The sequence below is a fragment of the Nicotiana tabacum genome, chromosome 12 (assembly GCF_000715075.1).
Source record: "Nicotiana tabacum cultivar K326 chromosome 12, ASM71507v2, whole genome shotgun sequence".
Taxonomy (NCBI): domain Eukaryota; kingdom Viridiplantae; phylum Streptophyta; class Magnoliopsida; order Solanales; family Solanaceae; genus Nicotiana; species Nicotiana tabacum.
This window is the reverse complement of record NC_134091.1, coordinates 122642712-122714800: the sequence shown is the minus strand read 5'-3', so window position 1 is coordinate 122714800 and position 72089 is coordinate 122642712. Positions and strand designations below refer to the sequence as shown.

Below are 72089 nucleotides of genomic sequence, written 5' to 3'. Positions count from 1 at the left end.
TATGGTTGACTTTGATGTGATATTGGGTATGGATTGGTTATCTCCATGTCATGTTGTTCTCAATTGTCACGCTAAGATGGTGACGTAGGGTGATTTCATATTTGAAGGCTCAACGTATGGTTGAGAAGGGTTGCCTATCTTATTTGGCTTTTGTGAGGGATGTTAGTGTAGAGACTCCTGTCATTGATTTTGTTCCGGTGGTACGTGATTTTCCGGATGTGTTTCCTGCAGACCTGCCGGGCATGCCGCCTGACAGGGATATTGACTTCGGTATTGATTTGGTTCCGGGCACTCAGCCCATTTCTATTCCACCGTATCGTATGGCACCGGTGGAGTTGAAGAAATTGAAAGAACAACTTCAGGAACGCCTTGATAAGGGGTTTATACGGCCTAGTGTGTCACCTTGGGGTGCACCGGTGCTATTTGTGAAGAAGAAGGATTGCTCCATGAGAATGTGTATTGATTACAGGCAGTTGAACAAGGTCACAGTCAAGAACAAGTATCCTTTGCCTCGTATTGATGATCTATTCGATCGGTTTCATGGAGGGAGGGTGTTCTCCAAGATTGATTTGAGGTCCGATTATCACCAGCTGAAGATTCGGGATTCAGATATTCTTAAGATAACTTTCAGGACCCGATATGACCATTATGAGTTCTTAGTAATGTCTTTTGGGCTAACTAATGTCCTAACAATATTCATGCATTTGATGAACAGTTTATTCCAGCCCTATTTGGACTCATTCATTATTGTATTCATTGATGACATCCTGGTGTATTATCGTAGCCAGAAGGAGCACGCTCAGCATTTGAGGATTGTATTACAGAGATTGAGGGAGAAGAAGCTTTATGCAAATTTCTCCAAGTATGAGTTTTGGCTCGGTGTAATAGCATTCTTGGGGCACGTGGTGTCTAGTGAGGGTATTCAGGTGGATCCGAAGAAGATAGAGGCAGTGCAGAGTTGTCCTAGACCTTCCTCAGCCACGGAGATTAGGAGCTTCCTTGGTTTGGCAGGTTATTACCGTCACTTTGTGGAGGGATTTTCATCTATTGCTTTGTCCTTGACCAGATTGACCCAAAAGGGTGCTCCATTCAGGTGGTCAGACGAGTGTGGGGAGAGCTTTCAGAAGCTCAAGACTACTTTGACCACAGCTCCAGTATTAGTTCTACCATCAGTTTCAGGTTCTTACACCGTGTATTGTGATACTTCGAGGATAGGAATTGGTTGTGTTTTGATGCAGGAGGGTAGGGTGATTGCCTACGCCTCGCGCCAGTTAAAGACCCATGAGAAGAATTATCCTGTCCATGATCTTGAATTAGTAACCACTATTCACGCCTTAAAGATTTGGCGCCATTATTTGTATGGGATTCATTGTGAGATCTATACTGAGCAACGGAGTCTGCAACATCTTTTCAAGAAGAAGGATCTTAATTTGCATCAGCGGAGATGGTTGGAGCTTCTTAAGGACTATGACACCACTATTCTGTACCATACGGGGAAGGCTAATGTGGTGGTCGATGCTTTGAGTCTCCGAACAGAGAGTTTGGGGAGTTTAGCATATCTTCCAGTAGTAGAGAGACCTTTGGCATTGGATGTTCAGGCCTTAGCGGGCCAACTTGTGAGATTGGATATTTCGGAGCCTAGTCGGGTATTGGCTTGTGTGGTCTCCAGGTCTTCTCTTTATGACCGTATTAGGGAGCATCAGTATGATAACACCACTTACTCATTCTTCAGGACAGAGTTTGGAGAGGTGATGCTAGGGATGTGACTATTGGTGATGACGATGTGTTGAGAATGCAGGGTCGGATATGTGTGCCTAATGCAGATGGGCATCGGGAGTTGATTCTTGAGGAGGCCCACAGTTTGCGGTATTCTATCCATCCGGGTGCCCGCGAAGATGTACCAGGATTTGAGGCAGCACTATTGGTGGAGGAGGATGAAGAATGATATAGTTGGGTTTGTAGCTCGGTGTCTCAACTGTCAGCAGGTTAAGTATGAGCATCAGAGATCGGGTGGCTTGCTTCAGAGATTAGAGATCCTAGAGTGGAATGGGAGCGGATCACCATGGACTTTGTAGTTAGGCTCCCACAGATTTCGTGGAAGTTCGATGTTATTTGGGTTATAGTGGATCGGCTGACCAAGTCCGCGCATTTCATTCCAGTTGGTACTACTTACACTTCAGAGCGGTTGGCTGAGATTTACATCTGGGAGATTGTTCGCCTGCATGGTGTCCTAGTTTCCATCATTTCAGATAGGGGTACTCAGTTTACATCGCAGTTTTGGAGGGAAGTGCAACGAGAGTTGGGTACTCAGATTGAGTTGAGCACAGATTTTCACCCTCAGACGGACGGGTAGTCTGAGCCCACTATTCAGATATTGGAGAACATGTTGCGCGCTTGTGTTATTTACTTTGGGGGTTCATGGGACCAGTTTCTGCCACTCGCGGAGTTTGCATAGAATAACAATTATCAGTCGAGTATTCAAATGGCTCCGTACGAGGCTTTATATGGAAGGAGGTGTAGATCTCTGGCTGGATGGTTTGAGCCGGGTGAGGCTAGGCTCTTGGGTACAGACTTGGTCCAAGATGCATTAGATAAGGTGAAATTGATTCAGGAGCGGCTTCGCCCGGCGCAGTCTAGGCAGAAGAGCTATGCGGACAGGAAGGTCCGTGATGTGTCTTTCATGGTTGGGGAGGGGCAAGTTGAGCCCCCGATTCATTGGGCCTTTTGAGGTGCTTTAGAGGATAAGGGAAGTAGCTTATAAGCTTGCCTTGACACCCAGCTTGTCGAGTGTGCATCTAGTGTTTCATGTTTTCATGCTCCAGAAGTATATTAGAGATTCATCCCATGTTTTGGACTTCAGCACGGTTCAGTTGGAGGGTGATATGACTTATGATGCGGAGCCGATGGCTATTTTGGATCGGCAGGTTCGAAGGTTGAGGTTAAAGGATATAGCTTCAGTAAAGGTGCAGTAGAGAGGCTAGCATGTGGAGGAGGCCACCTGAGAGACCGAGCGGGAGATGCGGAGCAGATAACCATGCCTAGTCGAGACTCCAGGTATGTTTCTAGACCCGTTCGAGGACGAACGGTTATTTAAGAGGGGGAGGATGTAACGACCCGACCTGTCATTTTGAGAGTTATAGCCTCGTTTTCCCCATTTCTACTTCTTTATGTGTTATTTAGCTTCATGGTGTTGTATCAGGTTGGTTGGTTCGGGTCCGGAGTGGTTTCAAAGTGGAATGAGACACTTAGTCTCTTATTTAGAACCTTAAGTTGGAAAAGTCAATCGGATATTGACCTATGTATAAACGATCTCGGATTTGAATTATGATGGTTCTGTTAGCTCCGTTAGGTGATTTTGGACTTAGGAGTACATCCAGAATGTGATTTGGAGGTCCGTGGTAGAATTAGGCTTGAATTGGCGAAATTGGAATTTGGCAATTTCGATCGGCAGTAGAAATTTTGATATCGGGGTCGGAATGAAATTTTTGAAGTTGGAGTAGGTTCATAGTGTCATTTGTGACGTATGTGCAAAATTTGAGGTCATTCGGATGTGGTTTGGTTGGTTTCGGCATCGGTTGCCAAATTTGGAAATTTAGAAGTTCTTAGGCTTGAATTCGAGGGTAATTTGGTAATTTGATGTTGTTTTGAGTGATTCGAAGGTTCGACTAAGTTTGTATGTTGATATATGACTTGTTGGTATTTTTGGTTGAGGTCCCGAGGGCCTCGGGGTGATTCCGGGTGGTTAACGGATTTGTCGAAGTTGGAAATGCAGCTGAAGCTGCTGCTACTACTATTTCCGCACTTGCAGAAGAAAGAGTCGTAGGTGCGAGGCCGCTGGTGCACGAGGGGAGTTTGCAGGTGCGGACAGTTCTGGGCTAGGCAGGATGTGCATGTGCGAGAAGTCTGTCGCATCTGCGAGCCCGCATGTGCGAGACCTGGGGCGCAAATGCGGAAAATGGGAGGCCAAGTCTGAAGCGCAGGTGTGAAGGATTTGGCCGCACCTACGAGACCGCAGGTGCGAGACCTGGGAGCCGGTGCGGAGGCTGAGAGTTTAAGTGATTCTCACAAGTGCGAGGATTTTGACCGCAGACGCGTGGAATAGGCCGCAAGTGCGAAAATCTGGGCAAAATGTATAGATAGCACTTCACGAATTTTGGTTCATTTCCACCATTTTTCAAGTCGGTTTTTGGAGCTTTTGGAGTGATTTTCGAAAGGTGATTCAAGGGCTATCAGTGAGGTAAGTTGCATGAGTCCTAATACTTGTATATATGGTGGTTTTCCGTTGTTTAATCATTGTAATTAGTGAAAATGAGGGGTTAGGGCTTGGGAGTTTTGGAAAAGTAATTTAAGGATTTGAAGGACCAAACGATATCGGATTTTGACGAATTTGGTATGGTTAGACTCGTGAGTGAATGGGCTTTCTATATTTGTAAATTTTGTAGGATTTTGAGACGTGGGCCCGGGCGCTGAGTTTGAGCCAATTTCGGGTTTTGGTATAATTTTGTAGCTTTTCTTGTGGAATTCATTCCATTAGCGTATATTGATGGTATTGTACTGATTGTGAATAGATTCGGAGCATTTGGAGGCCGAGTCGAGGGGCAAGAGCATAGTGGAGTAGAGATTTGACCGGTTTGAGGTAAGTAACGATTGTAAATCTAGTCTTGAGGGTATGAAACCCCGGATTTCGCATCATTCTTGTGATGACCCAAAATGTCATCTTTAAATTTAATAATTAATTTTGTGTTCTAAGACCTCGAAAAGCACTATTTATTATTCCTTGACTTGCGTACACAGTCAGTAAATTTTTTTGAAAAGTTTTCAGGTGAAAAATGGATTAAAATGTGAATTAGAGGTTTAAAACACAACTGAATTAACTTTGGTCAACAGTTTGAGCAAACGGACTCGGATCTGTGTTTTGACAGTTCCGGTAGGTCCGTATCGTGAATTGGGACTTGGGCGTATGCCCGGAATCAAATTCCGAGGTCCCTAGCCCGAGATATGAAATTTGGATGAAAAGTTAAAAGTTTAAGTTCAAATAGTGATCGGATGTCGAATTTTGTGCAAACAACCCCGAAATAGAATTTTGATGATTCCAACAGCTCCGTATGGTGATTTTGGACTTAGGAGCGTGATCGGAATTTTATTTGGAAGTCCATAGTGAAATTAGGCTTGAAACGGCTAAAATAAGAATTTAAAGTTTGGAAGTTTGACCGGGGAGTTGACTTTTTGATACCGGGGTCGGAATCCAGTTTTAAAAATTTTCACAGCTCCGTTATGTCATTTATGACTTGGGTGCAAAATTTGAGGTCAATCGGACTTGATTTGATAGGTTCCGACATCGAATGTAGAAGTTGATAATTCTTAGTTTCATTAAGCTTAAATTGGGGTATGATTCGTGGTTTTAGCGTTGTTTGATGTGATTTAGAGGTTCGACTAATTTTGCATGATATTTTAGGACTTGTTGATATATTTGGTTGAGGTCCCGAGGGCCTCGGGTGAGTTTCAGATGGTTAATGGATCAAAAGTGGGATTTAAAACAGTTCCTGCAATTTTTCCTTTTTGTTGGAAATCGAGGCCCAAAACATCGAGCTCCCAAAAATCGAGCTCCCAAGATCGAGCTCCCGAGATCGAGTTCCCAAAAATCGAGCTCCCAAGAACGAGCTCCCGAGATTGAGCTCCCAAGATCGAGCTCCCGAGATCGAGCTCCCAAGATCGAGCTCCCAAGATCGAGCTCCCGAGATCGAGCTCCCGAGATCGAGCTCCCAAGATCGAGCTCCCGATATCGAGCTCCCGAGATCGAGCTCCCAAGATCGAACTGGACAGATCGAGCTCCCAAGTTCGAACTGGACAGATCTGTAAGTTATAAAAACAGAGGCATTCAACCTATTTGCTAGTTTTGACAAACTTGAGCTTGAACAGAGGCGACTTTTGGCAAATTTTCAAGGAAAGACATTTGGGGTAAGTGATTCCAACTCGGATTTGATCTATATACACAAATATATCATTGTTTTCACCATTTAATTAGTGTTTTGAGATTGAAATTTGAAAAATTTTACAAAATCTCATAGAACAAATTTTTGAGATTTCGGTATCGATTCGGAGTCGGATTTGAGTGAAACTGGTATGGTTGGACTCGTAATTGAATGGGTTATCATATTTTATGAGTTTTGCCGGATTCCGAGGCGTGGGCCCCATGGGCGATTTTTGAGCTAAATTCGGATTTTATTGAAAAATATAGTATTTTCTTATGAGATTGATTCCTATAATTTTTATTGACTGTATCGAATTAATTATAACTAGATACGAGTCGATCGGAGTCAGAAAATCGAGGAAAAAACATAATACTTGGTTAAATTCGAGCAAGTCGAGGTAAGTGACTTGTCTAACCTTGTGTGGAGGAAATTTCCTCTAGAATTGATATTAATGTGATTATTGAAATATGTTGAAAGTCATGTACACGAGGTGACGAGTGTGTACACGGGCTAAATATGAAAGATTATATTTTTAAATTGTGTAGATCACTGTTGTGCATTTATTAAATTATTTTATTTTGTTATATTTTTCATCATTGATCTGAGATATATACTTCAAATTTGTTTGACCTTTTCCAACTAATTATTTTACCTGTTTAGTTGAAACTTGGTTTCTTTTATTCTGTGCATTATTTGAAGGTTGATTTTCTTTAAATTAAATATTATTAATATGAAGTATTTGACATTTTTAAATTTGATATTGAAGCAACGTATTAAAGATTTTGAAATATTATTTTCCTGAATTATTTATTCCTGAATATTTTTGTAAGATTTTCGTACTCATTGTGATGGAGCCGTGAACTCTTTATTGTGGAAAAATATTATTGATGATTTATTTTGCGGATCGGTACGGAGACGTCTATACTTATCTTTAAGAGGCTATGATACGCGTGGCTAGTAGGGGGAACTACTAGAAGTCATGCGGTGTGATAAGGACGGCTAAAACGCGGGATGCATTTTCGGAAAAAATATTTTCTTTAAAATAAATTGTGAAGGCTCCCGCGGTGAGATAAGCAAATGAGATATTGTAAATTTGTTTATGATTTGGGACTACGAGGTGGTACCTCGGGAGTGCCCTTGTTGATATTGATTTATGGCCGCAGTTGCCTTTGATTATTGTTGTGATTTTCTTAAAGTTGAAAAGAATTCTGTTTTATTTCCACGAGGTATTAGTTGTCATTATTTTGCGTAGTTAATTGGTGACATACTACTTGATTCATTTTCATTGTCATTTTATCTTATAATATTATTTAAACATTTTACCATGCCATTATTTATTCTCCAGTAGGGCATGACCTGACCTCGTCACTACTCTACCGAGGTTAGGCTTGGCACTTACTGGGTACCTCTGTGGTGTACTCATACTACGCTTCTGCACATCTTTTTGTGCAGATCCAGGTACATCTTATCAGACCAGACATCAGTAAACTAGTTGTACGAGGAGACTTCAAGGTATATCTGCCAGCGTCCGCAGACTCCGGAGTCCCCTTCTATCATTTTATGTTGCTTCCTTATATTTTATTTAGACCTTGACATATAGAGACATAGAGAATAAATTCTTAGAAGCTTGTGACTTATTTCTACCGGGTTTTGGGAGTTGAAATTGTTTGAATTGTAATTTTAATTATTTCAGATATTTATTATTATTCCGTATTGATAGGCTTACCTAGTCTTAGAGACTAGGTGCCATCACGACATCCTACAGAGGGAATTTGGGGTCGTGACAATTCTACTATTTTGAAGTGACGCACATGCTAGGTGACGGGCGTGCACTGTTGGGGATTGGGACTTGGTCCGTCCCGTAGCAACTGTAAAGTTGCATATTTTGTGGAAATTATATGATACTTTAATGCTTTAGAAAGAGTTTCTGTAAATTGGGTCCAATGCCATGTTTGGGCCTTGTGCCAATGCTGTTTGGACCTTTAGGGGCCTTTTCTTATTATCCACCTATTGTTTTCGATTGAAAATATATACTCAATCATGGTTATATTTGTTTACTGCATAACTCAGTTCTACTACTCTATTTTGATGCATATAAATGTTGTTTTGGGCTGAGCACCCTGTTTTTACTGAAATGCCCGAGTAGCTTGAGAGGTTTATGACTGAGTGAGGCCGAGGGCCTGATTTGTGAGGATATTTATAGGATCGGGCTGCACGCTGCAACATGTTTGATATAGGCCGAGGGCCCGAGTGATTATGCCATGATTTGGATTGATATAGCGCTTGGGCTAAAGTAGCCCCTCCGAGGTTTGTACACACCCCCAGTGAGCGCAGGTACCTACTGAGTGCGAGTGCCGAGTGATGAGTGACTGGGAGGCATGAGTGACTTTGAGGTATGCCCGAGTGACATGAGTGACTGTGAGGTATGCCCGAGTGGCATGAGTGATTGTGAGATTTTCCCGAGGGGTTGTTGTTTATGATTTCATCATTTTTGGTCACCTTTGCATTGATGCTTTGTTTGAAAAACTGTTGAAAAATATCTTTAAATGATTTTTTCTGGAACCGGGTTTAAACGAGCTATTTTGATTCAAATCCTGATTTTAAAGCATGTGGTATTTTATTGTGATGTCATGATATGTACTTTTTATGCTTTGTTGCTCGTCTCTACTGCTCAGTATTTATTTATTGTTGTTACTTACTGAATTGGCATACTCACGTTACTCCCTACACCTTGTGTGCAGATCCAGGTGTAGCTGGACACGGTTGTGGTTGTTGATTATTCATGTTGCAGATCTTCTTGGGGATAGCAAGGTAGCTGCTTGGCGATCGCAACCCTTCTCTTATGCCTCCTATCTTTCTTTAGTTGTATTTAGCTATTTTTCAGACTATGTTAGTCTTGATATTGTTAGACAAATTATAGTAGATGCTCATGACTAGTAACACCCCGATGTTGGGATGTCATTGCAATTATCTTTGAAATGAAAATATCGGTTTGTTTTGGAAATGAGTCGGCTTGCCTAGTTCCACGATAGGTACTATCACGACAGGGTTAGTTTGGGTCGTGACACCAAACCTCATAACGCCCTTCATAGGCAAAACCCGGATCAAGACTCGCTATCCAACCATGAATGCCATATCACGAACTTTCCGATCCGCATAAAGCTTATGTATGGACTGGGTTGTGCGAAGTCTATCCTGAATCACCTTAACCTTTTCCAAGGCATCCTGAACCAAGTTCGTACCCAATAATCTGGCCTCGCCGGGCTCGAACGAACCCACTGGGAACCGACACCGCCTACTATACAGAGCCTCATACAGTGCCATCTGAATGCTGGACTGATAACTGTTGTTGTAAGCAAACTCCGCAAGTGGCAAGAACTGGTCCCAAGCACCCCCAAAATCTATCACACACGCACGAAGCATATCCTCTAATATCTGAATAGTGCATTCGGACTGCCCATACGTATGAGGGTAAAATGATGTGCTCAACCCAACCCCATACCCAACTCATGTTGTATAGCTCTCCAGAACCGTGATATAAACTGCGTACCCAGGTCAGAGATAATAGATAACGGAACACCATGAAGCCTGGAAATCTCACGGATGTAGATTCGAGCTAGCTGCTCAGAAGAATAGGTAGTCATCAAAGGAATGAAATAAGCCGACTTAGTCAGCCTATCCACAATCACCCAAAGTGCATCAAACCTTCGCTGAGTCCATGGGAGTCCAACAACGAAATCTATAGTGATCCACTCCCATTTCCATTCCGGAATCTCTAATTTCTGAAGCAACCCACCTGATCGCTGATGCTCATACTTCACTTGCTGGCAATTTAGGCACCAAGCCACATACTCCACTATGTCCTTCTTCATTCACCTCCACCAGTAATGATGCCTCAAGTCCTGATACATCTTCGCGGCACCCGGATGAATAGAGTACCGTGAACTGTGAGCTTCCTGAAGAATCAACTCACGCAAACCATCTACATTGGGCACACACAGCCTGCCCTGCATCCTCAATGCACCACCATCTCCAATAGTGACCTCCTTAGCATCGCCGTATTGGACCGTGTCCTTAAGGACAAGCAGATGTGGGCCATCATACTGACGCTCCCTGATACGATCGTAAAGAGAATACCGAGAGACCACACAACCCAATACTCGACTTGGGTCAGAAATATCTAATCACACAAACTGGCTGGCTAAGGCCTGAACGTCCAACGCCATGGGCCTCTCTGCTACTGGTAGATATGCTAAGCTCGCCAAACTCTCTTCCCAGCGCCTCAAGGCATCAGCCACCACATTAGCCTTCCCAAGATGGTACAAAATAGTGATATCATAATCCTTAAGTAGCTCCAACCACCTCCTCTTACGCAAATTAAGATCCTTCTGCTTGAACAGATGTTGCAAACTGCGGTGATTGGTGTAAATCTCACAAGGAATATCGTATAAATAATGCCGCCAAATCTTCAAGGCATGAACAATAGCTGCTAACTCAAGGTCATGGATAGGATAGTTCTTTTCATGCATCTTCAGCTATCTGGATATGTAGGCAATCACCCTACTGTCCTGTATCAACACCGCACCGAGACCAATCCGCGATGCATCAGAATATACAGTATAAGACCTCGAACCTGTAGGCAATACCAATACTGGGGTCGTAGTCAAAGCTGTCTTGAGCTTCTGAAAGCTCTCCTCACATTCCTCTGTCCACCTGAACGGAGCACCCTTCTGGGTCAGCCTGGTCATAAGTGCTACAATAGATGAGAAACCCTCTACAAATCTACGGTAATACTCCGCCAAACCAAGAAAACTCCGAATCTCTGTAGCTGAGGACGGTCTGGGCCAACTTTGCACTACTTCAATCCCCTAAATCGATAATATATTACTCATGAATGCCACTGAGTCTAGCCAAAACTCAGACTTTGAAAATTTTGCATATAACTGCTTTTCTCATAGGGTCTGAAGCGCAGTCCTCAGGTGCTGCTCATGATCCTCCCGACTCCGGGAGTATACCAGAATGTCATCAATAAACGCAATGACGAATGAGTTAAGATATGGCCGGAACACACTGTGCATTAAGTACATAAAAGTTGATGGGGCAATGGTCAGCCCAAAAGACATAACAAGAAACTCACAATGACCATATCTGGTCCTGAAAGCAGTCTTCAGGATATCTAGCTCCCAAATCTTTAACTGATGATATCATGAACGTAAGTCAATCTTGGAGAACACTCTGGCACCCTGTAACTGATCAAATAAGTCATCAATACGAGGAAAAGGATACATGTTCTTCACTGTGACTTTGTTCAACTGGCGGTAATCAATACACATCCGCATAAAACCATCCTTCTTCTTCACAAATAAGACAGGAGCACCCGAAGGTGATACACTGGGCCGAATGAAGACCTTATCCAGCAACTCCTGTAACTACTCCTTCAACTCAGGAGGAGCCATATGATATGGAGGAATAGAGATGGACTGAGTGCCCAACAACAAATCAATGCCAAAATCAATATCTCTGTCGGGTGGCATGTCCGGAAGATCAGTTTGAAACATATCTGGAAAGTCCCTCACTACTGGAACTGACTCCACTGTAGGGGTATCAATACTGACGTCTCTCACATAAGCTAGATACGCACCACACCCCTTCTCAATCATTGTTGAGCTTTAAGAAATGAAATAACTCTGCTGGGAGTATACTCTAAGGTACCTCTCCACTCTAATCGCGGAAATCCTAGCATAGCCAGCGTCACAGTCTTAGCGTGATAATCAGGAATAGCATAATGGGGCGACAACCAGTCCATGCCCAAAATAATATCAAAGTCAACCATGCTGAGCAATAATAAATCGGCTCTGGTCTCAAAACCACTAAGAGCAATCAAAAACGACTAATACACACGGTCTACAACAAGAGAATCTCCCACAGGAGTAGACACATAAATAGGGGAACTCAAAGAAACTCGAGATACGCCATAATACGGGGCAAAATATGAGGACACATAAGAATATGTAGAGCCTGGGTCAAATAATACCGACGCCTCTCTATGACAGACTAGAACAATACCTGTAATGACAGAATCAGAAGCAATTGCCTCTGTACGAGCAGGAAGTGCATAATATCTGGCGTGACCTCCCTCTCTAGGGCGACCTTTACCTCCCTGACCTCCACCCCGAGCTGGCTGAGCAGGTGGGGTGGCACCTAGTGCTGTAATCATAGCTCGGGGACCTGATGGAGCGCACTGTGGCTGAGAAGTTTGTGGAGGTGCATCCCTCCTAATCCTGGGGAAATCCCTCACCACATGGCGTGTGTCACCACACTCAAAACAAGATCTGGGAGGACGTGGCTGCTGTGGCTAGCTCGGGCCAGATCTGCTGGACTGGCTATTAGGAATACCCCGTGTAGGAGGTACACTAGATACTGGCGGTGCATAATAAGGCTCATGGGGTCTAGAAGGAGCTGGAACACCGCTGGCGGCTGGAAGAGATAAATGAATGGGGCGGCTCACATAACCCTTATCATGCCGAGCTGCTGGGGCACGAGCTCTAGAATAATAAACAGTCTCTTGAGACCTCTTGGCCTCCCTCTCCTATCTATCCTGGGCAAACATGCCCTCAGATCTCCTAGCAATACTCACAACCTGCTGATAAGAAATATCCATCTCCAACTCCCTAGCCATACTACTCCGGATGTTTGGGTGGAGTCCCTCAATAAACTGCCGAACCCTCTCTCGAACTGTGGCAACTAAGGCCAGTGCATGTCGGGCCAAATCGCTGAAACGGTCTGCATACTTTGACACAGTCATAGCACCCTGGCGCAACTGCTCAAACTCCGCGCGCCATGAGTCCCTGAGGCTTTGAGGGACATACTCTCTCAAACACATATCCTAGAACTGAGTCCATGTAAGTGAAGTTACCTCTGCCGTACTACTCAACTCATAAGCATGCCACCACTGATAGGCTGCTCCTCTAAGCTGGAATGTAGTAAAAGAAACCCCGCTCGTCTCCGCTACGCCCATAGTACGGAGAATACGATGACACTCCTCCAGAAAAACATGAGCATCATCTGTAGCCAATCCACTGAAGGTAGGTGGGTGGTACTTCTTGTACCTCTCAAGTCTAAGCTGCTCCACCTCAGAAGCTGCTGCCCTGACTTTGGGATGAGATGGAGCTACCGACTGTATTGGTATAATCTCTGGAACCTGGTCGACCTGAACCCTCTGCTCTAGAGTACCGGCGATGGAAGTCTGTGCTCCTTCCCCATCTTAAGATGTGGCAGGAGCAAGTGGAATCAATCCAGCCTGAGCTAAGGTGCTGGACATGCTTAGGTCTCCTGGAGGGTTGGTGCAACAACATGTATCTCAGGTGTTTGCCCTCTAGCTGGAGCTACTGGGGGCTCCTCTATAGCAGCTCGTGCGAGGGCTCTAGCTGCACCACGTGGACGTCCTCGGCCTCTACCCCGGCCCCGGCCTCTCGCGGCTCTAGCACGGGGCGCGGGTGCCTGGTCATCAGATCAGCTTGTACGTGTCCTCACTATCTATGAGATAATAAAATACAGAAGTTTAGAATTTTTGAAGTCAACAATTTTCGCACGACAAGGAATCAAAGTAGTGAAATTTTCCTAACAGTTCCATAGCCTCCCGAAGATAAGTACAGACATCTCCGTACAGATCCGCGAGACTCTATAAAATCGATTTGTGACTCACGACACCTATGAACCTAGAGCTCTGATACCAACTTGTCACGACCCAAGTTCCCCTCCGTGTGACGTCGTGACAGCACGTAGTCTCTACAACTAGGTAAGCTTAATATTTTGCAGAATAATGAAATAAAAATATAAATTTAACCAACTATTCAAAAATACACAATAATCCCAAAACCCGGAACACCGCGATTCACAAACTACAAGAGACAAATCTAGTGTCTCTATACATCAGAGTCTATTAAAAGAAACTACATAAGATAATGGACATGGGGACGAGTAGAAGGGGACTTAGAGGTCTGCGGATGCGACAGATATACCTTGAAGTCTCCAAAGCTGTCCCGACTCACTGATAATGCGGCTGATAAGGAGTACCTAGATCTGCATATGAAAAACATGTGCAGAAGAGTAGCATGAGTACACCACAATCGGTACCCAGTAAGTGCCAAGCCTAACCTTGGTAGAGTAGTAACGAGGTCAGGTCCGGGCCCTACTGGAATATGATAATAAATCACGGCAAGAATGAAATATCGCAGTAAAATAAAGATTGAAATTTAACAAGAAAGAATTCATAGAAGGTAACAACTCAATACACAGAAATACAACAGGGGATCTCTCGAGATACCATCTCGTAGTCCCAAACGTAAATGTGCATGGGGGATCTCCTGGAATACTGTTCTGTAATCCCAAATTAAATATGCAAGACACGGGGATATCCCAAAATACCGTTCCGTAGTCCCAAAGTAAATATTCAAGACAGGGGGATCTCCCGGAATACCGTTCCGTAGTCCCAAAGTAAATATGCAAGACATGAGGGATCTCCCGGAATATCGTTCCGTAGTCCCAAGGTAAATATGCAGTACATGGGGATCTCCCAGAATACTGTTCCGTAGTCCCAAAGTAAATATGCAGTACAAGGGGATCTCTCAGAATACCGTTTCGTAGTCCCAAAGTAAATATGCAGTACAGAGGGAGCTCCCAGAATACCATTTCGTAGTCCCAAAGTAAATATGCAGTGCAAACAATAGAAATACAACTACATCACGAAATCTTACGATTTAGACTAAGTACCAGTCAAGGAAGAAGCAGGAAATTCACTAAGCATGCTGCATAGAGTTCACATAAGCAATTAAGGCACGTAGACATGCTGTACTAGACTAAACAAGGTAGCTACACATTTTTGGAATAACTCAATTAAGAATGAAAATAGATTAGTACTCATTAAAGTGGTATAACTCAAAATAAAAAGAAAACATGTTGCTGATTAGTAAGAAAATTGGGTTTTTACCACAACTAGCATATGTACGTACTCGTCACCTCACGTACACGACACTCACATATCACAATAGTTCCAAATCTTAAGGGAATTTCCCCCACACAAAGTTAGACAAGCCACTTACCTCGAGTCAAGCTCAATCAATCTGTAAGAATGCCCTTTCCTCGATTATCCGACTGCAAATGGCCCAAATCTAGCCAAACACAATTGCATATCATAAATACATCTATAATAGACTAATCTAATTAATGAAATCAAGATTTTTATAAAAATTCCGAAATCCGTCCTAAAATATCGACCTGGGCCCATGTCTTAGAATCAGGTAAAAGTTACATAATCCGAAAGCCCATTCACTCACGAGTCTAAACATATCAAATTTACTAAAATCCGACACCAAATGGTCATTCAAATCCACAAATCAAACTTTCCAAATCCCTAGCCTCCAACTCACAATTTCCACCTTAAATACACACTAACTAGGTGGAAAAATAAATAGGGAAGCAAGATTATTGATAAAAAATAAGCACAAGGTATTTACCTTAAGAAACCCCTCAAAAATGCTCTCAAGAAATCGCCAAACTTGAGCTCAAAATGTTGAAAAAGAGAAAAAATCGTGAACATTTACATTTAAGTGTTCTGCCCAGAAATTTCGCACTTGCAGACTCTCTGTCATATCAGTGATGCCGTACCTGCAGAAATGCCATCGCAGGTGCGGATTCCACTTAGAATCCCAGGTTTCGCTCATGCGGCTCTGCGACTATCGCAGGTGTGGAAATGCATCGCACCTGCGGCTTCCCCTCGCACCTGCGCCCCACTGCCCGCATTTGCGACTCTCGCAGGTGCGGGAAAAATCTTAGCACCTGCGGTTCCTGCCCAGCTCCTTCTTGGCCGCATCTGCGGCTCCTGCTTCGCACATGCGATCCCGCACCTGCGGTCTCCCCTCCGCAGGTGCAAAAACACTAGAAACCAAAAAATCTTCAGCAACTAGCCTAAGTCCAAATTCAATCTGTTAAGCATCCAAAACACACCTGAGGCCCCTAGGACCTCAACCAAATATAACAACAAGTCCTAAAACACCATACAAATTTAGTCGATCCCTTAAATCACATCAAACAATGCTAAAATCACAAATCATCCTCCGATTCAAACTTAAAGAACTTGAAACTTCCAAATTTGACAATCGATGCCGAAACCAACCAACCTACGTCCGATTGACACCAAAATTTGCACCCAAGTCATATTCAACATTACGGGCCTATTCCATCTTTCGGAGTCAGAATCCGATCCCGATATCAAAATTTTCACTACCGGTCCAAATCTCCAAAAATTTAACTTTCGCCATTTCAAGCCTAAATAAGCTACGGACCTCTAAAATATAACCCGGACATGCTGCTAAGTCCAAAATCACCCAACGGAACTAATGGAACTAACGAAACTCTATTTCGGAGTCGTCATCACACAGTTCTGACTACGGTCAAAATCCTAAGTGTCGTCACACAGTTTAGGGACTAAGTGTCTCAAATCACTCCAAAAACCAAAACGAAACCTCCCGGCAAGTCATAATAGCAGAAATAGATATGAGAGAAGCAGTAAATAGGGGATCTAGGCTGTTACTCTCAAAATGACCGACCGGGTCATTACAGAAAGGTAGTGCACTGATTATTGAGTTTTCTTTATTTGAGCGGGTCAGATCTTTAAAAGGGATGGGTGATTAAAAGGGTCCTTTTAATTTAGAGACATGCGTGTTATACACAACATAGACTATTACTTGGACTGGTCAAAAGTGGTGTGTTATTGACACACTTTTGAAAGGTTTGAGTGTGTAATATTATCTCCATGGTGAACAGGTGTGTAAGAGGGATTTGGGTACAAGGTCGATGGATAAAATATGTATTTTTCCTATATAAATCAAGCCAAAATTTATTTGGATTTACATATGTAATTTTTGAATATTAGCGTTAAAATCTGGTGCATTGTCTTTTAGGCAACATGTTCTTTATTTTAATTCTTTCTTTCTTTCTCTTTGTTTGCAGCTTTGAGAGCTAACACATGACACTAATATCAAGTTAACACGAGATTCTACATCTGTAACTCGAGATCACTGGTGACAAGCACAATCCTCACAAATTTGTTGAATTGAAGGTTCATCCCGATGATCGGTGCATTTTGAAACTTTTGAAAACCAATTACTCTTTCCTTCACCTTTCTGAATGGTTGAAGGTGGTAAATGAAATTTTTGAAACTTTCTCTAGCAAGGTCATCAATATAGTTTCTCATGTTGAAATCATCAACTCATGATAGGAATGTTAGATCTGCTAGCATTAAATGTTTCAATTAAGTTTTTGTCACTTAAACTATACTCATTCTAGCTTTCATGAGGTTCGGGGCACGACTTGTTATTGGAAATGAGCAAAAGATATCACTGGCCACAATAAGGAGGTTTTGGAACGCATCAAGACGTTATGATACACTTTTTGCTTCTTTCTTCATATATGACCTCAATGAGAACTTCTAGTGGGACTTTTTTTAGAACTATGGCATCCGTTAGCTAACACAATTTATATTGACATCGGGGATCTCTCCATATCATTGTGTGATTTATGCATTCTCGGAGGCCTTCCAATATATGGAGTTTTCTGTAATGAAGTTTGACCCTTCGGCCTAGGAATTAATGCAAACAAATCCATACGGGAATCTACCTATAACGTTTTGCATACTTGTACTAATATCAATATATCATACTCAAGTAATGAACAAGAGGATGTTACAAACCTAAAATAAACGGTTCTCCCTCAACAGAGTAAACATTTAGATAAGATAGTTCACACAATTCAATATGGTTAGAGCAACGGGGCTTGAGTCTAAATGTAACACATTAGTAAGTATAATATTTCCACATGTTTATTCCAAAAAAACAAAAAACAAGCTCATTCTAGCATATACCAAACCTAAAATAAATAAATGAATGTGCTATCTCTCTAGAAGTGTTGTTTCCGAGGGTCAATCGAAAACATCCGCTCTGCCTTGTAAGGTAGGGGTAAGATCTACATATACACTATCCTCCCCAAACCCCACTCGTATGATTACACTGAGTTTGTTGTTGTTGTATATCTCTAAAGTTTAAGCTTATAGGCAAGTCACATAATTTAATTAATATATAAAAATATTCCTACCGGGCTTGTCACAACCCCCCATTTCTCCTATAGGTCGTGATGGGCCCCAACGTTACTACTAGGCAAGCCAAATAATGAATTAGACCGATTATTCCTCTTTTCATATCTTTCCGAGAAATGAAACTTTCCTTATTTACCAAATTTAAGAAATAAAGGTTTAAATAAATAAAACGAAAACAACGGAGATAAATAAAACCAAAGTAATAATTCAATACCACAATTCTACTAGTGTGTGTGCCAAGACCTGGTGTCACAAGTGTATGAGCATCTAGTAGATTATATAAAATTCCAACTACTCTCTAAACATAAAGTAGACAACATACAAATATAAAATAGAGACTCTAGGGGTTGCAGAACGGCTTAGGAAGCAGCTCACCACTAGGCCTCGGGATATCTGAGATGCACGCCGGTAGGACCGCCTGATGCACCTACCTCAGATCTTGCACAAAAAGTACAGCAAGTGTAGCATGAGTACGTAAATCAACGCGTACCCAGTAAGTATCAAGTCTAACCTCGAAGAAGTAGTGACGAGGGGTCGACTTTGACACTTACTATGGGTCAATAATATTAAGATAGAAATTTTTGTATAACATGAGTTATGTAAATAATAACAAATTTTCTTAACAGGCAGGAGCTAATAATTCTTCCACAATTTAACAATTTCCAAATAAGTCTTTTCTTGTACCACCTATAACCTTGCAAGCCACAACAAAATATCAAGGCACCGAGTATTTTTATTAAGCACGATTTATGCCGAGGTCGTATGGCCCAATCCAGAATAATGAGTACACTGCCGAGGGTCAAGCGACACGAACCATAGATACATCTATCTACTGTCGAGGTGTTCGGCTCGCTCCACAAGAAGAAAAGGATACTTTATAAGCATTTGACTTAAACGTTATTAAATATTAATACAAAAAATAATTCAAATTTCATTAAAAAACTTTCACAATTCCTCTAACAAGTCCTAATATAATTTAAGCACTTCAATTAACAAGTAGGGTGCAAACATATCGTATAATTCATGATTTGGGTCTTAAACTACCCGGACATAGCATAAATAGTAGCTACACACGGACTCTCGTCACCTCGTACGTACGTAGCCTCCACAATTTGAAGCAAACATTAGTTTACATCACCTATGGGAAAATTTTCCTCTTACAAGGTTAGACAATAGACTTACCTCGTCTCAATGCCCACTTTTCGGTCACAATTTCGCTCTAAAGCCCCAACTCAGTGCCGAACAATTCGAAACTAGTCAATTATTAAATAATTTAATCAATACATGCTCAAGAATTCGTAATTTAACTACTAGATTAATTACCCAACCCAAATTGGAATAATTCCTAAAATTTACCTCGGGCCCACGTGCCCGGATGCCGGAAATTTTGAAGGAAATCGTTGGACATAACCTTAAGAACTCAAGTATACAATTTTTATCCCATTCCATAACCATTTTTGTTGTTAAAATCTCATTTTTATCAAAACCTAGATTTTTTTTATCTAAACCCTTGATTTTCATAATTTACATGTTAAAATCTACTATAATCTATGTATTTATCTCACAATAGGTGGAATTAACTTACCGCCAAGTTGCTAGGTGAATACCCCTCTCAAGAAGCTCCAAAAATCACCAAGAATGAAGAAAATGGGCTAACAATGGCTGAGTCCCGTTCTTTTTAAAACATTCTGTCCAAGAGGTTTTTCGCACCTGCGATCGATGGGCCGCACCTGCGATTTCACTTCTGTGAAAGCATCCTCGCAGGTGCGGTCCTCCCCAGCTGGCTAAAATCTGCACATGCGGACCTATGGACCGCTTATGCGTGTCCGCTGATGCGACACGTCTTCCGCACTTGTGGCCATTTCCGCTTCTGCGGTCACTGCCATCGCACCTGCGCGCTCACAGGTGCGCCAAATGCTCTGCGCCTGCAATTTCTAGGCTACCCTTGCTGGTCCACTTCTGTGGCTTGCGGCTCGCTTCTGTGAGATTGCACCTGCGGCTGGCCAAGCGCAGGTGCGATTGCACCAGAAGCTGGAAGCTTCAGCTGCTACTCCAAAGTCCAAATTTGGTCTGAACCTCGTCCGATTAACACCCGAGGCCCCCGGGGACCCGCCCGAATATACCAACAAGTTTGTAGTCGCAAAATGGACTAGCTCTAATGCTCGGAACAGATAAAACAATATCAAAACTAAGAATCACACCCCAAACCAAATTGAATCAACTTATGTGATAGCCCAAAATATCATCTTCAAATTTAATGATTAATTATATGATCTAAGCACTAATTACCATTACTCGACTTGCGTGTGAAGTCCGTAAAAAATTTTCGGAAAGTTTTCAGGTGAAAAATGAATTAAAATGTGAATTAGAACTTTAAAACTCAATTGAGCAGACTTTGGTCAACATTTTGAGCAAACAGACTCGGATCAGAGTTTTGACAGTTTTGGTAGGTCTGTATCGTGATTTGGAACTTAGGCGTATGCCCGGAATCAAATTCCGAGGTCCCTAGCCTGAGATATGGAATTTTGATAAAAAATTTAAAAGTTCAAGTTCAAATAGTGACCGGATATCAAATTATGTGCAAACGACCCCGGAATAGAATTTTGATGATTCCAACAGCTCTGTATGGTGATTTTGGACCTAGGAGCGTGATCGAAATTTTATTTGGAAGTCCGTAGTGGAATTAGGCTTGAAATGCCGAAAGTTTAATTTTTGGGATGTTTAACCGATTGGTTGACTTTTTGATATCGGGGTCGAAATCTGATTCTGAAAATTTTTATAGCTCAGTTATGTCATTTATGACTTGTGTACAAAATTTGAAGTCATTCCGAATTGATTTGATGTGTTTCGACACAAGATATAGAATTTGAAAGGTCAAAGTTCATTGATTTTGATTTGAGGAGCGATTCATCGTTTTGATATTGTTTGATGTAGTTTGAAGCCTCGACTAAGTTCGTATGGTATTTTGGGACATGTTAGAATAATTGGTTAAGGTCCCGAGGGTCTCGGGTGGATTTCGGAAGATAAACGGAATGGATTTCGGACAAAGAGTGCTGGAAATTTCTGTTGCAGAAATGTCATGCGTGGAGCCAACTTTGGAAGCTTATATCTCGCAATTCATAAGGAATCAGAACATTTTCAAAACATGAAAGTTGTAGTCGTTTGATTATAGTTTCCAGAAAGTTAAACCATTCATTATTTGAACATTTGTACAGAAAGTTATGATGGATTGAATGAAGGCTGGTAGAGCAATTTCGCCAGAAATTTCGCCAGAAATTTCTGATGCGTGGAGCCGACTTTAGAAGCTTATATCTCGCAATTCATAAAGAATCAGAACATTTTTAAAACATGAAAGTTGTAGTAGTTGGATTATAGTTTCCATAAAGTTAAACCATTTATTATTTGGACATTTGTACATGAAGTTATGATCAATTGAAGGAAGGCTGGTAGAGCAGTTTCTGGTGGACTTTTAGTGACGAAAAATGGACTTTTAGTGACGGAAAATGGACTTTTAGTGACGGATTGGCAGAAACATAAGACCAAAAATGGACATTTCATTCATTTCGTTTTGGATTTTTCGAGCACGGTTCTTGGGCGATTTTCACGGGAAAACATTGGGGTAAGTGTTCCTTATCCTATATTGATTATATTTCATGATTCCATTCTCATTTACATCATGAATCCGTGAATTTATGGAAGAAAAATCAAGATTTTTGTAAAATCTTCCAAAAATGAAAATTTAAGATTTGGAGGTCGAGTTGTTATCGGATTTTGATAAAATTGGTATGGGTGGACTCGTAATTGAATGGGTTGTCAGATTTTATAAGTTTCGTCGGATTCCGGGATGTGGGTCCCACAGGCAAATTTTGAGCAAATTTTGGATTTTAATGAAAATGTAATATTTTCTTATGAAATTGATTACTATAATTTTTGTTGACTATATCGAATTAATTATGACTAGATACGAGTCGATCGGAGTCGAAAAATTGAGGAAAAAGCATAATACTTGGTTAAATTGGAGCAAGTCGAGGTAAGTGACTTGTCTAACCTTGTGTGAGGGAAATTTCCCCTAGGATTGGTATTGATGTGATTATTGAAATGTGTTGAAAGTCGTGTGCACGAGGTGACGAGTGTGTATACGGGCTAAATTACGAAAGATTATATTTTTAAATTGTGTAGATCACTGTTGCGCATTTATTAAATTATTTTATCTTGTTATATTCTTCATCATTGATCTAAGATATATACTTCAAATTTGTTTGATCTTTTCTTACTAATTGTTTTACCTGTTTAGTTGAAACTTGGTTTCTTTTATTCTGTGCATTATTTGAAGGTTGATTTTCTTTAAATTAAATAATATTAATATGAAGTATTTGACATTTTTAAACTTGATATTGAAGCAGCGTAGTAAAGATTTTGAAATATTATTTTTCTAAATTATTTACTCCTGAATATTTTTATACTCATTGTGAGGGAGCCGTGAGCTCTTTATTGTGGAAGAATATTATTGTTGAATTATTTTGACATGAGCCGTGAGCTCTTTATTGTGGAAAAATATTATTGTTGAATTATTTTGACATGAGCCGTGAGCTCTTTATTGTGGAAAAATATTATTGATGAATTATTTTGACATGAGCCATGAGCTCTTTATTGTGAAAAACTATTATTGATGATTTATTTTGGCATGAGCCGTGAGCTCTTTATTGTGGAAAAATATTTTTGTTGAATTATTTTGGCAAGTTAAATTATTTGAGCACTTGAGGTGCAAATTGTGATATATTGTGATATTGATACGCATGCGGTGGTATAAGGTCTGGGTGTTGAAACGCATGTGGTGAGATAAGGGTGGCTTGATACGCGTGGCTAGTAGGGGTGACTACTAGAAGTCATGCGGTGTGATAAGGGTGGCTAAAATGCGGGATGCTATTTCGGAAAAAAATATTTTTTTAAAATAAATTGTGAAGGCTCCCGCGGTGATATAAGGAAATGAGATATTGTGAATTTATTTATGATTTGGGACTACGAGGCGGTACCTCGGGAGTGCCCTTGTTGATATTGATTTATGGCCGTAGTTGCCTTTGATTATTGGTGTGATTTTCTTAAAGTTGAAAAGAATTTTGTTTTGTTTCAACGAGGTATTTATTTGCCATTATTTGATGTAATTAAATGTGACATACTACTTGATTCATTTTTATTGTCATTTTATCTTATAATATTGTTTAAACATTTTACCATGCCATTATTTATTTTCCAGCAGGGCCTGACCTGACCTCGTCACTACTCTACCGAGGTTAGGCTTGGCACTTACTGGGTACCGCTGTGGTGTACTCATACTACGCTTCTGCACATCTTTTTGTGCAGATCCAGGTACATTTTACCAGCCTAGACGTCAGTGAGTTACCTGCGCACGGAGACTTCGAGGTATATCTGCCAGCGTCCGCAGACTCCGGAGTCCCCTTCTATCATTTTATGTTGCTTCCTTATATTTTATTTAGACCTTGACATATAGAGACATTGAGAATAAATTCTTAGAAGCTTGTGACTTATTTCTACCGGGTTTTGGGAGTTGAAGTTGGTATCAGAGCACTAGGTTCATAGGTGTTATGAGTCACAAGCAGGTTTAGTAGAGTCTTGTGGATCGGTACGGAGACGTCTGTACTTATCTTCGGGAGGCTATGGAACTGCTAAGAAAATATTCACTTCTTTGATTCCTTATCGTGCGGCATTGATTTAGCTTGAAATATATATCTCATATTCCTTTGTATCCACTCGTGTATGACATTGCGCACTCAATATCAGTTGTGTGTCGATGGTTCGTGATGCCGCAGATGGAGGGAGCCAGAGATGCTCAAACATTGCCTTAACGTGTGGTTCCGACTGAAGATGTGGGCGTATTGAGAGATCACCTAGTGAATCATGTGCGGGGTGCAACGGACATTGGCTTCTGGTTGATTTATACGAGCTGTGAAGGTTATTATTGTGGATCATCGGACGTTGTGACTTATGACTTCACGCCGTCCACTATCAATGGGTGGATTGTGGGGTCATGTATTATATCAGTTTTGAGCCTGAAATGTATATATGTGGTACTGAAAGGTTCCCTAAAATTTACACATGTTTAAGGCCTGAGATTTCGTAGAGGATAAGGTTGGGACTTGCGGTATGTCCGCCTCCTTAATAATCCTATACTTCATTACCAAAGGAGTTATAGAAACAACTCTAAATTTATAGAAGGTCTACTCAGCGTGGACGTCACTGTTGTGGATTTTTGGGGTGCTTCGGAGTAAGTACACTTGTTGACGAGAGTCTGGACTATGTGGTTCATGACAAGATTTTTCTGTATGGAGCTCTACTTTTATGATCGTTGTGTATAAATAGGGGTAAGGGTTACCCCAAGGAAGAGTCGAAGAGTATGTTAAGAAATGGGTCAGCTCAACAGTGTTGAGTCAGCATAACAAAAGAAGAAATTTGCCTTGGGAGAGATAATTCACCACCGGTGTTCGTGGTAAGCCTATGAAGAGGGCAGACCAGCCAATGCAACACCGCCCACTTAGCTTAGTTCTCAAAAATGCTTTTGAAAGAATTTGTTTCCCGAACTCTCCGTAATGCGTGGCACATAGGGTTTGAACGGTTGCGTCATGTCACCATTGACGATGTCAGAATATGCCATCAAGTTTAATAAGTTAGCCCATCATACTCCTACTTTGCTTCCTACAGCCAGAGGGCGAGTCCACAGACTCATTAAAGGACTTAATTATAACCGTAAAATTTTGTACGACTCGGGAGCTACAAGTTGATACTTCATTTATGCTAGTTGTACAAATTGCCAAGTTATTAGAATGTGTTCGGGGTAAGGAAAAAGGAAACTAAGGAGACCAAGACGTCTCGAGGTTCTGGGGGATTCAGTGGATTCTACTCTGCAAGTATAAATCATTATGGCAGGGGCTCAGGTAGTCGTCCAGCCCAGTCCGCACATCAGATTACTCGGGGTGCTCCAGTAAGTTCTTTTAATGCACCACCGACATGAGTTCCTACAATAGTTATTCCAATTATCTGGCATAGACTCAATATGAGCAGCCTAACCCGCAAAGGGGTTGTTATGAATACGGTGATACTAGGCACATCATGAGAAAAATTGTCAAAAACTTGGGAGAGACTTATTTCATCAAAGCACTCAGGCTACGTGCCCCATTGCAGTTACTACACCACCCACACGACCAGTTAGGGGTGGAGGACAGACGGGTAAAAAGGCGTCTTAGAGGTGGAGACCCAACCGTTGATATATTTATTTTACGGTATGGCGGAGGTCGCTACATCAGATGGTGTCGTTACAGGTATGACCTTGATTTAATATAAAGGAATAATTTCCTTAAGTTGATTCGATTCTCAATATCAAAACGAGTCTTCCTATTGTGCTCCACTTATGAGTGAGCTTCATAATTCTATAATTTACTTATGTGTTTACCCCTGTTGGGAGATTTTATGGAGATAACTATGCCTATCATTTCGTGTTGGTCACTAATATGAGCTGCGAGGCTAAATGTGGCTTTCTGTTACTCATTTCGGTAAATTTTGATGTAAATTCCGAATAATTAATTGCAAATTATGAATTATATGCCCTACCGGTGTTGGGTTCATTATGTGTTGTGATTTGGTGTAACCGAAATTATTTAAAAGGAGAAAATAGAAATTTTCAATTGGCACGATGTGCATATTACTTGTGATTCAGAACTAAGGACGAGATCCTCACATTTTTATATAAATTGATATGTTTAAACCGGGCTACGAGATGCGGTGGAAGTTATATAAGGACAAGATCCTTGTGAGAAAAATTCTTGTGTTTAAAGTTCTCCCTTGTGAAATTAAAATTGTACTATAGTACTAATAGGGAGTCATGCCTGTTAGGCTTATTTGAAAATTCTTATATGAAATTCTCTATGCATAGTTGTCAAATTCGTGTTGTAATTATTAATTTTTAACCTACGAGGTAGGTGCCTGCCTAGGTGGCGTTAAATGTGACTCGTTAATTCGGGTAAATAATTATGAAGTCTTCATGCCTCGCATCTAGTTATCAGTATTGTGAAGGTTTGCAACGAGATTTTTGTTAACATGAGGTTAAATGACGATTCTGTAATTGATTATGAACAACTATTAAGACCAAATTGATCCAAGAGGGTGCCCCATTTACAGGGTCAGACGAGTGTGAGTTAAGCTTTCAGAAGCTCAAGATCACTTTGACTCTGACACAAGCGTTGGTATTACTTACATATTCAAGGTCTTATGCTGTGTATTGTGACGCGTCGCGTATTGGTCTCAGCGCGATGTTGATGCAAGACGGTAGGGTGATTGCCTACGCATCCAGACAGTTAAAGATACATGAGAAAAAAGAAAAAAAAAATTTGGTCCACGGCCTTGAGTTAGCAGCTATTATTCGTGCCTTGAAGAATTTGGCGGCATTATTTGTACGGTGTCCATTGTGAGGTCTACATCGATCACCGAAGTCTACAACATCTTTATAAATAGAAGGATCTTAATTTGCGGCAGCGAAGATGGTTGGAGTTGCTTAAGGATTATGATATCACCATTCTCTATCATCTTGGGAAGGCCAATGTAGTGGCCGATGCCTTGAGTCGTAAGGCAGAGAGTTTGGGCAGCTTAGTATATTTACCGGTAGCAGAGAGGCCTTTGGCCTTGGATATTCAGGCCTTGGCCAACCAGTTTATCAGATTGGATGTTTCCGAACCGAGTCGAGTTTTGGCTTGTGTAGTTTCTCAGTCTTCTCTTTATCATCGTATCAGGGAGCGTCAGCATGATGACCCTCATTTGCTTGTCCTTAAGGACACAGTTCAGCATGACGATGCCAAGGAAGTCACAATTGGAGATGAAGATGTATTACAGATGTAGGGCAGGCTATGTGTGCCTAATATAGATGGTTTTCGTGAATTGATTCTCCAGGAGGCTCACAGTTTGTGGTACTCCATACATTCGGGTGCTGCGAAGATGTAGCAGGACTTGAGGCAACATTATTGGTGGAAGAAGATGAAGAAAGACATAGTAGAGTATGTAGCTCGGTGTCTAAATTGTCAACAAGTGAAATATGAGCATCAACGACCTAGTGGATTGCTTCAGAAGTTAGTGATTCCAGAATGGAAATGGGAGAGGATCACTATGGATTTCGTTGTTGGGCTCTCACGGACTCAGAGGAAGTTCAATGTAGCTTGGGATCAGTTCTTACCACTTGCGTAGCTTGCTTACAACAATATGACTACCTACTCTTCCGAGCAGTTGACTCGAATCTATATTCGCGAGATTGTCAGATTTCACGGCATACCGGTATCTATGATCTCTGACCGGGGTACGCAGTTTACATCACGGTTCTGGAGGGCAGTACAACGTGAGTTGGGTACTCGGGTAGAGTTAAGTACAACATTTCACCCTCAGACAGACGGGCAGTCCGAACACACTATTTAGATACTTGAGGATATGCTTAGTGCGTGTGTGATAGATTTTGGGGGTGCTTGGGATCAGTTCTTACCACTTGCGTAGCTTGCTTACAACAACAGTTGTCAGTCAAGCATTCAGATGGCTCCGTATGAGGCCTTGTATGGTAGGTGGTGCCAGTCCCCAGTGGGTTGGTTCGAACCGGGCGAGGCTAGGCTATTGGGTACAGACTTGGTTCAGGATGCCTTGGAAAAGGTTAATTTGATTCAGGATTGACTTCGTACAGCCCAATCTAGACAGAAGAGTTATACGAATCGGAAGGTTCGTGATGTTGCATTCATGGTTGGTGAGAGGGTATTGCTCCGGGTTTCGCCTATGAAGGGTGTGATGAGGTTCGGGAAGAAGGGCAATTTGAGCCCTAGGTATATTAGGCCTTTTGAGATTCTTGAGAGAGTTGGAGAGGTGGCTTACAAACTTGCACTACCACCTAGTCTCTTTGCCGATCATCCGGTATTCCATGTTTCCATGCTTCGGAAATATCACGGCGATCCATCTCATGTGCTAGACTTCAGTTCGGTTCAGTTGGACAAGAATCTATCTTATGTTGAGGAACCAATGGCTATTTTGGATAGGCATGTTCGAAATCTGAGGTCAAAGAACATTGCTTCCGTGAAGGTTCAGTGGAGGGGTCATCCGGTCGAGGAGGCGACTTGGGAGACCGAGCATGATATGCGTAGCTGTTATCTACACTTATTCACCAGCTTAGGCACTTTTTCTAACTCCGTTCGAGGACGAACGTTTGTTTTAGAGGTGGAGAATGTGATAACCCAAAATGTCATCTTTAAATTTAATGATTAATTATGTGATCTAAGCACTATTTACCATTACTCGACTTGCGTGTGCAGTCCGTAAAAATTTTTCGGAAAGTTTTCAGGTGAAAAATGAATTAAAATGTGAATTAGAACTTTAAAACTCAACTGAGTTGACTTTGGTCAACATTTTGAGCAAACAGACTCGGATCAGTGTTTTAACAGTTTTGGTAGGTCTGTATCGTGATTTGGGACTTAGGCGTATGCCCGAAATCAAATTCCGAGGTCCCTAGCATGAGATATGGAATTTTGATAAAAAATTTAAAAGTTTAAGTTCAAATAGTGAGCGGATGTCAAATTATGTGCAAATAACCCCAGAATAGAATTTTGATGATTCCAACAGCTCCGTATGGTGATTTTGGACTTAGGAGCATGATCGGAATTTTATTTGGAAGTCCATAGTGGAATTAGGCTTGAAATGCCGAAAGTTGAATTTTTGGGAAGTTCGACCGAGGGGTTGACTTTTTGATATCGGGGTCGAAATCCGATTATGAAAATTTTTATAGCTCAGTTATGTCATTTATGACTTGTGTACAAAATTTAAAGTCATTCCGAATTGATTTGATGTGTTTCGACACAAGATATAGAATTTGAAAGTTCAAAGTTCATTGATTTTGATTTGAGGTGCGATTTGTCGTTTTGATGTTGTTTGATATAGTTTGAAACCTCGACTAAGTTCGTATGGTATTTTGGGACATGTTGGAATAATTGGTTAAGGTCCCGAGGGTCTCGGGTGGATTTCGGAAGGTAAACGGAATGGATTTCGGACAAAGTGCACGAAATTTCTGTTGCAGAAATTTCGTGCGTGGAGCCAACTTTGGAAGCTTATATCTCACAATTACTAAGGAATCCGAACATTTTCAAAACATAAAAGTTATAGTCGTTTGATTATAGTTTCCAGAAAGTTAAACCATTCATTATTTGGACATTTGTATAGAAAGTTATGATGGATTGAATGAAGGCTGGTAGAGCAGTTTCGCCAGAAATTTCTGATGCGTGGAGCCGACTTTGGAAGCTTATATCTCGTAATGCATAAGGAATCAGAACATTTTCAAAACATGAAAGTTGTAGTCATTGGATTATAGTTTCTAGAAAATTAAACCATTTATAATTTGGAGATTTGTACATGAAGTTATGATCAATTGAAGGAAGGCTGGTAGAGCAGTTTCTGGTGGACTTTTAGTGACGAAAATTGATTTTTAGTGACGGAAAATGGACTTTTAGTGACGGATTGGCAGAAACTTAAGACCAAAAATGGACATTTCATTCATTTCGTTTTGGATTTTTGGAGCACGATTCTTGGGCGATTTTCACGAAAAAACATTGGGGTAAGTGTTCCTTATCCTATATTGATTATATTTCATGATTCCATACTCATTTACATCATGAAGCCGTGAATTTATGGAAGAAAAATTCCAAAAACGAAAATTTAAGATTTGGAGGTCGAGTTATTATCGGATTTTGGTAAAATTGGTATGGGTGGACTCGTAATTGAATGGGTTGTCGGATTTTATAAGTTTCGCCGGATTCCGAGATATGGGCCCCACGGGCAAATTTTGAGCTAATTTCGGATTTTAATGAAAATATAATATTTTCTTATGAAATTGATTACTATAATTTTTGTTGACTGTATCGAATTAATTATGACTAGATACGAGTCGATCGGAGTCGAAAAATCGAGGAAAAAGCATAATACTTGGTTAAATTGGAGCAAGTCGAGGTAAGTGACTTGTCTAACCTTGTGTGGGGGAAATTTCCCCTAGGATTGGTATTGATGTGATTATTGAAATATGTTGAAAGTCGTGTGCACGAGGTGACGAGTGTGTACACGGGCAAAATTGCGAAAGATTATATTTTTAAATTGTGTAGATCACTGTTGCGCATTTATTAAATTATTTTATCTTGTTATATTCTTCATCATTGATCTGAGATATATACTTCAAATTTGTTTGATCTTTTCTTACTAATTGTTTTACATGTTTAGTTGAAACTTGGTTTCTTTTATTCTGTGCATTATTTGAAGGTTGATTTTCTTTAAATTAAATATTATTAATATGAAGTATTTGACATTTTTAAACTTGATATTGAAGCAACGTAGTAAAGATTTTAAAATATTATTTTCCTAAATTATTTACTCCTGAATATTTTTATACTCATTGTGAGGGAGCCGTGAGCTCTTTATTGTGGAAGAATATTATTGTTGAATTATTTTGACATGAGCCGTGAGCTCTTTATTGTGGAAAAATATTATTGTTGAATTATTTTGACATGAGCCGTGAGCTCTTTATTGTAGAAAAATATTATTGATGAATTATTTTGACATGAGCCGTGAGCTATTTATTGTGAAAAACTATTATTGATGATTTATTTTGGCATGAGCCGTGAGCTCTTTATTGTGGAAAAATATTGTTGTTGGATTTTTTTGGCAAGTTAAATTATTTGAGAACTTGAGGTGCAAATTGTGATATTGATACGCATGCGGTGGTATAAGGTCTAGGTGTTGAAACACATGCGATGAGATAAGGGTGGATTGATACGTGTGGCTAGTAGGGGTGACTACTAGAAGTCATGGTGTGTGGTAAGGGTGGCTTAAACGCGAGATGCTATTTCGGGAAAAAATATTTTTTTTAAATAAATTGTGAAGGCTCCCACGGTGATATAAGGAAATGAGATATTGTGAATTTATTTATGATTTGGGACTACGAGGCGGTACCTCGGGAGTGACCTTGTTGATATTGATTTATGGCCGTAGTTGCCTTTGATTATTGTTGTGATTTTCTTAAAGTTGAAAAGAATTCTGTTTTGTTTCAACGAGGTATTTATTTACCATTATTTGAAGTAATTAAATGTGACATACTACTTGATTCATTTTTATTTTCATTTTATCTTATAATATTGTTTAAACATTTTACCATGCCATTATTTATTTTTCAGCAGGGCCTGACCTGACCTCGTCACTACTCTACCGAGGTTAGGCTTGGCACTTACTGGGTACCGCTGTGGTGTACTCATACTACGCTTCTGCAACATCTTTTTTTGCAGATCCAGGTACATTTTACCAGCCTAGACGTCAGTGAGTTACCTGCGCACGGAGACTTCGAGGTATATCTGCCAGCGTCCGCAGACTCCGGAGTCCCCTTCTATCATTTTATATTGCTTCCTTATATTTTATTTAGACCTTGACATATAGAGACATTGAGAATAAATTCTTAGAAGCTTGTGACTTATTTCTAACGGGTTTTGGGAGTTGAAATTATTTGAATTGTAGTTTATTTATTTCATATATTTATTATTATTCCGCATTGGTAGGCTTACCTAGTCTTAGAGACTAGGTGCCATCACGACATCCTACGGAGGGAATTTGGGGTTGTGACAACTTAGTACTTCAAGTTTCTTCAAACTTACTCCGAACGTGCCGAAACATACTTATACTAAATTTTGCGTGCAAGTCTTAAATCATCATACAGAACTATTCTCAAGCTCTAAATTTCAAATGGACCTCGATTACTCCAAGACCTACTCCAAACCTAATTTGAAGAAATTTAAACCTTCAAATAGTCAACTTTCATCATTAAGCGTCGAAATGATCCCGAGTCGTCCAAAACCCGATTCCAACATACGCCTAAGTTTAAAATCATCATACAAAACTATTGGAACTGTCAATTCTCGATTCCGAGGTCGTTTACTCAAAATGATGACCGAAGTCAAACCTATCCTTTTAAAGCCAAACTAAGAAACCAAGTGTTCCGATTTCAACCTGAACCCTTCCAAATCCCAAACTAACTATCCCCTCAAGTCATAAAACAGTAAAAGAATATACGGGGAGTCTTATATAGGGGAACGAGATTCTAGAAGACAAAACGAATGGTTGGGTCATTATAGAGCTCATCATTTCCTTTTGAGTTCCCCTATTTATGTATCTACTCATGTGGGAGATTCTCTTGTTGTGGACCGCGTGTATCGGTCATGTTTGATTGCTCTTAGTGGTTTTGAGACCAGAGCCGATTTATTATTGCTCAGCATGGTGGACTTTGATATTATTTTGGGCATGGACTGGTTGTCACCCCATTATGCTATTCTTGATTGTCACGCTAAAACTGTGACGCTGGCTATGCCAGATTTATCGCGATTAAAGTAGAGAGGTACCTTAGAGTATACTCCTAGCAGAGTTATTTCTTTTCTTAAAGCTCAACGAATGGTTGAGAAGGGGTGTGACGCGTATTTATCTTATGTGAGAGATGTCAGTATTGATACCCCTATAGTTGAGTCAGTTCCAATAGTGAGGGACTTTCCAGATGTGTTTCCAGATGTGTTTCCAGCTGATCTTCCGGGCATGCCGCCCGACAGAGATATTGATTTCGGCATTGATTTGTTTTCGGGCACTCAGCCCATTTCTATTCCTCCCTACCGTATGGCTCCTCCTGAGTTGAAGGAGTTAAAGGAGCAGTTGTAGGAGTTGCTTGATAAGGGTTTCGTCTGGCCCAGTGTATCACATTGGGGTGCTCCGGTCTTATTTGTGAAGAAGAGGGATGGTTCTATGCGTATGTGTATTGATTACCGCCAGTTGAACAAAGTCACAGTGAAGAACAGGTACTCATTGCCTCGTATTGATGATTTATTTGATCAGTTACAGGGTGCCAGGGTGTTTTCCAAGATTGACTTGCGTTTTGGCTATCATCCGTTGAAGATTCGGGAGCCGGATATCCCGAAGACTGCTTTCTGGACCAGATATGGTCACTATGAGTTTCTTGTCATGTCATTTGGGCTGACCAATGCCCCAGCAGCCTTTATACATTTGATGCATAATGTGTTTCGACCTTATCTTGATTCCTTCATCATTGTGTTTTTTGACCACATCCTGGTATATTCCCGGTCTAGGGAAGATCATGAGCAGCGCGCACCTGAGGACTGCACTTCAGACCTGGAGAGAAAAGAAGTTGTATGTAAAATTTTCAAAGTGTGAGTTTTGGTTAGACTCAGTGGCATTCTTGGGTCATATAGTATCGAGTGAGGGGATCCAGGTGGATCCGAAGAAGATTGAAGCAGTGAAGAGTTGGCCCAGGCCGTCCTCAGCTACGAAGATCCGGAGTTTTCTTGGTTTGGCGGGGTATTACCGTCGCTTTGTAGAGGGATTTTCATCTATTGCGGTACCTATGACCAGATTAACCCAGAAAGGTGCTCCGTTCAGGCGGACCAAGGAGTATGAGGAGAGATTTCAGAAGCTCAAGATAGCTTTGACTACAGCCACAGTATTAGTATTGCCTACAGGTTCGGGTTCCTACACTATCTACTGTGATGCCTCGAGGATTGGCCTTGGAGCGGTATTGATGCAGGACGGTAGGGCGATTGCCTACATGTCTAAACAGTTGAAGGTGCATGAGAAGAATTATTCGGTTCATGATCTCGAGTTAGCAGTTGTTGTTCACGCCCTAAAGATCTGGCGTCATTATTTGTACGGTGTTCCCTGTAAGATTTACACTAATCACCGGAGTTTGCAGCACTTGCTCAGGCAGAAGGATCTTAATTTGCATCAGCGGAGGTGGTTAGAGCTACTTAAAGACTATGATATCACTATATTATACCACCCAGGGAAGGCCAATGTAGTGGCCGACGCCTTGAGTCACCGGGCAGAAAGTTTGGGGAGTTTTGCGTATCTTCCGGCAGCTGAGAGGCACTTAGCCTTGGATGTTCAGGCCTTAGCCAGTCAGTTCGTGAGATTGGATATTTCAGAGCCTAGCCAGGTATTAGCTTGTGTGGTTGCTCGGTCTTCTCTTTATGACCGTATCAGGGAGCGCCAGTATGATGATCTTCATCTTCTAGTTCTTCAGGGCAGGGTTCGGCGAGGTGATGCTAAAGAAGTGACTATTGGTGATGATGGTGTGATGAGGATGCAGGGCCAGATCTGTGTGCCCAATGTAGATGGGTTTCGGGAGTTGATTCTCGAGGAGGCCCACAGCTCGCGGTAATCCATTCATCCCGGTTCCGCAAAGATGTACCAGGATTTGAGACAACACTATTGGTGGAGGAGGATGAAGAAGGATATAGTTGGGTTTGTGGCCAAGTGTCTCAACTGTCAGCAGGTCAAATATGAGCACCAGAGACCGGGTGGAATACTTCAGAGGTTAGATATCCCAGAGTGGAAGTGGGAGCGGATCACCATGGACTTTGTAGTTGGACTTCCATAGACTTTGAGAAAGTTCGATGCTATTTGGGTGATCGTGGATCGGCTGACCAAGTCAGCTCATTTTATTCCAGTATTGACCACTTATTCTTCTGAGAGGTTGGCTAAGATTTATATCAGAGAGATTGTCCAACTTCATGGTATTCCAGTATCCATCATTTCAGACAAAGGTACACAGTTCACATCACGGTTTTGGAGAGCCGTACAGCGGGAGTTGGGTACTAGGGTGGAGCTGAGCACAGCCTTTCACCCTCAGACGGACGGGCAGTCCGAGCGCACGATTCAGATTCTTGAGGATATGCTTTGTGCCTGTGTGATGGAGTTCGGAGGGTCATGGGACCAATACTTGCCACTTGCATAGTTTGCTTACAACAACAGTTACCAGTCCAGCATTCAGATGGCACCGTATGAGGCTTTGTATAGTAGGCGGTGCCGGTCCCCGGTGGGATGGTTTGAGCCGGGCAAGGCCCGATTGTTGGGTACAGATTTGGTCCAGGATGCCCTGGATAAGGTGAAGGTGATTCAGGAGAGACTTCGCATAGCCCAGTCCAGGCAGAAGAGTTATGCGAACCGAAAAGTTCGTGACTTGGCATTTATGGTTGGTGAGCGGGTCTTGCTTCGGGTATCGCCTATGAAGGGCGTCATGAGGTTCGGGAAGAAGGGAAAGTTGAGCCCGAGGTTCATTGGTCCTTTTGAGATATTGCGGCGAGTTGGGGAGGTTGCTTATGAGCTTGCCTTGCCTCCCAAACTAGCAAAAGTTCACCCGGTATTCCATGTGTCTATGCTCCAGAAATATCACGGTGATCCAACTCATGTATTGGATTTCAGCTCAGTCCAGTTGGACAAGGATCTATCTTATGTTGAGGAGCCAGTAGTCATTTTGGACGTTTAGGTCAAAAAGCTCATGTCAAAGAATATTGCTTCAGTAAAGGTCCAGTGGAGAGGCCAGCCGGTCGAGGAGGCGACTTGGGAGACCGAGCAGAATATGCACAGCCAGTACCCTCATCTTTTCACAGTTTCAGGTATGTCTTTATACTCGTTCGAGGACGAACAATTATTTTAAGAGATGGAGGATGTAACGACCCGGCCGGTCGTTTTGAGAGTAATAGCCCCGATCCCCTATTAACAGCTTTCCCCAAATCTTTTTCTGCTATTGTGACTTGCCGGGATGATTGGTTTTGAGTTTCGGAGTGTTTTGGAACACTTAGTCCCTAAATGAGAGCTTAAGCCTTAGGATTTGGACCGTAGTCCGAAATGTGTGAAGATGACTCCGGAATGTAATTTCGTCGATTTCGTTAGCTCTGTTAGGTGATATTGGGTTTAGGGGCGTGTCCGGATTGTGTTTTGGAGGTCTGTAGCTCATTTAGGCTTGAAATGGCGAAAGTCGAATTTTAGGAGTTTTGGGCCGGTAGTGGAATTTTTTATATCGGGGTTGGAATCCGATTTCGAAAGTTGGAATAGGTCCGTAATATCGAATATGACTTGCGTGCAAAATTTGGGGTCAATCGGACGTGGTTTGATAGGTTTCGGCATCGGTTGTAGAATTTTGAAATTTCAAGTTTTTTAAGTTTGAATTGGAAGGTGATTCGTGATTTTAGCATTTTTGATGTGATTTGAGAGCTCGACTAAGTTCATATGGTGTTTTAGTACTTTTTGGTATGTTTGGTTAAGGTCCCGGGGGCTTCGGGTGAGTTTTGGATGCTTAACGGATCACTTTTGGACTTTGGAAGATAGCAGATTTCTGGTGTTCTGTTGCAGGAATTTTCTTCATCGCGTTCACGTAAGGTATCTGGGAAGGGCAGATGAATTACTCTTCACGTCCGCGATGTCGCTCTTGCATTCGCGGAGGTGTGGAACCTCAAAGCTACGCGTTCGCGACATGGTCCTCGCGTTCGGGAAGAAGAACTGGAGGCAGGCGAGATTTCGTTCTTCGCGTTCGCGATGGAGATCCCGTGTTCGCGAAGGGTCAAGCTGAGTGGTCTTCGCGTTCGCGACATGTGCATCGCGTTCGCGATGGAGGATTTTTGGGCCGAAGTAAATTGTACTTCGCGAACGAGAGGGTATGGCCGCGTTCGCGAAGAAGGACGCGTCTGGGCAGTATTAAAGTTCCAAAAATGGAGGTTATGCCATTTTTATCAAAAACTTAAGTTGGGAGCTCGGATTTTGTATGAGGGATTAAGGGATTTTAAGAGATATCGATTGGATAACAATTCTTAACTCCTTTATGGTTATATTCCACTAATCTATGCTTGAATTCATCGTTTAATTTCGGATTAGGGGTGAAAATTGAGTAAGGTTCATAGGCCGAATTTTGGGATTTTGATCGAGATTTTGGTATCGGATTTGAGAAATGGGTGAATGGGTGTTCGTATTTTGCGACTTTTACCCGATTCCGAGACGTGCGCCCCACGGGCGATTTTTGAGTTAATTTCAGAATTTTTGTTATATGTTGATTTCATTAATTAGATGAGTCTATTATGGTTGTATTTATGATATGTGATTGCTTTTGGCTAGATTTGGGCCATTCAGAGCCGGATGTTCGTGGAAAAGGCATTGTGACCGATTGATTCAGCTTGGTTCGAGGTAAGTGACTTGCCTAACCTTGTGTTGGGGACTTTTCCCTTAGGATATTTCGATATTATTTGGTGTGTGGGCGCCGTGTACGTGAGGTGACGAGTACGTACACAGGCTATTATTGCAAAAATCTGGTTTATCCTTTTTAAATCATAAATGGTTTCTCTTATTGAATTGCACTAATAATGTTTAATTGTTTAGTTTAGACTAGAAAAGCATGTTTATGTGTTTTAACTGCCTAATTGACATTATGTGTGCCATGCTTAGTTAAATCCTTATTTTCCTTATTTGTGATTAGTGTAAACTGTATAATTCGAGGTCATACCTGTCATTGTATCTTGCATTGCATATTTAAATTGGGACTACGGACGTATTCCGGGAGATCCTCCAGGACTGCATATTTACTTTGGGACTATGGACGTATTCCGGGAGATCCCCCAGCATTGCATATTTAAATTGGGACTACGGACGTATTCCTGGAGATCCTCCAGCACTGCATATTTACTTTGGGACTACGGACGTATTCCGGGAGATCTCCCTGTACTGCATATTCATTTAGAACTACGGGACGGCATCCCGGGAGATTCCCCATTGTGTTTTACTTTGTTCTGAGCCGAGGGCTCCTTTAACTGTTACATTTTCGAGAATTTCTTTAACTGTATTACTGTAAATTTTACTTTATCTTTTACTGTTTAATTTATTATATTTACTCCGGTAGGGCCTTGACCCGACCTCGTTACTACTCGACTGAGGTTAGGCTTGAAACTTACTGGGTACCATTATGGTATACTCATGCTACTCTTTGCACATGTTTTTCGTGTGCAGATCTAGGTGCACCTTATCAGCCGCACTATCAGTGAGCCGGGACAACTTTGGAGACTTCAAGGTATATCTTCCGCGTCCGCAGACCTCGGAGTCCCCTTCTATTCTTTCTCATGTCCATTATTTTCTGTATCTTCCTTGTTAGATTCTGATGTATAGAGACACTAGACTTTTCCTTCTGTAGTTTGTGATTCACGATATTCCGGGTTTTGGGGATTATTGTGTATTTTTGAATAGTTGGTTAAATTTTTATTTTTATTTTATTATTCCGCAAAGTGTTAGGCTTACCTAGTTGTAGATACTAGGTGTCGTCACGACGTCACACGGAAGGAAAATTGGGTTGTGACATATATAAGATCCACATGATCAATTTATTCCCAATAAGGTAAGTTTAAAATATTTAAATCAAGTAGGAAATCAACAAAAGAATGAATTTATTTTAGAAATTATTTGGGTGGAGAAAATAATATTTCAATAAAAAATGAAACACCTGATAGTTGCCGATTTGGATGTGAAACTTATAAGAATTAAAGCATACAACAATTTCTTTTATTCAAAACAACTTAACCTTAAAAATTAGTAAAAGGTGGAAACACAAATCCTCAGAGTCTCGTACAAGGGCCAAAGCCAACACATTATAATAAGGAATACAAACACACAATAAAATCAATTAATACATCACGGAAGAACACAAGGATTTACATATCACGGAAAAATAAAATAACCAAAGGCAAGTGCAACAATAGAAAATATCAACTAAAAGAGCACTCTCGAGGTACCGCCTCGTAGTCCCAAAAGTAAATATGCAATATCAACAATGCCCCCATGCCATCACAAATCAATCTCCGACATAGCCCACCTTGTCTCGCCACGTGTGCAATAGTATAGTGAATGCCCGCCTTGTCTCGCCACACGTGCACAATAATGTTCCCACCTTGTCTCGCCACATGCGCAAATATCAATAGTAACAATAGCACGGCAGAAATCTCGTGCAAACACCCGGACATAACTCCCACAATATAATGTGCCAATATCACATCTCATAAACTGCACCTCAAGTGCTCAATTATTACAACTTGCTACAAAAATTGCACATCAAATGCTCAAATATTACAATTATCACAGATTGCACATCAAGTGCTCAAATATCACAACTTGCCACAAAAATTAACAATACCTTTTTTTCCACAATAAGGAGCCCATGGCTCGACAATAATGTGCACAAAAATCTTAACAAAATATCTGAAAATGAACAACTCAACAAAATAATATTTCACATAAAAGTCAAGGTGGCAATCACACCAAATCATCATGTAAAAACAATTTCAACAAACAAGGATCTAGGCATGACAAATAGAGAATTTAATAAGTGCCAATAATTTCCCTTTTAATACATAAGGGCATCTAAAAAAAATTTTAACCAATGTAATTTGCACATATAACCCAAGTATGTACTCATCACCTCGCGTACATGGTTTTCAATTACACAAATTGCACCTAAGACTCAATGCCTAAGGGGTAATTCCCCCACTCGAGGTTAGGCAAGATACTTACCTTTTTTGAAGTTGTGCCGATATTCCAAAATCGCTTTTTTGCTTGAATTGACCTCCGGACCGCTCAAATCTATCCAAATTAATTGTATAACTTCGTTAAAATTTATCGGAAATAAATCTGGATAATAATATGTCGACAAAAAGAATTGTTTCAAAAAGTCAACAAAAGTCAACGGGGGACCCGCTTCTCGGAACCCGACCAAAATTTTTATGAAATCCGAAAATCCATTCCGATACCAGTTCACCCATACCAATTTTATCGAATTTCAATAACAACTCGACCTCCAGATCTTAAAGTTTTATTTTTGGAAGATTTTGTAAAAATCTTGATTTCTTTCTTTTAAATCCGAATTAAACGATGAATATAATCATAGATTCATGAAATATAATCACTTTAGGATATAGAATACTTACCCAAGTCAAAGTCATGAAGAACTCCTCCAAAATCTCCCAGAAACCGAGCTCCAAAATCTCAAATCGAAAATGGCGAAGTGACCATTTTTGGTCCTAAATGTTCTACCCAGATTCCACTTCTGCGGACTAATTTCACGCACCTGCGAGCTCGCTTTTGCGAGAAATTTCTCGCTTCTGCGATGCCCACTGACCACTGACCTCTCGCACCTGCGGAGAAGTTCCGCTTCTGCGGTCTCGCAGGTGCGAGATAATTTTCGCACCCGCAACCACTGCCTAGGCCTGCTCCTTTCGCATCTGCGATTGCGCATCTGCGCTCCATTTCATTGCAGATGCGATGACACTAGTGGCAGAGTTCCAACAGCTCCTTCAAGTCCAAATTTTAGTCCGTTTAACCATTCGAAACTCGCCCGAGGCCCCCGGGACCTCAACCAATTATACCAACATGTCCCGAAATATAATACGAACTTAGTCGAGACTTCAAACCACATCAAATAACGCCGAAATTATGAATCACGCATCGAATCAAATTTTGAGTTTTCAAATCTCCCAACTTCTATATTTTGCGTCGAAACGTATCAAATCAATCCGGAATGACTTCAAATTTTGCACACAAGTCATAAATGACGTAATTGAGCTATTTCCATATCCGGAATGGAAATACGACCTCGTTATCCAAAAATTCATCCTTCGGTAGGATTTTGTCAAAAATCTTCTATTTTTCAACTTTCGCCAAAATGCGTCGAATTGTCCTACGGACTTCCAAATCCGAATCCGGACATACGCCGAAGTTCGAAATCGCCATACGAAGTTATTGGCATCATCAAAATTCTATTATGAGGTCATTTTCTCAAAGTCAACTTCTGGTCAACTTTTTCCATTTAAGCTTCAAAATGAGAATTTTTCTTTAAATTAAATTCCGAATCTTCCGAAAATCAAACTCGACCACACACGCGGGTCACAATACATATTGCGAAGCTTCTCGAGACTTTAAGTCACTGAACGGGGCGTAATTTCTTAAAACGACAAGTCGGGTCGTTACAAAAACTTCACTCAATTTTAAATTCTTAAATATTAAGAGTTTTGACATTGTTCAACTAAGGAATAATTTAATAACCATAATTTTAGTTGACTTCAAAATCCTAAAATTTTAGGAAAATATTTAAATGACTATTTTGTCTAGTTTGAAATCAAATTTTAAAGGGTAAAAAGGTAAACGATATTTCACTAAGGAGTTTCGTACTTTTAATATAGTATAGATATAGATAGATGAACTAAGGCAAAATAAATTAAATTAATAAGAGAATTATATATATATATATATATATATAGATATAGAGAGAGAGAGAGAGAGAGAGAGAGAGAGAGAGAGAGAGAGAGTCAAACTAGAATTTATGTCTATGCTCTTGTCTATTTGTGATGATCTTTTAAGTTGTTTGAAGAGGTATGTTGAATCTAAAGTAGTCGTACGATTCCTAGTAAAATTGTTGCTGCTACACCACTTGTTAATATTACTAATGCTATCATGCACGCTGATATAACATTTAATTTGTAGGCAATGCACAATATTGGAATGTTTATTCGATTTCTTTAGGGCCATCGATAAAGAATAAGCCCGCTCTTATTTACATCCAATTTTGTTTCTCCTTATTCCCATTTACTCTTTTGAGTTTCTATTTTATTTAGAAAGATTTAATAATATTTACGGCCTTGTTGTGTATGATTACAAGTATTGCGACTTTAATTTGTAGGCAATGCACAATATTGGAATGTTTATTCGATTTCTTTAGGGCCATCGATAAAGAATAAGCCCGCTCTTATTTACATCCAATTTTGTTTCTCCTTATTCCCATTTACTCTTTTGAGTTTCTATTTTATTTAGAAAGATTTAATAATATTTACGGCCTTGTTGTGTATGATTACAAGTATTGCGACTTTATCATATTTGGGATTAAATTAGCAATCTTGAAAAATATAAAGCATTACAGTTTATTTTTAACTTGTTCAAATATGATATAAAATAGCATTTGCTTGTCAACTTCATGCATCTCATTTGTTGAGAATTTACTAGTTGTCATTTTCTAATATCGTTATTTTTATGGGATTGTAATGATTTTGTACGTCGTTTTTAGTTCTAACTCTCTGTTTCATAATTTGAGGCCTTGAATAGATTCGTTTGATATTTTATGACTTGTATATATAGTTCGTTATGATTTCTTAAAACTTTAGATGTGTTTTGGAAGAGAAATTCTAATTCTAGAGTTTTGGTATTGTTCGAGTTAACCACAACCAATATTCTTGATAAATGATCTCGGACCGGTATTCTGATGATTCTGACATATTCGTATGATAATTATGGATTTCTACGTATTTTTGTTTGGGTCCCAGGTGATTCGAGGCCATTTCAGAACTTCGAAATTTTGTTTTGATGTTTGATTTTTAGTTTCATGTTAGGTATAATGACTTGTTAGGATAATTAGATTAGGTCCCAAGTGGTTCGGGTGAATTTTGGAATGGTTTCGAACAATTTCAGAAAGTTGTCCGTTGTTGATCTTACTATTATCGCATTTCCAATGACATGTTCGCAAATACGAGATTGCATTTGCGAATGACATCTTGCATTTGCAAGAGGGGGGGGGGGGGGCTCATAATGTCCATTTGCGATGTTGAGGGATTGAAATAAATAGTTTTGCTTTAAAGTTCTTTTTTTGTGTGTGCTTCAATCTTGGGATTGAAATTATTGTCTTGTCTACGTTCTTATTGTTAGAAGATAATTCTTATATCTCAAAGATAAAATATAACATATTCATTATCATTTCCTACCCACGATTAATAGCCATTATTATAATATTATAACTGACCTTTTATTAACATTCATACCAAACCATCATTGATTAGCTATTAATGGCTTTTGAATTCTTGTTCAAATTATCATTATCCGTTAGTAATAGCCTTGAATGGCTTTGGAAGTTACAAAACGTTAAGCTGTATTTTGTAACATCTATTCTTATTAATTCTTTAGTTTTTAATGCTATACGTTGGAGCATTTTAGCTAGCCATCTGATGAGATGGTTGTTCTTATCTATAAATTCCCAAGTTCTTTTGTTTTTCAAGAGTGAGGAAAAAACTAAGAGTAAAATTTTTTGTTATATATATATTTTTCAGTGCTGAGTTTTATTTTGTTAATCTTTGTTGTTTCTGCTCCTAGTTATACTAGAAGTGTCACGACCCAAAATCCAAAAAAAAGTCGTGATGGCGTCGGACTCCACTGTCAGGCAAGCCAACCATAATCAACTAACTTAATTACCCATTTTAGTATTTTTGAAATAAGAATTTCTTTAATAAAATTGTAGAGATAAAACTCAGAATAAATGATAAATATTTTTGCAGCTAAATTTCTAAACAATTCACAACCATTCCCAAAACCCGGTATCACAAGTGCATGAGCATTTACTAGGGAATTAAAATAAAATACAGCATCTGTCCAGAATACAAATTAGACAGGAAAATATAATAACTCTGAAGGAGATTCTGTTAGCTGCGGATCGTAATATAGAATGCAGCTCACTTATGTCCCCACAATTATTAGCAACACCTCTGCGCCCATAAGGTCGCTATACATATATGTACCTACACAATAAAATGTGCAGCAAGTGCAGTATGAGTACGAAAATAACGTGACACTCACTATGGGTCAATAATATTAAATAATCATGAAAATAGAAATATTTATATCAACGTGATTCACATAATTAACAATAATTTATTGAACCAGCAGAAGTAATTAAATTCCTTCAATTCCAATAATTCTCAATATATTAATTAAATTCCTTCAATTCAAATAATTTCTAATCTATTAATTAAATCCTTCAATTTCAATAAAAATTTCAGTTTATCAAATAGTTTTACCAGCTGCAATTCAATTTCAATAAATTTTGAATTTATCAAATACCTTTACAAGCTGTAATAAACTGTCCAAGTATCGTGTAATTATTATTATTATTAAGTACGATTTCTGTCGAGGTCGTACGGCCCGATCCAGAGTTTCGTGTACACTGCCGAGGGACGTGCGACACGATCCATAGATGCATCTATCCTGCCGAGGCGTTCGGCCCGCTCTACAAGAAAGGAGGATATTTTCTTATGTGCCTCCGGAAGGAGAGTATATTTATTATAAGATATATTCGGGAGGAAGAACAATTTTTTTTAACAATTAATTAATTTAAACAGAAAATCAAGCATATGAGGTTTCCATCCTTTGATATCTTTATCTGAAAGTATATGAGATTTCCATCCTTTAATATTTTTATCTAACAATTCACAATATATATATATATATATCAAATAATATTAATTAAACAAAGAATACAATTTACACAAGTAATTCATGCTTTGAGTCCTAAACTACCCGGACTTTAGCATTAATAGTAGCTACGCACGGACTCTCGTCACCTCGTGCGTACGTAGCCCCCGCAATTAGCAACAATTATTCAATTTAATCCATATGAGGTAATTTTCCCCTCACAAGATTAGACAAGAGACTTACCTCGCTCCGAAGTTCCATAGCCGGCTCCCAAACTTTTCAAATAACTCGACCGATGCCCAACGCTCCAAAACTCGCTTTCGCTTTATTAACATTCACAAGCTTTTAATCCTCCTCTGACATCGTAACATTGAGTAAAATGCTCATACGCCACCAACAAATTGGTATCTACAATTACAATCCCAATTACAATCAAAATACGATTCAAAATTTTTTATCAATATCCATTTACGGCTCTCAAGTTGACTACAAGCCTCAAGCTCAAATAGTCTAATAGGTTCACTTACTAGCACATTCAGCTCCACTCTTATCATTCAATACCCATTTGAAGTCATCAATGATACTACATAAATTCTCCAACACCGCCAAATTATTATTCATCGTCACTACAAAAAAATGCTGAATTTGCGAAGGTTTTAGTTACATATTGCGGTGGTCAGAAACCTCCGCAATATACTTTTACGACGGTTTTCAAAACCCCCGCAATAATGTTCGCCGCAACCAATTTGCGAAGTTTTTTTGACAGACCGCCGTTATCATATAGTGGCGGGTATTTGACGGTGGTATAACCTCCGCAATTTGGTAGTTTGGCAATCACTTATTAAAATAATAGCGGAGGTCTAAACCCCCGCAATATCTTTATTTAACCCCACAAATTTATAACACAATATTATTACAGGTTAAATAGCAGCAGTTATAACCTGCGCTATTCATTGAATATTTTTTTTCCTGCAATGTTACTCCATAACTGTTCCAATTTCAATTATATTAATATAATGAAGCATCAATAAATTATATAAATTGCTTACTGGAATCATGTAACATCAATATATTAATAAACCACAAAATACACTAAAGTAAATTATCATTAGTCTCAAAAATTTACTTAAACACAATTACTCCAACCATTAAACACAAAACATCAATATTATAATTAGTCTTAAAACTAACTTTATACAGAACATCCACTCCAACCATTATGGACAAAAGATCTACTATGACCATTCAATCGAGTGCGATGCTTAATTATCTAATACATTTGCAAGCAACTTCAATGGTTGTCGTTAGGATTACTTTCATCTGATGATCTTATATCCATGGGTAAAATGGATCCGCTAGCCGCATCACTTGGCTAAAAAATAATCAAAATAAAATATAATTAACAAAAAGTACCTCAACAATAACCTAACTAATAATCACTTAGCTTCAGTCAAGTACCAGTAACTTATCTAAGCTATCGATTAGTCAAGTGAATATTTATGGCATAGAGTTAGGACACATCTAATGTTGTAAGGTATGTCAAACATCACATAGGACAAAAGTGTAAGTAAACTACAACCGGAGGTTGAAAACAGTGATTATTCTTAAATTTTATGTTGCCATACTTTTGTTTCATAAAGAAAACAACCTTAGATAGCCTGCAAGTCAAATAGCCAAATGTCTTCGGCTCAGAAGAGAAGCTTATCCGCAAAAGAGAAAAATAACAAGAGAAATTTGTGGTCATAGTACTGAATATTCAAGCAAAAGAAACAAATATTCTCTCTATGTCTCACCCAGTCCATGAAAAGGAGAACTCGTGAATTTTCTCTGTACATCTTAAACATCATAGAATATAGACGGTGAATTAACAGTGTTAACATAAAGTTATGCTAAAAGCTCTGCGAGTGAATATAGACAGTGAATTTAACATAAAGATTAAATTGACTTGCGAAGTTTGTGAATGTAAGAAACAAGAAAGCATTCTTCAGGTATCCCAATTTAGAGTAATACTTGGACTGATCAATCATACTTTACAAAATTAAATAAGAAAGTTATGAACTATTCTTACCGTTGAATTGAGGTACTGACTGAATTGAGTTCGGAAAGTTCTCGTAACGCTTGGGCTTCGGCATACCTGCAAGCAATAAAAGAAAAGCATTGGCTAAGACTTATAGTTATCATCTAATAGACTAAATAACAGTGCTGAAGAAACCAACTATCTAAAACATAAAAGGAGTCACATCTATGCATCTAAAACACATCATTATTCTATGCAAACCAAGCAAAATCTAAGAATTGAGAATTAGAACTAAAAAACAAAATAACATAATTAAGAAGGTAATAATTTGGACAAACAAACAAAAAAGAAACGGGAGAGGAAATGCAGAGCTTGTTCATATTTTATAAAGACAAACGAGAAGAAGCAGAAAGCTAAAAGAAAGAAAATCTACCTTATCAACAATAAAGATTTCTTCACCATTGACATCCACTTCAAGATCACAAGAAACATCCATTAAAGCCAAATAAAAACAACTTCTTATTCTCAAATAAGCATGAGAACAAATGGAAAAAATTCAGTTCTTGGTATTACAAAAAAGTGCTTAGTCAATTGGTTCAAAAGCAGAACTGAAAATAAAACTTTGAGAGACAAGAGTATAGGTGAAGCAAAGGAAAGAAAGGGTACATATATATAATGTATATAATATAAGGATAAAACAAAGAGAAAATCAGAACTTCAGTGAGTAAGGGAAATGCTTGTATGCTAAGACAAATAGAGTTATTGAGTGCCCACTAAACTATATCTGACAAAATCAACTTGATAAACTCAAACACAAACAAAAGAAGTATCAAAATGAGAATTCATGAGCTATAACTCCTTCATTCTCGTATATTTCTCCTTCATCAACCTCTCCCATATCAAACAAATCTCTTGGTTTTAAATGTACAGCCACACTCAAGCATTAAAGAAAGGAGGAAATCAGATCGTCAAATTATAAATAGGAGTAACGATAAGTATAAAATATTAGCTTTGCCGAACAACACATATACATAGGAACTAATTGTACACACACTCTTAATGACCAATGTTATAAGAATATTCAATTCTATAAGAATTAGTGACAAATATTATGGATATATTAGAAGCTTCTAATATATTCCTCATTTGAACAATGACAATAAATGGTAGAAGAAAAATAGCAAAATCCAATCCAATTGTTTGTAAACGATTAGTTAACATATCAAAATTTTGTAATAGCAAAGTAAGTTTTGTCAGATCTATTCTATATGTCAAGAGCATTCAATAGCGGAAAATGGTTCATTTTTTCTTTAATCATCTGGTTTTGAAGTTAACGATCTAACTAATTCAGATTTTCATTGTGCAAGATCATTGGTTATAAATAAATCCATGTTAACAATTGAATTGACTGCTCATATACCTCAAGACCAAAACAAAAATAGAGAATGAAGAAAGAAGAATTTCTTCCACAGAAGAAAAGGCATGAAGATGAAGTCAAATTGCCAAAGAAACATACCGTAGGAAACTGCAAATGTGATATATGTTAATAATGTTATGAACGATCACAACTAAAACAACTGCAATACGTATGTAATTACTTGTTAACCAAATCCCATAAACTGATAATATCAGTCTAATATATTCCTCATCACTTGACAAATAAAATAGAAAATATGTTATTGATTCACTAGCCTTTTGAAAGAAAGCAGAATTGACGTTCAGGCAACCTAATCTATTGTCTGCACGTTTTGTATTACAAATCTAGAAAGAAAAAAAAATTAATATTCAACACTACGAAGAAAACTAAAAATCTGTTTGTACCTTGAGATTGATTCAAACACCATGTAGAGCAGAAAGAGGAATAGCAGCTAGTGACAATTGCGTCTTCTCTGAAGGTCCTCGAGAGTTCTAAAATACACATGCAAGAGGAAATATTTCAATTAACTAGACCCAAAATCCCAGATATTAACCTACAAAAATACAGAAAAAGCTAAATTTTACAACCTAAAATACCTAATGCAGAAGGAGAAAGAAGACTTACATCTCGAATTCAAAAGAGAGTGTTATATCCTTCTTCAAAATACACCACCGATTCAACAAAAATTTCTATTACTCTCAGTAGAGAATCGTAAAACAGAAAAGCCACAAATTAGAGGAAAAATCAGTTAAGGGAAAACACAAATTAACAGAGGAAATAAACCTAAAACCCACATGCAAGAAGAAAGAAACACAGAAAAGCAAAATTAAAGAATGGGGAAGAGGAATTACCATAGATCTGAACCCACAATCAAACTCACCGTTGTGAATCTATTTCATAGAATGGGGAAGAAAGCAAAAAATTGCATCAGTGACGGTCCAAGCGTGAACCCAAGTAATTGAACCGTCAAAAAAGCTTTTAAATCTTTCATATTGTGGAGAACGTATTGTGAATTTTTCAAGTGAGGGTTTTAATTTTTCAAGTTAAAGAAAATGGAAGCTCTAAAGCTTCTCTTTTGGTGAAACCGAGGGAGGGGTTTGGGAAAAAAAGAGGGAATGGATAAAACAAAGAGGGAAAAATTGGGGTTAGCACGCGATTTTTTTTTTTTAAAGGTTGGCGGAGGTTATTGACCGCCGCAAATATAATATATTTATGGGATCGTATAAATTCCCCAATTTGATATAAATTACGGAGGTTATAATAATCGCCGCAATTAAACCTTCGCAAACTCACAATTTTTTTGTAGTGCATCTTCCTTAACCAACATTTTCAAAACATTCAATTTGGTGATTACTTAGTTGAATACTTTCAACTAAGCTAGAAAATGATTCCATAGATTCATTGCATCCTTTAATTTCATTTCTAAGAACACTATTTATCTTTCCCTCATTTTCTCAAAAACACTATTCATGCCATGAACTAGAGTTTATGAAATCAATTATCCAACCATAACAACTTGAAACAAATATTAAATACTCTCACTGACTCATAAGAAATGAGCTTGAAGCATTAGTATTACCTTCTTGAAGCTTTTCCTTGAAATTCCAATATTTGGAAAATTTGGTGTTCTCGAACAACTTGAAAGATTTCTAGGTATTTCAAAGATTGAAGGATGTTAATACTAGTATTAATATGATGTTATTAGCTTAAAATATCAACAACAAAAAAACTCACCTTGTATTCTTAAGTAGTCCCCAAGGTCGAATCCACCATGAAAGAACCAATCCCTAGCTCAAAAAAATCCCCAAAAATGGCTGCTGCCCGTGACAGCCTTATAAAGGTACAGGTGCTTCAGCGAGTTGTACCTTGCGCTGTGCAGGTGGTACCTCGTATTACAAGTTTTGCCCTGCTAGACACCTTTTACTAAAACGTCCATAAGTCCTTGTAGAAATATCCAAATAATGAACGGTTGAAAGCGTTAGAAACTAGACTCGAAGATCTTGCATTTGATAGGTTGTCCACTATATAACTCCTTATATATATATATATATATATAGGCATGCTCGTCCAAAGTTAGGTTTTTGTGTGTACTCATTTGGAACTTTAGTCTATCAAGTAATTTCCAACTTGATTAAGACTTAGGGCTCTCCTTAGACCCTACATCACTTATAATATGACTCGTTCACTTATTAACATACGAACTTGCTAGAACTTTCAAATTCTGATTCCGGGGTCGTTTTCTCAAAATATTGACCGAAGTCAAACTTGCCCTTTTAAGGCTAACTTAAGGAACTAAGTGTTCCGATTTCAACCCAAACACTTCCAAAACCCTAACCAACCATCCCCGAAAGTCATAAATCATTAAAAACATATTCGGGAAGTTTTATTTAGGGAAACGGGGTTCTAAAAGTCAAAACGACCGGTTGGGTCGTTACAAGAAGAGCTTGTTGAATCCTGAGGGATACACCTAATTTTATTTATCACAATATGGCGAAATATCCTTAAGGACAGTGTCCTTGACACGCCTCAAGCTAAACCTTTTATTCTCCATAATCATCCAATTTTTTCTAACAATCTTAAGGATATTATTTCACGATGCTATGGAGAATATCAATTCTGGAATCTCGAGAGATAGATGATAGATGAACAAATTTTATTATTATTATTATTATTATTATTATTATTATTATTATTATTATTATTATTATTATTATTATTATTATAATATTGATCATATATCGTTGTTGCTGGTTATACTTTGGCATGCACTCTTGGCAAGTTGTTATTTCAATTTCGTACACTACCGCATTATGAAGATCAAAATGCACCACAAAATTAAGGTACGTTTTTTTTCTAGTATTTGAATGCGCCTAAGCCTACATAAATGTAGACTTTTATTGTTATCCATTTTTTAAAATCTTGATAGCTCTAAGATAGTGAGTTTAAATTGATTCTTCAATTTCAACAAAATTGAGTTTTGAATTTGGTGTGTTATAAATAAAAGCACAATTAATTTCTATACCCAAATCGTATAAGTTCTTTGCTAATTTTATGAGAATGAAAGAATGAATAATTTACTATACATGATAATCATTCATGTCAAATAGAATTTGACAGATCGTTTTTATGGAGGGGAAGATGATGATTAATGTGTTAGATTTTGTAAATCCCCTCTCATCATATTTGAATGTTTTACATATATTTGCTAAAGCATCTCACAATATATTTAACAACTTTTTAAGCTCTTGAATTTTGATGAATCTGGATTTATTCAAATATAACATAACTAGTTTTATTTGAGTCATGAGAATATCAATTTGGTCCTCTAAATAAAGTTATTTAAAATAAATTATAAGTGACACATTAGCTACTCTAAGGTGCTATGAGGTCTTGATCCTTTTGTATGAAAAATAATTAATGTGAATAAACTACTACGATGATGTGATGTAGTCAGAAATAGTACATGAGATAAGACCTTCATATTTTTCTGCATATAATAATGTACACTTATTAGATTATGGGGTTTGCCATCATCCAACATCAATTAAATTAAATTCTCCTTCCCGTTTGTATTTAATATGAAAGTTTAATTTTTTAATTAAATTTCTACATAAGTATTTAAATTATATCTTTATAGTTTTTATTTATTTCTTAAAATTATTGTTTATGTTTTTATTTTTAATTTTATCTATTATATTATCTTTAGTTACGCGATGTTATCCATATAGCATGACCATATGAATTATTATTCAAACAATTTCTTATCTCAAAAAATAAATTAGTTTTATCCTATTATATATTTCTACACTAAAGTTGTTTATTTATTTACTTTTTCTCTCTTTTTTTATAATAGTTTCCTTAAAAATATATAGATATTTAATTATTTTTAATACAAATTCAAAAACTAACTATTTATTAACTAAACTAACTACGTTTGTACTAATACTACAGACTTGTTTGAAACTGTCACGATCCGAAATTCTCACCTTCGGACCGTGATGACGCCTAACATTTCACTTGCTAGGCAAGACAACGTTAGAATAATATTATCCATTTTTAGTTAAAAGAATTTTAAATTTATTAATAACAAGAAAACAAATGTGGAAGCAAAGTTTGAAATATAGTGAAATAATCCATCAAACAACGGTGTCTAAATACCATCCCAGAATTGGTATCACAAGTGCATGAGCTTCTAGAATAAATACAAATAAAGGTCTGAATAAAATAAAGCTGTCTGGAAATAAACACACAGCCAAAGTAGAATAGACGGGGACTTCAGAACTGCGGACGCCATGCAGTTATACCTCAAGTCTCCTCTGAATAGCTGAAATCTATGCAAGTCTACGGTACGCCGGTGGGACCAACTCCAAAATCTGCACAAGAAGTGCAGAGTGTAGTATCAGTACAACCGACCCCATGTACTGATAAGTGTTGAGCCTAACCTCGACGAAGTAGTGACGAGGCTAAGGCGGGTCACTTACATTACCTGTACGCAATATTAGAAACAACAACAATAATAGAAATAAATCAAGTAACTCATTTATAATAATCGAAGCCAACTCAGCAGTCCTAACCAATTATCATTTCCATCAATTCAGTTGCAGCGTGCAACCCCCTCTCACAATATAGTCATATTCAATTCTATTGAAGCGTGCAACCCGCTATCACAATATATTCATTTTAATCAAGTCTGTTGCGGCGTGCAACCCGATCCCCCATTATATGGACTTTTTAATAAGTCCATTGCGGAGTGCAACCCGATCCTCCAATATTGACTTTTAATAAGTCTGTTGCGGCGTGCAACCCAATCCTCCAATATGGACTTTTTAATAAGTCTGTTGTGGCGTGCAACCCGATCCTCCAATATTGACTTTTAATAAGTCTGTTGTGGCGTGCAACGCGATCCTCCAATATGAACTTTTTAATAAGTCTGTTGCGGCGTGTAACCCGATCCTCCAATATATTCATCATAATCAATCCTGTTGCGGCGTGCAACCCGCTCCTCCAACATATTCATTTACCAATCAATTCTTATAGAAGAAATTTTCCAATAAATATAACAACTAATATAAAATTATAAGACAACAAGCATACAACAATTATGAAACAAACAATGACAAATAGCAAATTATTATAGAAATCAGGGAGAAAATAGGCAGTTTAATATTTACTATGCTAAATGTCAAATAATAATTAAAACACATAAGTCGAATAGCATGTAACAATTAATGTAGGAATTCAAGAATTAATATTTGACAAAGAATAAGAGAAAAATAATTATTATAATAATTACTTTATGATTAAAATAATTTATGATTTTTCAAGTAAGCAAGCAAACAATTAATTTGACGACGTATAGACACTCGTCACCTCACCTATATGTCGTTCACATGCAATTCACATAACAAATAATTTAAGGGTTGTATTCCCTCAAGTCAAGGCTAACCACAACACTTACCCCGCTTTGCAAATTTCAATCAACTACTCAACCACAGCTTTTTCTTTTAAATTTGCCTCCGAAAGCTTCAAATCTATTCACAAACAATTCGATATATTCAATACGAATCATAGGAATTACTCCATATGAATTTACAAATTTTTCGGATAAAATTCAAAATTTATTAAAATATTCGGCAATGGGACCCACGTCTCAAATCCCGGAAAAATTTGCGAAATCCGCACACCCATTCCGATACGAGTTCAACCATACAAAATTTGTCAAATTCCTATATCAAATGGACCTTCAAATCTTAATTTTTTATTTTTGAAAAGTTTCACAAAAATTCCAATTTCTTCCATTTAAATCCGAGATAAATGATAAATATAGACATGAATTTGTGAAATATAATCACTTTTGGTTAAAGAACACTTACCCAATTCAAAGTCGTGAAAATCCCCCTTGAAATTGTCCAAATCCGAGACTTAAATCTCAAAAATGAGTAAAAAATGGCAACTTCCGAATTTATGGGTTCTGCCCAGTCATTTTCGCATTTGCGGACAAAAGTTCCGCATCTGCGGACTCGCATTTGCGCGACAAAGCTCGCATTTGCGATGCCAGGCTGCCAGGTGAAGTTCTGCATCTGTGGACACCCCTGTCGCACCTGCGCATCCGCATCTGCGCAAAAAGGCTGCACCTGCGAAGACCGCATCTGCGCTGGAAGTCTCGCTTCTACGAGCTCGCACCTGCGGTCAAAATTCCGCAGGTGCGATTACACCAGAACCCAAAATTTCAGATTTTGCTTAAGTCCAATTCTTGTTCCTATTTCGATCCGTTTCACTCTCGGGATACTCGGGACCCCGTCCGAATACACCAACAAGTCCCTAACATAATACGGACTGACTCGGGGTCTAAAATCACGTCAAACAACACTGAAATTACAATTCACACCCCGATTCGAACTTTGAGTTTTAAACTTTCAATTTGAAAATCTCGTGTCAAAACATATTAAATGAATCCGGAATGACTTCAAATTTGGCACACAAGTCATAAATGATATAACGGAACTGTTCAAATTTCTAGAATCGGATTCCGGCTCCGATATCAAAAAGTCAACCCAATGGTCAAACTTGGAAATCTATAGCCCTTAAATTGCTAGTTCCGTTAAATGGTCATAACTTGAGCTAGGGACCTCCAAATTAAATTCCGAACATACGCCCAAGTCCTAAATCACGATACGGAGCTTCTGAAACTGTCAAAATACTGATCTAGGTCCGTTTGCTAAAAATGTTGACCAAAGTCAACTCACTTGAATTTTAAAGCTCTATTTCATATTTTAATTCATTTTTCACATGAAAATTTTTCGGAAAATTTTACAGACTGCGCACGCAAGTCAAGGAATGATAAATAATATTTTTTGAGGTCTTAGAACAAATAATTACTTATTAAATTTAAAGATGACATTTTGGGTCATCACAGAAGTTACGTTTTCAATTTCTTGTTTTGGATTTTTGTTGACGAAGTGGCCTTCTTGGTTCTTTCAATTGTGCCAAATAAAGATCTGAAAATTTTCCTTTTCGTTATTTTCTTTTGGCTCATCATTATTGAGTTTTATGAAAAGGAAAAGATAATGCCAAAAAAAAAGGGATGGTAGGAGATGGAGTTTCAGGTAAAACACCGGCCGGTGAAATTTTTTGAATACGTTGTTTATATGTATCTATTTGGGTGTTGCAACTAGTATTTTTGTGGTAACTATGATAGAGTATTTTTTTTACAAAAAGGAAAGGATTGCAATGGTGGAGAAGGCGGTGCAGTGGTTGGAAAGGCGGTGCACTGATTATTGGATTTTTTTATTTGAGCGGGTCAGATCTTTAAAAGGGTTGGGTGATTAAAATGGTCCTTTTAATTTAGAGACGCGCATGTTATATATAGCATAGACTATTACTTGGACTGGTCAAAAGTGGTGTGTTATTGACACACTTTTAAAACGTTTGAGTGTGTAATATTGTTCCTGTGGTGAACAGTTGTGTAAGAGGGATTTGAGTACAAGATCAATAGATAAACTATGTATTTTGCCTATATAAATCAAGCCAAATTTTATTTGGATTTACACATATAAGTTTTGAATATTAGCATTAAAATTTGGTGCATTGTCTTTTAGGCAGCATGTTCTTTATTTTAATTCTTCCTTCCTTTCTCTTTGTTTGCACTTTGTAGCTTTGTGAGCTAACACATGACTTTAATATCAAGTGAACACAAAATTCTAGATCCATATCTCGAGATCACTGGTGACAAGCACAATCCTCACAAATTTGTTGCACGGAAGGTTCATCCCGATGATCGGTGCCTCCCGGCTAGTGAGAAAAATCAATGACTCTTTCCTTCACCTTTGAATGGTTGAAGGTGGTAAATGAAATTTTGGAATCTTTCTAAAGCAAGGTCATCAACATAGTTTCTCATGTTGAAATCATCAACTCATGAGAGGAATGTTAGATCTGCTAGCATTAAATGTTCCGATTAAGTTTTTGTCACTTGAACTATACTCATTCTAGCTTCCATGATGTCACGACCCAAAATCCATAAAGGTCGTGATGGCGCCGGACTCCATTGTCAGGTAAGCCAAAAATAAATACTTAATTAGATTCTCATTTTGTTACTTTTGAAATCATATTTTCCTTCAATTAAATAGCAAAAGATGGAGTTTACAAAATAAATAATAATATTTTCAACAATTTCAATGCAAGACAATGAGTAAAGTACGATGATACATACGAATAAGTGGAACCAGGATAAAATAATATAGAAGCTTCCCTGTGGCACACTGAGACAATACATGTGATTACTGCATCTGAAGCAACGACATCTGGCCTGGCAGGAAAAGCATAGAATCGGGCTTGACTGCCACCTAATCGGCCTCCCCCTATTAGGCGACCCCTAGTTGACTGAAACCCACCCCGAGCTGGCTAGGCGGGTGGTGTAACTGCTGGTGCTGGTGTCGTCGGCTGAGAACTCTGTTGTGGATCCCTACTTAATAACCTAGGGCAATCTTTCTTAACATGAACAAAGTCTCCACACTCGAAACACCCCCTGCTATGACGGAACTGCTGCTCCCAATGACCCGAGGAATTACCTATAGAAGCTTGAGCGGACGAGGCATGGTGAGAACTCTATGCTGGTAGTGCACTAAATAAAGACTGGACTGAGTGAGCACTGTAAGAATCGTGGCTAGCTAATGCACCACGATAAGCTGGGTGAGTCATCTGAGCGGGCCTATAAGGACGACCCCTGCTATGGTACGACTGCCTCCAGAAGGTACCCCACTAAAACTGCCCGAACATCGAGGCCTCTTGGCCTCTGTCTCACCACGCTCTTGGCTATGGACCACCTCTATCTGCCGAGCAATGTCAACCACCTCATCAAAAGTGGTACCAGATACCTTCTCTCTAGTCACAAGCAACCGTAGCTGATACGTGAGGTCATCAATAAACCACTTAATACTCCCTCTATAAGTGGGAACCAACCAAATTACGTGACGAGCCAACTCAAAAAACATCATCTCGTACTGGGTCACAAACATGCCATCCTGTCGAAGCTGCTCAAACTGTCTGCGCAACTCCTCCCTATGAGACTGCGGCACAAACCTTTCCAAAAAGAGAATAAAGAACTCATGTCATGTAAGTGGTACTGCATCGATCGACATGCGCCTCTCATAAGCCTCCCACCATCTGAAGGTAGCCCCAGAAAACTGAAAAGTAGTGAACGAGACCCCACTGGTCTCTAGAATACCCGTCGTCTGAAGCATCCGCTGTCACTTATCCAGAAAACCTTGAGCATCTTCTGACTCAGCACCGCTAAATGATGGAGGTTGAAGCCTCCCAAAGCTCTCAAGTTTCCTTTTCTCATCACTTTCCATAACTGGGACTACGGGACCTGAGCAACTGCAACTGACTGGCTGGTAGTTCCCCCGGTATACGAAGTCCCTACATTACCTACTCTGGAGTACGAAAAACAGGGGTATGAGTACTTCCCCGGCCTAAGAAGTGGATGATGCGGCCTGAGCCGAAGCCACCTGAGCAAGGCCTGCGCAAACAATCAATATCTGTGTTAGAGCCTCCTGAAGCCCTGGAATCACAATGGGCACAGCTGGTGCCTGAGTTGGTCCCGCCGAATCAATTATATCTAGAATCTGCTCCTGAGATGGAGCAATTAGTGGTGCTATAAGTACTGCTCCAACTGCTGTACAAGCGACACCTATAACTCTACGTCGGCCCCGACCTCTCGCGGACCTAACTGGTGGCACTGGTGGCTGACCGTCTGATCGGGTAGTACGTGTCCTTACCTTCTATGAGAGAATATAATAACATAAATTTAGTTTCCGAAATCAACAAATTCGCACGACAGAATGCAAGAAAGTGAAATTTTCCTAAGGGTTCGGCAGCCTCTCGAAGATAAGTACAGACGTCTCTGTACCTATCCACAAGACTATACTAAACCTGCTCATGACTCGTGAGACCTATGTAACCTAGGCTCTGATACCAACTTTTCACGACCCAAAATTTTTCATGTCGTGATGGTGCCTATCGCGGTACTAGGCAAGCCGACAACCTCAATAAATCACAATTTCTTTTAAGTTTGAAAATATAATATTAAAATTTGACACCACAAGTCTCATAAATATCGACATTAAATACTCCCAAACCCCGGTGTCACTGAGTACATAGGCATCTAAATGATAACAAAGTTTGACTGATAAAATCACTGTCTGAAAGTATAGAACAGTACAAAAACTGAAAGGAAAGAGAGTCAAGGTTTGCGGACATCAAGCAGCTACCTCGATAGTCTCCAACAGATAAAGCTCCGAACAACTAGCAACCGTCGTGTCCAGAAGTACCTGGATCTGTACACGAGGTGCATGGTGTAGTATGAGTACAACCAACTCAGCAAGTAACAATACCAAATAAAGATCTAAAGATAATGACGAGCTTTATAGCTAAGTCCAATTACAGTAATTTCCAACATAAGAAGGTAGGCATGCTTTCAAGTTCAACATTTAAAACTCAAACAATAATTTCATATCAAATTCGACTGAAACATAAGATAATATCTTTCAGAAACTTCTAAAACAGTGATATATGACAGTTGAAGTGCAACAATAATGAAATCAATGCATCCTCTTAGAGAAACAGTCACTCAGTCCTCCAATTCACTCCAACCTCACAATCACTCTTTCCTCACAGTCACTCATTCCTCTCAATCACTCAGCACTAAGCACTCGTCATTCGCACTCATTAGGTACATGCGCTCACTAGTGGTGTGTACAAACTCCAAAGGGGCTCCTTCAGCCCAAGCGTTATAACAAGTCAATCATGGCATAAATCAATAAAACATGTCGTGGTGTGCAGCCCGATCCCATAAATATCCTCACAATTAGGCCCTCGGGCTCACTCAGTCATCAACCTCTCCAGTCTCTCGGGCTCTAAGAAATTATGATAAGCAGTCCAACAACAATGATATGATCCATCAATAATGAACAAGAGAGCCTGAGATGTAATATGCAAGTAATAAAAAACCTGACTGAGTACAAAATAGTAATTTAATAGATAATTCAACATGTACACGAACTTTGTGGGCCGCAACAGTGTCAACACATGGTTTAAATATGATTTATAGTTTAATTTCTCTAATAAGTGGAAAATGTAAGGATATTAACAGATTATTCAACTATACAGTTCCATGGAATTAACCAATTCACAATTCCTATGGTACACGCTCACACGCGCAACACCTAGCATGTGCATAACCTCAAAACCAATCACATATCACAAAATCCGGGGTTTCATACCCTCAGGACCAAATTTAGAACGGTTGCTTACCTCAAACAGTGTAATTCTTTATTCTGCAATGCCTTTGTCTCGCGAATCGGCGTCCAAACACCTCGAATCTAGTCATAATTAATTCGATTCAGTCAATACAAATTATAGGAATTAATTTCATATGAAAAATACTAATTATCCAACAAGAATCAGAAATTTCACCCAAATATCGCCTGTGGGGCCCACATCTCGAAACCAGATAAAAGTTACAAAATATGAACGCACATTCAACCATGAGTCCAACCATACTAAAATTATTAAATCCCGACCTCAACTCGACCTCCAAATCTCAAATTCTTATTTTGAAATCCCCAGGCCCAAATCCTTTAATTTCACCTCAAAAACATGTAATCTAGTCGAAATACTCAATGATAATCCAATATTATTGACTAACAATGATCACAAGTGACTTACCTCAAGATTTTCCCAGAATTATCACTTACAAATCGCCTCAACCCGTTTTTATAATGTCCAAAAATGACAAAATCTCGGACTCCTCTGTTTTTGTACACTGCCTAGAGGTTCCACACCTACGGAATTTCTAACCACTTCTGCGCAACCGCTTCTGTGATTTTTCTCCTGCTTCTGCGGACAAACGTCTGCTTCTGCAGGCTCGCTTTTGCGAAGAAGCGTCCGCTTCTGCGGTGAAGTCGGCCCCTCCGCGTTCCGCTTCTGCAATCACAAAGCCGCTTATGCGGCTTCGCAGATGTGTCGCAAACTCCGCACTTACGCACAATGCCTCGTCATCCCCTCCCCACTTCTGCGCTTGCCCAGCTCGCTTATACGAGCTCGCACCTGCGAGAAAATGTCTGCAAGTGCAATTGCACCAGAAGGTAAAATTTTCAGATTTTTTCTTAAGTCCAAACTTCGATCTATTAACCATCTGAAACTCACTCGAGGCCCCCGAGACTTCAACCAAACATACCAACAAGTCCTAAAACATCATACGAACTTAGTCGAAACCTCAAATCACATCAAACAACACCAAAACCACGAATCATACTCCAATTCAAGTTTAATGAAACTACATATTTTTAACTTATACATTCAATGCCGAAACCTATCAAATCAAGTCTGATTGACCTCAAATTTTGCACACAAGTCATAAATGATATAACGGACCTATTCCAATTTTCAAAATCGGATTCCGACCTAGATATCAAAATGTCAACTCCTCTGTCAAACTCCCAAACTAAAATTTTTATTTTAGCCATTTCAACCCTAATTTAACTATGGACTTCCAAATAATTTTTCGAATACGCTCCTAAGTCCAAAATCACCATACAGAGCTATTGGAATCTTCAAAAATCTATTCCGGGGTCATTTACACATAAGTCAACATCCTGTCAACTATTTCAACTTATGCTTTAACCCTTGGAACTAAGTGTTCCAATTCATTCCAAAACCTCACCGGACCCGAGCCAATCACCCCGGCAAGTCACATAACAACTGTAAAACCCAAATTGAGCAGTAAATAGGGGAAAAGATTGTAATACTCAAAATGACCGGTCGTGTCGTTATAATTTCAGAGAATAAGAAGCTAACTAGAGATAAGCTAAAGCTAAAAAGAAAAGAAATTAAAGCAAATAAAATAAATGGTTTTCATTCCTGCCTTCAGAATGAGCTATTGCTCAGTACATATAGCTCTAGATGCGAGCAAAAGACCTAAGGCTAAAAGGAAATTAGAAAAACTTACAAGGTATATTAAATAATAAAGCAATCAAGCTAAATGGAATCAAATGCAAGAAATAAAGCTTGTTAACTAATTAGCCGACCCCTCTAGTATATTTTGGGGTACACTACTCTCGCACCTTCTATAAATATGGGATTTTGCACAACACCATTAATTCATTCATTATGATTAGTTATTAAGTGTACCCCAAAATATACTTTTGAGGTTATGGAATCTTTGTATTATGATTAGTGTTATCTTTAACTAGAGGCATCGCGTTCACCCTTCTTAATATGCTCTGATACTTTTATGAACAAAAGCTCATATTTTCAAGATAAACCCAATTAACGCACCATACCCAGCCTAAAACACAATCAGACCCAAGCCAACAAACAAGCACACTCTACATACGATCCTAAGACGTTAGAATTATGCGGAGCTCATTCTTTCCTCATTTTCTCTCTCTGTTCCAAGTTTCCCCTATCAAGTCCACGGTCTCTTTATGCATATTTAGCTTGCCTCTCCATTTGGGATGAACTTCACGGGTCTCTTCTTCAATTGTGGGATGAAAATATTGATCCAACGGTAAAGTCTCTTCTTCTTCTTCTTCTCTATATATCCACTGCTAATCAACCAACATAGAGGAGGAAAACAAATCATAATCAGAGGAGAAGAAGAGAAAAGTGTTTACTAGTAACCCGTTGTAATGGTCTTGAGCTATATAGCCGAGACTATTACAACTAGCTACGAGTCGAAGACTGCAGAGAACCAATCCTTATCAGCATAAAATTTTGCTTATTTTTATTTTTGACTATACTAGTTTTTGTGCACGTGTGTTGCACGTGTATCCCATATTAATCAATTTAATTGTTTTTGCAACAACATAAATATTAGTATTAAAATATGGGCGTGACGTATAACACAATATTTAAGGGCAAATCATCACAAGCTTCACATTCTATTTGTTATATACAAAATTTATACAAATTTTATATACTTTTCGACTACGAAACGTAAATAGTTTATGGTGCGTCTAAAAATAAAAGAGCCCAACAGCTTTTGCGGAAAGCCCTCGGAAACAATACCTTTCCAACATATACCAAACCTAAAATAAATAAATGAATGCGCTATCTCTCTAAAAGTGTTGTTTTCGAGGGTCAATCGAAAACATCCTCTCTACCTCATAAGGTAGGGGTAAGATCTGCATACACACTACCCTGCACATACCCCACTCGTAGGACTACACTGAGTTTGTTGTTGTTGTATCTCTCTGAAGTTTAAGCTAATAGGCAAGTCACATAGTTTAATTAATATATAAAAATATTTCTACCGGGCTCATCATTTCCATTAAGGCAATCACAGAAATCGTCGTTGAGACGATCTCTAACCATGTGATGAGTGTCACCACACTCAAAACAACCCCTTGGAGGATACGACGACTGACACTGACTCGGACCTGGCCTGCTGGACTGGTCGGTAATAGCACCTCGGGTAGGAAGCATACTGGATACTGGCGGTGCATAATAGGGCTCTTGAGGTCTAGGAGGAGCTGGAACACTGCTGGCTGCTGGAAGAGCTGAATGAACATGGCAACTCACAAAGCCCCTACCATAGCGTGTTGCTGGCGCACGAGCTCCTGAATAATGACCAGTCTCTCGAGACCTCTTGGCCTCTCTCTCCTCTATGTCCCGGGCAATCATACCATCCACTCTCCTGACAATACTCATTGTTTACTGATAAGTGATGTCCATCTCCAACTCCATGGCCATACTGGTCCGAATACTGGGGAAGAGTCCCTCAATGAAGCGACAAACCCTCTCTCTGACTGTAGCAACCAGAGTCGGTGCATGGACTCACTGAAATGGACTGCATACTCTGACACAGTCATAGCACCCTTACGCAGCTGCTCAAACTCTGCGCGCCAAGCATCCCTGAGGCTCTGGGGAACATACTCACGCAAGAACATCTTTGAAAACTTAGTCCAAGTGAGTAAGGCTACCTTGTATGGACTACTCAGCTCATAGGCACGCCACCACTGATATGCCGCTCCCCTCAGCTGTAAAGCAGCGAAAGAAACCCCACTCGTCTCCAAAATACCCATAGTGCGGAGAATACGATGGCACTCCTCAAGAAACCTAGAGCATCATCTGAAGCTAGTCCGCTGAAAGTAGGTGGGTGGTACTTCTTGTACCTCTCAAGTATGAGCTGCTCTGCCTCAGAAGCTGTTGCCCTAACCTCGGGTTGAGCTGGAGCTACCGGCTGCATTGGTACAACCTCCGAAACCTGGTCGACCTGAACCCGCTGCTCTGGAGTACCGGCGACTGGAGTCTATGCTCCTCCCCTGGCCTGAGATGTGGCAGGAGCAAGAGGAATTAATCCAGCCTGAGCTAAGGTGCTGAACATGCTCAGAAACTGGGCTAGAGTCTCTTGGAGGGCTGGTGCAGCAACATGTATCTCAGCTATTTGTCCTCCAGCTTGAGCTACTGGGGGATATTCTGTAGCAGCTCGTGCGGGTGCACTGGCTGCACCACATGGATGTCCTCGGCCTCTACCCCAGCCTCGGCCTCTCGCAGCTCTAGCAGGGGGCGCGGGTGCCTGGTCATCAGATCCGCTTGTACGTGTCCTCACCATCTATGAGAGAATTAGAATACAGAAGTTTAGAATCTTTGAAGTCAACAGTTCCAAAGCTTCCCGAAGATAAGTACAGAGGTCCCCGTATCGATCCTTGAGACTGTAATAAACCGGTTTGTGACTCACGACACCTACGAACCTAGAGCTTTGATACCAACTTGTCACGACCCAATTTCTCCTCTGTGTGACGTCATGACGGCACCTAGTCTCTACAACTAGGTAAGCCTAACATTTGCGGAATAATGAAATAAAAATATAAATTTAACCAACTATTCAAAAAAATACACAACAAATCCCAAAACCTGGAACATCGTGAATCACAAACTACAGAAGGAAAGATCTAGTGTCTCTATACATCAGAGTCTAACAAGGAAAAATATAGAAGATAATGGACATGGGAAAGAGTAGAAGGGGACTCCGAGGTCTGCGGACGCGGCATATATACCTTGAAGTCTCCAAAGTTGTCCCGACTCACTAATAGTGCGACTGATAAGGTGCACCTAGATCTGAACACGAAAAACATGTGAAGAGAGTAGCATGAATACACCACAATGGTACCCAGTAAGTGTCAAGCCTAACCTCAATCAAGTAGTGACGAGGTCAGGTCAAGGCCCTACCGAAGTAAATATAATAAATTAAACAGTGAAAGATATAACTAAAATTTACGGTAATACAATTAAAGAAATTCTTGAAAATTTAACAGTTAAAGGAGCCCTCGGCTCAGAACAAAGTAAAACACAATGGGGAATCTCCCGGGATACCGTCCCGTAGTTTCAAATGAATATGCAGTACAAGGGGATCCCCTGGAATACGTCTGTAGTCCCAAAGTAAATATGCAGTGCTAGGGGATCTACCGAAATACGTCCGTAGTTCCAATTTAAATATGCAATGCTGGGGGATCTCCCGGAATACGTTCGTAGTCCCAAAGTAAATATGCAGTGCTGGGGATCTCCCAGAATACGTTCGTAGTCCCAATTTAAATATGCAATGCAAGATACAATGACAGATATGGCCTCAAATTATATAGTTTACACTAATCACAGATAAGGAAAATAGGGATTTAACTAAGCATGGTGCACATAATGTCAATTAGGCATTAAAACACGTAAGCATGCTTTTCTAGTCTAAAATAAACAATTAAACATTATTAGTGCAATTCAATAAGAGAAACCATTTATGATTTAAAAAGGATAAACGGGACTTTTTTCAATAATAGCCCGTGTACGTACTCGTCACCTCACGTACACGGCGCCCACACACCAAATAATATCGAAATATCCTAAGGGGGAAAGTCCCCAACACAAGGTTAGCCAAGCCACTTACCTCGAACCAAGCACAATCAATCGGTCACAATGCCTTTCCCAGGAATATCCGGCTCTGAATGTCCCAAATCTAGCCAAAATCAATTACATATCATAAATACAACCATAATAGACACTCATCTAATTAATGAAATCAACATTTAACAAAAATTCCGAAATTAACTCAAAAATCGTCCGTGGGGACCACGTCTCGGAATCGGGTAAAAGTCACAAAATACGAACACCCATTCACTCACGAGTTTACTCGTACCAAAAGTGCTGAAATCCGATACCAAAATCTCGATCAAAACCCCAAAATTCGGCCTAAGAATGTTTCTCAAATTTTCACCCCAAATCCAAAATTAAACAATGAATTCAAGCATAGATTAGTGGAATATAACCATAAAAGAGTTAAGAATCATTACCCAATAGATATCTCTGAAAATCCGTTAATCCCTCGTCCAAAATCCGAGCTCCCAACTTAAGTTTTTGATAAAATGGCATAACCTCCATTTTTGAAACTTTAATACTGCCCAGACGTGTCCTTCTTCACGGACGCGGCCATACCCTCGTGTTCGCGAAGTACAATTTACTTCAGCCCAAAAATCCTCCATCACGAACGCGATACACATGTCGCGAACGCGAAGACCACTCAGCTTGACCCTTCGCGAACGCGGGATCTCCATCACGAACGCGAAGAACGAAATCTCGCCTGCCTCTAATTCTTCTTCACGAACGCGAGGACTATGTCGCGAACGTGTAGCTTCGAGGTTCCACACCTTCGCGAACGCGAGAGCGACATCGCGAACGTGAAGAGTAATTCAGCTGCCCTTCCCAGATACCTTACGCGAACGCAATGAAGAAAATGCCTGCAACAGAACACTAGAAATCTGCTATCTTCCAAAGTCCAAAAGTGATCCGTTAAGCATTCGAAACTCACCCGAAGCCCCCGGGACCTCAACCAAACATACCAATAAGTCCTAAAACACCATATGAACTTAGTAGAGCTCTCAAATCACATCAAAAAATGCTAAAATCACGAATCACCTTCCAATTCAAACTTAAAAAACTTAAAATTTCAAAATTCTACAACCGATGCCGAAACGTATCAAACAATGTCTGATTGACCCCAAATTTTGCACGCAGGTCATATTCGATATTATGGACCTATTCCAATTTCCAGAATCGAATTCTGACCCCGATATCAAAAATTTCACTACCAGCCCAAAACTCCAAAAATTCGACTTTCGCTATTTCAAGCCTAAATGAGCTACGGACCTCCAAAACACAATCCGTACACGCCCCTTAACCCAAAATCACCTAACGGAGCTAAAAAAACCGACAGAATTCCATTCCGGAGTCGTCTTCACACAATTTCAACTACGGTCCAAATCCTAAGTCTTTAGATCTCATTTAGGGACTAGGTGTCCCAAAACACTCCGAAACTCAAAACCAATCATCTCGGTAAGTCACAATAGTAGAAATAGATATGTGGAAAGTAGTTAATAGGGGATCGGGGATATTACTCTTAAAACGACCGGCCGGGTCATTACAATATACATTGATATTATTGGCACGTGAGTAGTCCGTGCAGTTGTGATAGAAATATGGGCACGAGGTGCCGTGGAAATATAAAGGTGGGTTGAGACTCGTATTTGATGATTATGAAATGAGGTGTCACAGGGTGACTTTTAAATTGAAGAATTTTATTTTAAAGATATATATTTGAAAGAGTTTTATATTCGAAGGATACATATTCGAAGGAAATATATATTTGGAAGGTATTTTATTTGAAGGGTCCTTATGTGAAAGACTTGTTTAATTGGTTGTACTTGTGTTCTTTCTTACTTGTCGGAGTAATAATTGTGGTGTTCTAGCTACCTTACTATTTATATCACTACTATTTGTTCTCGATTATTTTAGTATGACACAGGTTATTTGACTAGTGAGTGTCTTGACTGTACCTCGTCACTACTCCACTGAGGTTAGTCTTGATACTTACTGGGCACCGCTGTGGTGTGCTCATTCTACACTTCTGTACATTTTTTTGCACAGATCCAGGTATATTTCTTTAGTAGCTGTGCGGGTCGTTGCTGTGGAGACTCAAGGTAAACCTGTTGTTGCGTTCGCAGGCTTCAGAGTCACCTTCAAGTTTTTATTTTGCACTGTTTATTCTTAGTTCTGGATAGTTGTATTTAGAATCTTTCTAGCAAACACTCTATAGAGCCTATGACTTGTACTGCCGGGTTTTGGGAATTGTAAAACGTTAAGAGATTTCTATTTCAAATTGTTAGATGTTGTTTAAATAATGTTGTTGTTTCAATTAATGTTAGGCTTACCTAGTCTTTAAGACTACGTGCCATCACGATACCCAAACAGAGGGGATTTTGGGTCGTGATAAGTTGGTATCAGAGCTCAAGGTTCATAGGTGCTACAAGTCATAAGTGAGTTTAGTAGAGTCTTGCCGATCGGTACGGAGATGTCTGTACTTATCTTCGAGAAGCTACAGAACTATTAGGATAATCTCACTTATTTCATTCCATCGTGCGAGTTCATTGATCTCGAAGTTTGAAATTTTATCATCCCATTCTCTCACAGATAGTGAGGACACGAGTTGCATTTACTAATAACGTTACCCCGGAGCAGATATCGCTAGGGGTAGAGGCCGACGAGGAGCACGTGTCACAGCCAGAGTAACTCCAGAGTAGTAGGTTCACATTGGTCAGGTTTCGGGTATAGTACTGGTACATCCTGTTATTCCGGTTCGGCCTGAGGTCAGTCCAGAGGCATCAGAAGAAGAACAAAAGAGACTTGAAAGGTTTAAGAGGTATAGTCCACCTACTTTTAGTGGCACAACTACAGAGAATGCCCAAGAATTTCTAGAAAATTGTCACCGTATTCTCCGCACCATGGGTATTGTGGAAGTGAGCGGAGTTGCCTTTACTATATTTCAACTGTGAGGCGCAGCGTGTCAGTGGTAGCAAATCTATGAAGAAGGTAGAGCAGCCGATGCAACGCCACCAACTTGGGCTCAAATTTTGGAAATGTTCTTGAAAGAGTTTGTTCCCCAGACTCTTCGAGATGCGTGGCGCACATAGTTTAAACGGTTGCGTCAGGGCATTATGACAGTGTCAGAATATGCTGTCAGGTTTAGTGAGTTAGCCATCATGCACCTATATTAGTTCCTACAATCAGAGAACGGGTCCGCAGATTCATTGAGGGGCTCGATTATGATATTAAAATATGCATGGCTAGAGAGTTGCAAACTGATACTCCATTTCAACAAGTAGTGGAGATTGCAAGGGAGATTGAGGGTGTTTTAGGCGAGAAAAGGGAGTTTAAGGAGGCCAAAAGGTCTCGAAGATCTGGAGGGTTCAGTGAATTTTTACTCTTCAGCTAGGATCCATTATAGCGGAGGCTCGAACAGTCGACCAGCTCAGTCTGCACATCAGATTACTCGGGGTGCTCCAGTAAGTTCTTGCAATGCACTACCGACACGAGATTCTTACAGTAGTTATTCCAATTATCCGGCACAAACTTAGTATGAGCAGTTGTGATCTCAGAGGGGTTGTTATCAGTGTGATTGTACCACACGCATCAAGAGGAATGTCCCAGACTTGGAAGAGACAGATTTCTTCAGAATATTCAGACTACAAGCTTTATTCCAGTTAATACTCCACGTGCACAATCAACTAGATGTGGAGGACAGGCGGGTAGTGGGCACCTAAGAGGTAGAGACCCGACCCGTTGATATAATTGCTATGATTCGGCTAAGGCTAATACACCAGATGGTGACGGTACAGGTACGATCCTGATTTTTGTGATAAAAGGATATTTTTCCCTCAATTTGATTTAGTTTTGAATATTGAGGTGAGTCCTCCTATTATGCTCCACTTATGGGTGAGCTTCGTAAATGGTGTCCCACTTATATGTTTATCCCTGTTGGGAGATTTAAAGATGTGAACCCGTGTCTATCATTTTATTTTTGTACACCATTGAGGGCTATAAGCCCAAAAGGTAATTTTAATTATACATTACAGCGGGTTTAATGTGTTTCAGAATAATTGATTCCAACTTTTATAAATTATATTCCCTACCGGTATGAGGGTTCATTATATGTTGTGAAAATAGTTTATGAAATATATTGAAAAGAAGAAAAAAAGGAAATTGAAAATTTTAGTTGGCACAATGTGCAACATACTTGTGATTCGAAGTTGAGGACGAGATCCTCGCGTTTTTACATGATGTGAAATATTTAAACCGGGCTGCAAGCCATGATGGAAGTTAGGTAAGGACGAGGTCTTTGTGGTGAAATATTTATGAGTTTAAAATTTTTCCTTTGTGAAATTTAATTGTACAATAGTATTAATAGGGAGTCATGCCTGCTAGGCTTATTTGATAATTCTTTTATATTTTTCTGTGCATATTCAGCCATTTTGGTGCTGTAAACATTGAGTTTTCACCTATGAGATAAGTGCCTAGGTGGCGCTAAATGTGACTCATTAATCCGAGTAAGCAATCATGAGGTCTTCATGCCTCACATTTTGTTGTAAGTGTTGTAAAAATTTAAAATGAGGTGGCGGTTAATATGAGATTAATTGATGATGCTGAAATTAATTATGAACAGCTTTTAAGACCACATATGTGGTGATGAGCATACATATGATGTGCTTCATGTCCTGATATCATTATGATAATGCAGTTATTGTAATGATGAGATTGGTGTTATTGATATATACCTCTTGGTATTGTGTTGGGTTGTGAATGTGTTGTTAGGAGTTGTTTTGGTGTTACTCTGGCAGGTGGATAGGCCCAATTACAGGGGAGACTCTGCCGAAATTTCTGAAAAATTTGGGAGTTAGTAAAATTTGAAGGATTGAGATTTGCAAAGAAAGAGATAATTTATGTTATGTGTTTGAGGGCGAATGATCCTAAGCGGGGGAGAATGTAACACCCTAGAATTTTTTTGAAGTACTTCAACACTATCAAGAAAATTGATGTGTGCGTAGGCACGAGTTGCTATAGCCAGTTGGGACTAATACCATGTGTTGTTGTGAAAATTAGACCTTTTGAAATGTTTGAAGTGTAAGAAATTGATCTTAAAGCTTACAAATATGGATAAAAGATATAAACTCAAATGAGATGATGTTGTCACGCTTATCTCAAATGCGGTAGCGTGGAATCAACCATGAGTATACGTGTAAAAGTAAAATCATCAATTTGGTAACCTCAGAATAATTCTTAGAACATTCGAGGACGAACATTTGTTTAAGAGGTGGAGAATGTAACGACCCGACTTGTTGTTTTAAGAAATTACGCCCCATTCAGTGACTTAAAGTCTCGAGAAGCTTCGTAATATGTATTGTGACCCGCGTGTGTGGTCGAGTTTGGTTTTCGGAAGATTCGGAATTTAATTTAAAGAAAAATTCTCATTTTGAAGCTTAAATGGAAAGAGTTGACCAGATGTTGACTTTTGAGCAAACGACCTCGGAATAGAATTTTGATGATGTCAATAGCTTCGTATGGCGATTTTGGATTTCGGCGTATGTCCGGATTCGGATTTGGAAGTCCGTAGGATAATTCGATGCATTTTGGCAAAAGTTGAAAAATAGAAGATTTTTGGAAAAATCCTACCGAAGGGTGAATTTTTGGATAACGAGGTCGGATTTCGATTCCGGAGAAGGGAATAGCTCCATTACATCATTTATGACTTGTGTGCAAAATTTTGTCACGACCCGAAATTCCCACCTTCGGACCGTGATGTCGCCTAACATTTCACTTGCTAGGCAAGCCAACGTTAGAATAATATTAACCAATTTTTAAATTATTAATAATTAAAGAAACAAATGCGGAAGCAAAGTTTGAAATATAGTGAATAATCCCTAAAAAACAACGGTGTCTAAATACCATCCTAGAATTGGTGTCGCAAGTGCACGAGCTTCTAGAATAAATATAAATAAAGGTCTGAATAAAATAAAGTTGTCTGGAAACAAACACACAGCTAAAGTAAAATAGACGGGGACTTCAGAACTGCGGACGCTGTGCAGTTATACCTCAAGTCTCCTCCGAGTAGCTGAAATCCGAGCAAGTCTATGGTACGCCACTGGGACCAACTCCGAAATCTGCACAAGAAGTGCAGAGTGTAGTATCAGTACAACCGACCCCATGTACTGGTAAGTGCTGAGTCTAACCTCGACGAAGTAGTGACGAGGCTAAGGCGATTCACTTACATTAACCTGTATGCAATATTAGTAACAAGAAAAATAATAGAAATAAATCAGGTAACTCATTTATAATGATTGAAGCCAACTCAACAGTCATAACCAATTATCATTTCTATCCATTTTGTTGCAGCGTGCAAGTCACTCTCACAATATATTCACATTCAATTCTGTTGCAGTGTGCAACCCGCTCTCACAATATGTTCACATTCAATTATGTTGTAGCGTGCAACCCACTCTCACAATATATTCACATTCAGTTCTGTTGCGGCGTGCAACCCGATCCTCCAATATGGACTTTTAATAAGTGTGTGGCGGCGTGCAACCCGATCCTCCAATATGGACTTTTAATAAGTCTGTTGCGGCGTGCAATCCGATCCTCCAATATATTCATTATAATCAATCCTGTTGCGGCGCGCAACCCGCTCCTCCAACATATTCATTTATCAATTCTCATAGAAGAATTTCCCCAATAAATGCAACAATAAATATAAAATTATAAGACAACAAGTATACACTAATTATGATTTAATTACGAACAACCAAAGGCAAATAACAAATTATAATAGAAATCAGAGAAACAATATGTACTTTAATATTTAATATGCTAAATGTCAAATAACAATTAAGGTACATAATTCAAATAGCATGTAACAATTAATGCAGGAATTTCAGAATTAATATTTGACAAAGATTAGGAGAGAAACAATTATTATAATAATTAATTCATGGTTTAAAATAATTTATGATTTTTCAAGTAAGCAGGCAAACAATTAATTTGAGGACGTATAAACACTCGTCACCTCACCTATACATCGTTCACATGCAGTTCACAAAACAAATAATTTAAGGGTTTTATTCCCTCAAGTCAAGGTTAACCACGACACTTACCTCGCTTTGCAAATTCCAATCAATTACTCGACCACAACTTTTCCTTTTAAATTTGTCTCCAAAATCTTCAAATCTATTCACAAACAATTCGATATACTCAATACGAATCATAGGAATTAATTCCATATGAATTAACTAATTTTCCGGATAAAAATTCGAAATTCATTTAAATATTTGACAGTGTGACCCACGTCTCAAATTCTAGAAAAATTCGCGAAATCCGAACACCCGTTCCGCTACGAGTTCAACCAAACAAAAATTATCCAATTCCGATATCAAATGGACCTTCAAATCTAATTTTTTTTTTGTTTTTGGAAGATTTTATAAAAATCTGATTTTTCTTCCATAAAAT

General features: G+C 39.3%; 1 long non-coding RNA gene across 1 annotated transcript; it reads right to left on the bottom strand.

Annotated features, from left to right (window-relative positions):
* Positions 1–45331: 45331 nt before the first annotated feature.
* On the bottom strand, positions 45332–49517 carry LOC107776377 (uncharacterized). Its single transcript, XR_001645925.2, has 6 exons — positions 49446–49517; positions 48563–49360; positions 48336–48400; positions 48116–48202; positions 46346–46411; positions 45332–45649 (listed from the first exon to the last, which is right to left on the bottom strand). It is a non-coding gene; the product is annotated as an uncharacterized LOC107776377 (long non-coding RNA).
* Positions 49518–72089: the final 22572 nt, after the last annotated feature.